The sequence below is a fragment of the Physcomitrium patens genome, chromosome 22, assembly GCF_059467195.1.
Source record: "Physcomitrium patens ecotype Gransden chromosome 22, ASM5946719v1, whole genome shotgun sequence".
Classification (NCBI taxonomy): Eukaryota; Viridiplantae; Streptophyta; class Bryopsida; order Funariales; family Funariaceae; genus Physcomitrium; species Physcomitrium patens.
The window spans coordinates 13,525,270-13,597,358 of NC_143431.1; the positions used below are offsets into that span (position 1 = coordinate 13,525,270).

At 32.4% G+C, this 72,089-nt stretch overlaps 3 protein-coding genes across 3 annotated transcripts; 1 reads left to right on the plus strand and 2 right to left on the minus strand.

Annotated features, from left to right (window-relative positions):
* Positions 1-19,610: 19,610 nt before the first annotated feature.
* LOC112275068 (stomatal closure-related actin-binding protein 1) lies at positions 19,611-24,349 on the plus strand. The gene is made up of 10 exons (XM_024505039.3): positions 19,611-19,849; positions 20,603-20,731; positions 21,131-21,223; positions 21,491-21,631; positions 22,014-22,338; positions 22,615-22,734; positions 22,957-23,015; positions 23,159-23,293; positions 23,436-23,585; positions 23,802-24,349. Exons 1-10 carry the CDS (start codon positions 19,649-19,651, stop codon positions 23,826-23,828), a joined length of 1,380 nt encoding a protein of 459 aa, XP_024360807.1. The 5' UTR covers positions 19,611-19,648; the 3' UTR covers positions 23,829-24,349.
* Positions 24,350-44,866: 20,517 nt separating this feature from the next.
* LOC141044768 (stomatal closure-related actin-binding protein 1-like) lies at positions 44,867-51,384 on the minus strand. The gene is made up of 10 exons (XM_073530233.2): positions 49,367-51,384; positions 48,485-48,613; positions 47,993-48,085; positions 47,585-47,725; positions 46,878-47,202; positions 46,482-46,601; positions 46,201-46,259; positions 45,923-46,057; positions 45,631-45,780; positions 44,867-45,414 (listed from the first exon to the last, which is right to left on the minus strand). The coding sequence occupies exons 1-10, from the start codon at positions 49,565-49,567 to the stop codon at positions 45,388-45,390; spliced, it is 1,380 nt and encodes a 459-aa protein (XP_073386334.1). The 5' UTR covers positions 49,568-51,384; the 3' UTR covers positions 44,867-45,387.
* Positions 51,385-56,313: 4,929 nt separating this feature from the next.
* On the minus strand, positions 56,314-58,496 carry LOC112274672 (protein transport protein SEC13 homolog B). Its single transcript, XM_024504336.3, has 3 exons — positions 58,034-58,496; positions 57,029-57,463; positions 56,314-56,725 (listed from the first exon to the last, which is right to left on the minus strand). Exons 1-3 carry the CDS (start codon positions 58,355-58,357, stop codon positions 56,549-56,551), a joined length of 936 nt encoding a protein of 311 aa, XP_024360104.1. The 5' UTR covers positions 58,358-58,496; the 3' UTR covers positions 56,314-56,548.
* Positions 58,497-72,089: the final 13,593 nt, after the last annotated feature.

Genomic DNA, 72,089 nt, shown 5'->3' on the forward strand with positions numbered 1-72,089 from the left:
AAACGTTCATTCAGCTATTCCGCATCCGAATTCCATAAAAAAAGATATATTATCTCAAGGAATTAAGTTGAAATCCATGAAAAAAAAAAAAAAAAAAAAAAAAAAAACTTGGAAAATACTACCAATATAAAACCATATGATATTTTTAAAAAATTGGATACAATTCAGCCCTCTATTATAATGAAGCAACTTTTGGCGATAGTCCCAAAATATTTTTCTACATTGAATTCTTCATTAATAAGACGTAGGTCCCATAATAGAGAAATTTGTGAAGTTAGTTTAAATCCAATATGAGAGCACTAACTATTGATGTATCCATCGATGGTGTTCCTTTTTCTAGAGTTGAAATGAATGGTGGCTTTACAGTGAATCTAATGAATGCCAATACAATGGAGGACTTGGACTTAAAATAATTATTACCCATAATATTGATATTTGAAAATGACAGATCATAGTCGAGTGAAATCAATAGGTATGTTACGCAATATTGACACTGTAATTACTAGAATCATATATAAGATTGATTCTATTTTTTTTCAATTACAAAATTGCTCATTATCCTATCTAATCTTATTGGATTAACCATGGCTATATTAAGCCAAAGCTAAGAATGATTGAGGCTGTAGAATGTTGACTATTGAAAAAAAAACAAAAAAAAAAAAAACAAAATAAAAAAAAAAGTGTTACAAATATACTTAGTTCAATATCATAGAGAATCTCAAATTCTAGGTTCAGAGATGACACTTGACAATGAAGGTCAATTTGATGCGAAATATGATGAAGTTACTAATGCAATGTAAAATGATGATGATCCAATTTACATATAGAAGTAAGGCATATTATACCAATGTAAAGGACTCAAAGAATATTTAGTATATTTGGAGGATATAGCAAAATTTGATCATGTTATTACCAATTGGATGAATAATTCTGTGGTTAATGAAGTCAATGCATTAGAACCAAAATTGGGTAGTTTTAATTTGTTAAACTACATAAAAAATTATAAGCCCAAGAAAAAAATCAAATCGGTTATTGTTGAGGAAGCTATGTGCCAATCCCTCTATTTAGGCACCAATGAAATACCAAAGGTTATCAAAGTATACAATGGAAATATAGATATCAAGTTGGAAAATTAGAAGATTTTTTTTTAAAATCATAAATCTTCTTTTGCACAATCATATAAAGATTTGAAAGGCATTCCTGCTAAAGTTTGGAAGCATCAAATCATTTTGGAAGAGAATGTTGTACTATTTTGTCAAAGACAACATCGATTCAACTCAAAATATTTCTTTATGGTGAAAGAGGAATTAGACAAACTTCTTGATGTGGGTTTTATTTATCTAATTCCATATAGTGAATAGGTTTCACCAATTGTAATGGTACCAAAGAAAAATTCAAAAATTTGAATCTATCAAGATTTTTGTTAATTAAATGCGGCTACCAAGAAGGATTATTTTTCTTTACCTTTTATGAATAGTATCCTAGATATGATAGCTAAGTATGAATTTTATTCTTTTTTGGATGGATTTTTATGTTACAATCAAGTTAGAATTATAGAAAAAGACTAGTTAAAAACTACTTTCACTACGATCTAGGATACCTTTGCTTTTAAAATTATGCCATTTGGATTATGTAATGCCTCAGCCATATTTCACAAGGGTAGTAACACAAGCTTTTTTGGATGATTTACGACATTTGATGGAAATATTTTAAGATAATTTTTTCACATTTTGTATGAAGGGCAATCATTTGGAATGTTTTGATAAGTATTTCGAATACTGTGGTTATTATGGAATCTCTTGGAATTTGAAAAAATACCAATTTGAGATACCGTTTGGTAATTTATTAGGGCACATCATCTCACTAGCTGATATTGCTACTAACTCGAATAAAATTACTCATATATTGATTTTACTAAAGCCAAAAATAATATCGAGTGTTTGTGATTTTGTTGGCCATGTCAGTTATTATCTATGATTTATTCATTCATTTGCAGTTATATATCAACCTTTAACTAATCATTTAAAAAGACTCACATTAGATGGGTTTAGTCTAATTTGAACTGAGGAATATACAATTATATTAAAAGAATTGAAACAAAAATAAGTGTCTACACCAGTACTAGTTGCACCTTGTTGGACAAAACTATTTCATGTTTATGTTGATGCATCCAATATTGCTATTGGATTTGTATTGAGTCAGAAAGATGAAAAGAATTTGGATCATCTAATATATTATGCTGTTCAATAATTGGTTGAAGCTAAATAAAATTATACTACAACTAAACGAGAAGCTTTCGAAATGATTTATTTTATTCAAAAATTTTGACATTATTTATTTGGTTATGCATTTGTGTTTCATGTTAATCGTAATGCTCTTAAGTATATTGTTAATAAATCACAATTGAGTGGCCGCATTGCTTCATGGATGTTACTACTTTAAGAATTTAACTTTACTATCAATATTAAACCAGGAAAGAAACATGCCAATGCAAACCATATGTCTCGTTTATCCAATATATTGGATAATGAGCCTATCAATGATGCTCTATCTAATGCAAAATTATTTACCATCTACGTTGTCGTAATACGTGAAGTCTTGCTTGAGAATGCTTTGGATACCTGGCTGTGGAAAGAAGAATGGAAATTACAATAATAAAATCTTAATTCTAATAGAATACTAACAATACTCTAATTAGCTCATAATAATGCTAAGCAAGCTTAATCAAATTCAAAAAAACCTCAAAGAAATTTCAAACAAAAAATAAGAATTCTTAAAGAAATATTAGAAGGATCACAAATATCACTCAAATACATCTCAATTCAATCTTAATTTAATTCTAGTTAAAATCCTATTGAACTTCATTCAAACTTTAGGCCAAAATTAATTGAATCTTAAATCCTAATAAAATCCTAGACCCTGAATCATATCCTAAACAAATCTTAAATCCTAATAAAATCCTAAACCCTGAATCATACCCTAAACAAATCTTAAATCAATTTTCAACCAAATCCTAAACCAAACCTTAAATCAAATCCTAACCAAACTCTAAATCAAATCTCTAAATCCTAAATCCTAAATCAAATTCTAAACAAATCCTATTTCAAATCCTAAATAAAATCCTAACTAAATCCTAATACAAACCTTAAATCCTAAACCAAACCCTAATCAAATCCTAATAAAAATCCTAAATTCTAAATCAAATCCTAATCAAATCCTAAACCAAACCCTAAACCCTAAACAAAACCCTAACCAAATCTTAATCCAAATCCTAAATCCTAAACCAAACCCTGACCAAATCCTAAATCCTAAATCAAATCCTAATAATTTCTATAACAAATTTAAACCTCAATAACTAATAAATAAACTGTTGATCTTAACTTAAATTTTTCACACTTTTAAAAAAATAAGTTGAAAACAAGCACAAAAAAATTGAAAAGGATCAAAATTACTAAATTGACGATAACCTCAAAAATGTGCTTGAGTATTGGCCGGCCTCCTTCTCCAATCTTGATGTCAATCTTCCAGAGCCAATATCTCTCCTTTGCTTCGTTCGATTGATCTAAAAAATCTCATACACATAGAAAAACAAGTCTAATATCCTCTTACATAAGTTTTATTCCAATCCAATTAGTAGATTGCAAGAAATCTTAAAAACCTCCATTAGATCTAAAATTCTCTATTTTGAGACCTTGACCCACTTAAACCTCAATATTCCTCAATTCAAATGTTAGATCGAGCTCAAATTCACGACACATATTAAACACAACTATAACCATAAATTTACAAAATTTCATCCATATATCTATTACAAAACTCTTGAAATCATCCAAAATATAAACCCTATTTTATTTCATAAAACCCAAGTCATCCAAAAAAAACCTTGACTTTGCAAAGCTCTTAAAAAGTCATATCAACTCCAAATCATCCAAAATCAATGCCTATGGAAACCTTATCCAATCTGCTATCAAATCCCCTTCTTCGATCTGCCAAAGAATCTTGGAGTCGTTGTTGAGACTCAGTTTTGTGCCCCAGGATCTGATTTCAACCCTGGTTCATAACCGGCCCTGTCCGGGTATCGATATCTAGTTTTTCATAGTAATTTTTACTGGAATTTACTCTTAGCTTCTCTTTGAAGATGTCTATATTATTTATTTTTCCAATATATCTTGTTTTGCCTTATTTATGGCCCTACAAAGTAAGTAGAAGTCACCTTTCTAAAAAGGCAGTATTGCTAATGAAAGTTTTATTACCTTCCTATCTTTTATCCATATTTTTCTACTTTATATTTTAACTTGGCTCTTCTATAATAAGATCCATATTATCATCTTTCACTATATAGTCATATTACAACACGACAATGTGATTATACTTGGCTATAATGAATTGATTCAATATCTGACATTACAAATATTTCTACCTACATATAGTGAAAAACTTAACAAATGCTTGATTTTAAAAAGTACGCTATATACAATAATTGGTGACACCTTATAAAGGCAAGGGTGCAATGGAATTTTACGCTGTATATCTCTCAAAGTGAAGTATATACCATATTGAAAAGCTACCATTTGGATAGTTGTGGTGGACATTTTGTTGGTGATATTACTGCTTGTAAAGCTTTAAATAACTGGATATTAGTAGCCAATAATATTTTTAGATGCATACCAATATGTCTGATGTTGTGAACCTTGTCAACAAATTGATCAACCTATTAGAATTTCTGTCATACTATTGGTACCAATTTTGGCACAAGCACTATTTTCATGTTGTGGTACGGCTACTATGTGAAAATAATATATTTATATATTTAATACACAATATACTAGACAACATGGTGAAAGCCATGATAGTAGATTTTTGTTGATTATAGGATGTGGATAGATTATAACTTAAAAAAGAAATAGTTTAAAAGCGCTTCTATTAGAATTTATATAACTTTATTTTCTTTTGATAGTAGCTTTTGAGATTGATTTTGTTGGTAGTAACTTTAAATATTTAAAGTCACCTTTATTAGACATTAGTAATCCTTTAAGTTTTATTTTATTTCTTTTATTTGATATTTAGGGCATATATTATATAAATCTTATAAGAAAAGGGGTTGGGAAAGGATTTTTATAGCAAAAAGAGAGTTTAGGGCATCCATATAGATGAATGGAGATGGATGATGAAAATCTCCATTCCTACTAGTCAAAAATCATGACCAATGGGCTTCAAGGAGGCTGCTTGGGGCCATATTAGAGATTAGGATTAGTTTTTTGAGGAAATTTTAGCTTTGAAGACTAGGGTCATCAAGTTTAGATTTTTTGGCTATAGTTTTGGTACATATTTTGAGTCATTTGGAGTTTATATAAAAGAAATATGGGCGCTCAAAGTTAGGGTATTGATTTTGTACCTACTATCACTCTTTTGGATATAATGTACGCGTACAAAAAACAACAAAGGATTGGCAATTAGGATTGGAAGAAACACTCTCTCGGCTATAATTTTGGCATACTATTTGATGGATTTCAAATTTGGATGAAGTAGATATTAGAGGTTGAAGTCAGCACTTGCAAATTTAAGGGTAGTAGATGACCTTAATTGCTAGTGGTTGTATTTTGAGCTATTTCTTGTGCAATTTGACAAGATTTTAGCTAATTATTTTGAAGAATGTTTATTTCTATGTAATCAAATTTTTTATATAAGTTTTGTGAAATTTGGATTTTGGATTTGTGAGATATTAAGAAAATAGTTCTTAGGTGCTTGTAAATTAGGATTTTATAGCACTCGCTAGGATTTTTAAGATTTCAAACGATCGATAGTGAATTTACAATTGAATTTTTGTAAGATAAAGCTTAAGAGTGGATTCTATAATATCTATGAATTTGGCAAAATCTGAATAATTGAATTAAGAGATATGAATTTCTAAAATTAAGGAAGAAAAAATTCTTTGCAGAAATATTATATTTTGAAGGGATTTTATTATAACTTGAGTATTTTATATTAAGCAAAGGAGTATTTTGAGAGCCAAGACTTTAAATATATGTTGAAGATAGATATATAGAGCTATGGTTGAATTTTTATATAAAGATGACCTTTTGATAGGAGATTGTGGATTTCCTTTAGAGTTATTGAAAACCTAATCTACTAACAAATGTTTAGCTATGATTTGGTATAGCCAAGAATGTTAGAAAATTTTTAGATATTTTAGAAAGCCTTATATATAAACCTTCTTAAATATAAAAAGATTTATTAGTATAATATCTTTTTGATATTATAGTATTTATTTATTTTCTACTTTTAAGGTTAAATAACTTATTCGAGCTTGGCCAATAAGTTAAAACTAAACTCTCTACAACTAGGTATCAAGTGTATTCCCAAATAAAAAATCATGCAATATGACACCGTTTGAAAAATAGATAAAAATAATATATTTTGGTAGTGACTGATTATGTAATAAAATGGACTGAGGCGTTTGCAACAAAAACTGATAATACCAATATAATACCCACATTTTTATATGAAAACATTATCACTGAGTTTGGATATCTCAAAGAATTGATTAGTGATCGAGGAACCCATTTTATTAACTCTACAATTGCAGCCTTAATGGATAAATATGAAACCAAATATTTGAAATAATTCCATATCATACTTGGGCCAATCAGCAGACTAAAAGAACCAATGGTATTCTATTCAAAGTTTTAACTAAGATAATGACTAGTGCAGGACCAGATTGGGATATTAAGTTGTTTGCAGCTTTGTCCACTTATTATACTACACATAAAGTTACTACCAATTCTACACCATTTTAATTGGTATACGAGTAAGAGGCAATATTATCAATTGAATTGGAAGTTCAAAGTTTGAGAATTGCGTTAGATGAAAGTCTTGGCGACAAAGAATTTATCTAATATCAGATAGCAAAATTGAAAAAATTGGATGAAGTTAGGGCTACAGCTCTTCTGACTATGAAAGCTATACAATGTGGACATAAGAATTATTATGATAGTAAATTACATTTCAAATCATTTTTGCCTAATGATTTAGAGCTTCTTTATGATAGCTAATCTAACAATTTTCTGAGGAAATTTCAAGTCCATTGTCATGGAACATATTGTATAGTGGAAGATTTTCCTAATGACTCAATTCATATGGAAGATTTTATAGATACTCAATTTATCACTTATATCAACAAAAATCAATTACTACTTTATTATACATAAATCCTGGATGGATATCAAAATTAGAAGGAAAAAGGCTTACATGTTAATGATAGATTGCTTATATTCATAGGTATATGATGGATATTAAAGATGGCTAGTGATTGATTGAAGGTCCTAATACCGATTAATCAAGAAAATTAGAAGTGAGATTATGATTAAGAAGATTAGAAATTCTTGATTCATACTTCAAATAAAAGATTAGGAGTTGGACACTTAGTAGAAGTTTTTTCAGCATTTCAAACAATGTTGTTTCAGGTGTAACTATTGGAGTATAGGATTTATTTCAATAAGCAACAAAGTAGTGTTAGTGTGAATAAGAAGTGAGAAGCAAGTATTTTACAATGTTGATGGAAAGAGTAAAGAGAGCTATGAACAAAGAGGTTTGTTGCTAAAATATGAGAATTAAGAGCAATTTGAGGTCGCCGTCCCTAATGGTTCTTATCAATATGGAACCAATAAAGTTGGAAGTCTATTGGTTCCTCAAAAGGTAAAGAGATTTTTAAAATATGCAGTTATATTAGTTTTTACAAGAATCATATAACTTTTTGCTAACTGATGTGGAATTGATGGAAGAATACATAACCAATTATGATCGATAGGATGGTTTGAGTGTTGTCAAAGAAAACATAATTAGGATCGATGAAACTATCTTACAAAAGGTATTGCACCTCCCAATTGGTGAGCTTGTGGTGGATGTTGAAGTGTTCAGTGATTTTAGACCAGTGTTGGAGGAAAGAGAGCTTGCCTTGAGAAAGCGCTGGGCTTTTGGCTGACACTAAATTCTCAATTAATCATAAGATGAAAAAATTTCCTAGATTATTTATAATTTTTTTTATTCCTTTCTATAATATTAAATATAGTAGTAATAAACATCAAATGCCAAGCCTCTAGTAATAGTAAAAGTTACAACAATAAATGATAATTACCTGACCTCCAATAATAATCAAAGTTGTAGTAGTAAATAATAATTACCAGACCTCCAATAATAGTAAAAATTATAGCAATAAATAATAATTACTAGACTTCCAATAATAGTAAAAATTATAGTAATAAATAATAATTACCAGACCTCCAATAATAGTAAAATCAGTCAATAATTTCCAAAACCCTTTTTGTAGTAGTAAAATCCTTGTAATACCAAAATTCCTTCAATACCGAATCCCTTTGATGCATTGAACTTTAAATTTTGGTAATTCTCAATCCAACCGTTAGATTGAGCTCAAATTATTTGAGAAGTAAGGCATAACCGTTAACTATTTTGTGTCCAATTTTCAACCGTTGATTCTTTAGAAAACTCTAGATAACACAATTTCAGTAGCACAACCTTTACATGTTGACTTACAAACACCTATGTACTGATTTTGCAATTTCTTACAAGCCTAACACTCAAATGACATGAAATTTTTTTTGTGTGGATTCTCAATATTATAACTACATATTTGGTAAGTTTGAGCCAAAGTTCATTCAAAAATGCTCAAAAAAATGGCTCTTAACCTAACCATCAATAATTTAGTTCACTTACTACCTTAATTTGTAAGCACTGACTTTGACCAGCCATTTCTTCCTCACTTTAGATCTAACTTTATCAAATCTTGTACAATAGTTAAAGTCCTTCAAGTCAACTTTTCAACTCCACCTTCCGATTGTTAAATGCCTTTCTACAACTCTTTGTATGCTTGAAAGAAAGACATTAGGTACAAATTTCACATCTAGACTTTAAACACTCATAACTCTCTCATTGCAGACTCAAAGTTAACAACCCTTGTATGAAAATTGTATTCCTTCAAACCAGCTTTATAATGACACCTTTTGTTTTCCAGAAAACCTTCTATAACTTTTGTATGCTTAAAAGAGTGACAGTCGGTAAACAATTCACACCCTAACTTCAAACAATCTTAATTTCTTCATATAACACTCAAATAACAAACTTTATATACCAAAATTATAGCCCAAAACACAAGATTTCTGAATCTCTCCTCTAAATCCTCGAATGCCTCTTAAGAAATGGCCTCCCTTTTGGTTTTCTCTTGGACAGCCCCTTGAAGCTCATTGGTCATGACCTATAGCCAATGAGAGTGAAGATCCTCTTATCCTTGTCTTATCTATCCACGTAGATAGCCTAAGGCCACAATAATATAATACCAATATCCATATCTTTCTACATCTTTCACATTAAATAATCCTAATACTTCTACTTTTACTTATAAACTTACATAAGTTATTTAAGATTCCTATAAACCATGAAATTCTATAGAAAATAACTCATTATTTTTTAAGGTCATTATTAAATAACATCAATATAATAACCATTATTTTTATACTATGAATAAATTACAACATGACACCATGAAGCTTTTTCAAAAGTGGCATGTTGTCATTTGAAAAGAATTAAGATTGGTGAATGGCAAAAGCACTTACACCAGAGCTTATGGAATAGATGCGTTTTGTTCAAAAGTGGTTAGGCTTGAATTGACACACCATGTACATGTCCAAATGGCTACTATTTGCTATGGTAGGAATGCTTGAAGGTATGATGTTTAATTGGGCAGCTTTTGTAGCAACTAGAATCCATGCAAAGATGAGAGCTAGGTGGAAGACGATAAAATTTGCACCTTTGCTCTGTTCTAATTATGTGCACTCCATAATTGCATATATGTTGAATCAAATATTGCCTGTAAGGAAAAAAAATTATACCTTCTTCAATGCTTCAACAAAGTATTCGGAATTTAACAACATTGACAACTAGTCTAGGGGTCGTGGTGCACAAAATTAGAGAATCAAGTAACTCATTGGAATGGGAGGTTATAACAAAGATTACACTTGAGCAGATTTTAATATTTTTGGCGATCGAGGTAGAGGCTGAAGTTCCTGTTTCTATGGACATAAAGTAGTTAGGGTTTCTACAGGATAGAACACCAAAAAGAGTGAATCTCAAAGATATCATATTGACTCGGATTTCTCAATTACAACTTATGATGAATAAACTAGATGGGGAGGAAAATTTAAGGCTGCAATTGGAGGTGAGTAAGAAAGAGATATTCGAGCAAAGCTATCAAATTAAAGAACAAGATCAAATTATTTAGGAAAATATGAAATCCAAGTTACTTTTGGAATATAAATTCAGTCATATATATATATATATATATATATATAATATTAAAATATTAGATTTAAGAAGTTAAAAAGTAAAATCTATTTACAATATTTTGAACCATTTACATACCTTAAGATAAACAATAAACTATTTTTATTGTAAAGATCAAGTAGAAACATGTCATATTAAAATTAATTAATTTTTTCTTTTCAAAACAATTAGACATTCATAAAATATAAATATATTTGTATTAGTTTAAATGATAAAAATAAATATAATTTAAAGAAAAAATATTATATGTACTTTTGAAATATGTTGAAATATCAAGCATATTCTTATATTTTTGATAATAGCAAATAAATCTCTAATTTTTTGATAACAATAAATATATCCTTAACTATGATAATGTATCTCAAATTTGACAAAGGCATAGCCAATCTTAAGAAATTCATTTTTTTGTTCTATATAGAAATACAACTCATGCCTTTTATATTTTGTTTTTTGTGGACTTTCGAGCAATTGTGGCTTTCTTGCTTATATTTCTTTTTTCATCCATCCTCCATCTCTGCAACTCTCTTGTTATCTATTCTTGCAATGCTTGCACATTTATTGGTATTGAATAATATCTTGCAAAGCCGTGCACTATATATATAACCAAAATTTTATTCTATTTTATAATGCAACCACATCAACACTACACTCATTGATGGATTTTGAAATAGGTTTGTTATATACTTTTAATAAAGGTCATTTATTTGTTGATGATGAACGTATCATGTTGGAGGCAAACAACTTGGAGTAAGAGTGTGTATATCTTATAAACAAAAAAAATTTGAGTGGTAGATGGCAAGACTTTTCTATTAATAATCAATTTACATAAAGAGACTGTTGCATATTTGAGCTTATAAATCTATTTAGATTTGTGCTTCACATCTTTAAATTTTTCAAAGATGAAAGTCTAAAATTAATGAAAGCAAAAAGAGAGAAAAATACCAAAAAAATGAAAAAGAAGTGAACATTGTTGGCAAGTTAGAGGAACAAGTTTGAATTGAGATAATTAAAACATAATGTGCCATCTTTTACTTATTACTCAATGAACTATGATTTAAATCAAATTTCAATGAAATAACCATCCTTGACTCTCATTTTTTTTGATATTTTGGAACTCATTTTATACTCTAAAGTCTTTCTTTTTTGTAACCTATTTGTCAATTTAGAGCCTTGACTTACTACATTTATTAACAAGTAATTATTGATAGATCCATAAGAAAGACATTAGTTAAAACTTGGATGTATAACAAATAAACCAACATCCACCTTATTTCACAAGCTTGTAATGATTCTTTGTCTAAGATTAGATACTTCTCATTTTGATGAATTTTACTCACTTATTCATACATGGATATGAAAAAAAATCATATTTGCAATCCTTTGCACAAATTCATGGGATCATAGGCTCTTTTTTTGCATATTAGTGTCTTCTTTTTCTTCTTCCTCCCATTAAAAAATAAGGTGTCACCATAATGAAGCAAATGATGGAAATTCAATGTGCCTCCGCCAAAATAGAGTCTCAAAATTTGGCTTCATCTTGCCTACGTTATGTTTAAATAGAGGTGCTACTACTACAAGGATTTTTGTTGCATGCTTAATATTTTCAAAATATAATTTCACTAAATATTTCATTAGCATTAAATTGATGAAGATAGGGGTGCTATGAAGATGAATGACAAGAAAATTGTATTGAGAAATGATAGCAATGGATAATTAAGAGCTATAGGTGTTGTAGAGACAGAAGATAGATAATAAAAGAATTATAGGAAAAAGAGCTACAACTCCTTGAGAGTGCATAATAAAAAAAATATTAAAGGAATAAGCTTTGTGTTCCATATAATAATAAATAAATAATAGAACTCCTACGAATAATGTGTGTTTGTTAAATTGGAGATAACTTATCTTATTTAAGGATAAATTTGATATTATCAAGAATATAGGAATAATTAATCTTGATATTTCAATATATTTTATGGATATTTAAGATATTTAATTCATCTATATCATATATTCATAAGATAAAAATATTATATATCTATAATCAAAAATACAAATTTTCCTAATTGTCACTCTTATTTTTCTTTGCCCTTTCATCTTATGCATTACTCTTTTTTGTAATTTGATTGTGAACCCCAGAAGAACGACGGGGATCAGTGGCAATCGTTGACTCTTAATGATTTTAAGACTCCAGTGTGGCGGGTAAGCTGGTCCCTAACAGGAAACATACTAGCTGTTTCAGACTCCAGCAGCAAGGTAACGTTATGGAAAGAAGAGGTTGATGGAGATTGGGTACAGATTTCGAATGCGCAATGAGTTCACATGTTTTATTTGAGATGTCTCCAGTGGCGTTCATGATGTAAAGCATATTTTCTGTAGATAGTACAGTAGAGATCATTCAAGTTTATAGATGAAGATTTTGGAAGCCCTGAAGAGCTGCAGAGAAGGTGACTGCATGTTTGAATGCTTAACATTTTTGCACCCGAAGCATGCATGAATTGAAGAGCACATGATGGATCCACTCCATCTGTTCTGACCTCTGATTTCTAAACGTGCCGAAATGTTTGATGGTGATGGTTATATTGTCTCTGTCGTGCAGTGCTTAGTTTCCAATGGGCAAGTCTCTAGGGCAGTTTCTTTGTTTTGCACAGGAAGATGATTTTAGACCAACAGAGGGTGAGGTCTCTTTTCTTTGGTATAGCTGCTAAAATCGATATGTAGGGTTACAATTCAAGTTCGATTATTTTAAAAAGAATGTTATTGTATCATTGAGAAAGTTCAATGTGGTATCAAGACGTTCGAATAAGCCAATTTAGAACACACCATCTATTTCGAGTAAAAGTTAAACTTTGGGACAACATTGGAAGTTACTATTTATATTGTATTTTTAAAGTTATCATAGTTTGTAGTATGCCACAATGGTTTTAGGTTTGCAAAAGATAGCCAGTTAAATTCTCTAAAAAAATCCCACTTCCAATGTCCTTAAAAATGTGAACACTTAAGGGACTTAGTGTTGATACCAGTTTTATTGCATAGCTCATTTATGGCTTGCCTTTGTGTAAGAAAGTCAATATTTTAGTAGCAGGTTGTCCTAGACTCAACTACTTGCATTTGAATGGAATCTTCAGACATCCTTCACTGTAAATCTTAGTTTGAGGTGTTGAAGCAGATAATGAACCATGGGTGTATGAGGTGTGAAGTTCTAAGTCAAATTTCATAGAATATTTAGGAATGTGTGACTGTGTAGATTTTGCTATGTCTTGTGATAGCGCAGATAAATGAAATGAATTATTGTAGGATTTCAAGTGTAAAATTCATAATAGCGGAACCCAGCAGAGCTCTGGTGTCAAATATCACTAACAGAGAAAAGTTTTCTGATGGGATCAAGTCACAGTAACGAGTCTTCAGTACGTTTTATTTTGTTTGTAAAGAGTCTCCAATACAGTTTATTTTCTTTGTAAAAATGTGCAGACAAGTTGTGCGAAGTGTTAGCAGGAAAAAAGAGAAGTGATAAACACAAAAAGCCGTTGGTTAAATATTTAACTTCATAAATAAATTCTTGCATAATGATAGTAACATTTTACAAGTAACACATCTAAATTCATGTAGACTATTTCATAAATTATTTGTTTTGGTGTTCAATGACTAACCAATAATTGATATATATATATATATATATATATATATATATAAAACTTGTAGCTCACTCTGAGATGTTTGTATGTATGCAAGTTGATATTAAAAACATGTAACAAAAAAATAAAGATGGCATATTTAGGCCATAACATTCTCTTCCCTTATTGAGTCTTTTCTTGAAGAACTTAAAACATATATAGAGGTGAATATATATATATATATATATATATATATATGCATGATATTAGCACAATTTTTGATTATTTTTTTTTAACAATGAATATAAATATGTTTATGAGTAAATAATAAATAATAGCCACATGATTTATTAAAGTTTGTATCAATAAATTTAGGAGAATGTTAAATAGATCCAAGTTTTTACTAAATTGACCCACCCATCTTGAAACCAACATGAAAACAAATAATGATTTCTGAATTCATTTCTCCATTATTAGATCTGCAAACAATAAAAACCAACCACATTCATCATGATTACCATATTCTTCATGAAAGGTGTGTCTGTTTAGCAAAAACATGAATCTATTTAACATTCTTCTAAATTTATACAATTAATTTAAACATCAGAGTGTCCTCAAATTGTCCATATGTTGTGCAAAAAAACTTTTATTTAGTTTCTTCTTCATTCTGTATTAGATTTTTAGTTTAAATAAGATCATTTTGAAAAACAAATTGTACTAATAATTTTGAAATCCTTTGTAAAGGATGTTGGTGCTTCATGATAACTTTGACAAGCTATTTTAATAGTAATCACATGTAACACATAAGATCGTCTTCATTTCTTTGGGCAAAATAAATAACCAATTTTTAAAACGATGGATGAAAAATGCATGTCTTTTAACAGTTTATTTATTTTTTTCTATGTTTATTGAAAGTTTATTCACTTTTGGTATATTGAATCATACATTAACTCAAGACAACGTTGGGTTTCTTTTAGCAATTCCAAATCTTAATCATTAGATTGTTGTTGGGATAAAATACTAACATTTGTTCTAAAAAAACATATCAGAAAGTTGTATGTTTGAAAGGACATTCTTGAGTATTCATATTTGTTGATTAACCTACAGAACTAATCTATATTGCAACTGTAATGGATATTTTGGTTTCAAAGACAAAATTCATTGTTCCAACAAATCTTAATCGTTTCATCTTAATTGTTCCAATTCACACTATAATCACATAGAAATTACTCATCAAATTTAAGATTTGATTTGATTTTTTTTTTTTTGTTTGTTTGTTTGTTTGTTTGTTTTTTTTTTTAATATATGAGAAATATAAAATTTTAAAATTTCAAATCATTTTGGTTAATACTTTTTAACTTCAAATTTCATATATGAAGTTGTAAAATACAGGAAAAAACAAATTACAGAACACAGAAGAAGGAATTAGTAGTTCCTTGATGCATTAAAATAATTATATTTAACCTACATGAAATTCCTTGAATTTTACCATGTGCATATATTTGTGCATTTTTTTTTTTTTTTTTTTTTTTTTTTTTTAAATCAAATCAAATGGCAAAGCTTAAAGAGGTTGGTATTTGTAATTTTGCTCAAACAAATGACTCTCTTGTGGTCCATCCTTTCCGAATTTTAATGCATATACTTCAAAAATAATAAACTTAATAAAAATGACCTCTAAAACACATATTTTTATCTCTAGAAAAAAAAATTATTAGTGAATTATTGAATCAAATTATTATAAATGCATTAATACATATGTATATATAGATATACATATATATATATATATATATCAAAAAAAGTGCTATATTTTATTAAAAAAAAGGATTTGGCTTAAAATTAAAACAAATGTCACACACATTAATATTGCAAATATTTAAAACTTGTACTGTTACAAATCAAATTGCCAATTTCTTAATCGCCAAACAAGAAGCTGTTGTAAATATAAATTTTATCAACCCAATATGTGTTATGCAATCTAATTGCTGTAAGAATAAGGTTTTTATTTCAAGACTAAATATATTTACAATAGTAATTCAAATTTCTAGAGATAAATGCCTGTTTTTGTGCCACTGTAATATAAATATTTTAATGAACATTGTATTATGAAATGTTAATTAGTTTGACACTAAAATTTCATTCTCTTCCAAATACATCATCACATTCTCAACTCTGTTTGTTGATTCACATGCAGGATTGGACTATAAATATATGTAAACTCAAATTGGAATTTAACAACACAAAACTTTGAATCACAATTACATATAAATTTGTTTGGCTCATATTTGAATGACAAAAAGTCCCTAGAGAAATTCATTGTAATCCACTTTCCAGCCTGCCCATCACAGTTGCATGTACACTTATCATTGTTGAGCACACAATTGTCACTACAGCTACAGAGATGAACCAAGCAAACATTCACATGCCACTTAAAGTAAGGCAACCTACATCAGCTGATAATCCATCTAATGACTTAAGGTCTAACTTCCAGTGCTTCCAACACCAACATGTACACAAAATGGCATTGTGCGAGTGTTCCATAAGCAGAAGAATGGCACATGTGGATCTGAAACCATGGCCTCCATGTGGTGCCTTGAACTCCATCTGAACTTAGTTCATGTGGTGGTGAAGCCCAATAAATCAAAGGCTGTGGGTTGGGGTGGCTTCCTGCTGCTCTAACAATCCTGTGGACAGAGAGCAAGCTTCCACAAGAGAGCACATCTTGAGAAAGTAAAAAACTGAATGAGGCACAAGCCCATTGAAATGGCCCCACTCGAACCCCCCATTAATGAAAACCCTTGATTTCATCTGCAAGTCTTTGCAACATCACAGGCAGCAGTCCACTTTGATGTGCATGAAATTCAGCTCCTGTGACTAAGTTATGCTGGTGGAATGGAAAAGTCACCCCACCTCCACCTCATCCTGCAGTTCCCAAGGTGGATGAGGGCAGTCCTGGACACAGTGGCTTGTTTCCCTTTTAAGCTTCCTAGCCTCACAGGTTCCCTCCATCTGAGCTTTGAACTCATCTTGAGATGCAAGCCCACTGCATCTTCATCAGCTTTGGAATGCTTTTGAATGAAACACCACTGCTATTTTCTGGGCAGGGCTGCATGATTTCTATAAACAGTGCATTGCATTCAACCTTTGATTACAATTGCCCCTGCCTTGGCACCCATTGCACCCTCTTGCCAGTAAAATGGCTCTGAGAGTGATTGCTGGGGGCTGTGTTGAAGGACAAGTTTGCTGTGGGCCAATCTAGTTCATTTTCCCTAAGAACAAATGAATTGCAAGTACAGCAGCAGTTTGGGCATGAACCCATTCTTGACATCTTTGTGAGTTGTGCTGCCCATTAGCTCAGCTTTCCATGCACCTCCTACCTAGCAGAAGCTACAAAAGCCTAGTGGGGGGGGGGGTGTGTGTGTGTGTGTATGGGGGTGCAGTCCCCAAGGTTTGAAGGCATGATCAAAATCAGCCAGGCTTGGCAACAAGCAAGTAAGCCAACTGTTTCAAAGTGGTGGAAGGGGAAAGAAAGAGGCTCAGGTGGTGTGAAAAGGGGGAGTTCTTCAAAGCTTGATCCAGGGTCTCTTTCTTTCAGTGTGTCAAATGGGCACTTGCATGATGTCACCTCCATTGGGCAAAGATGGGCAAAGATGGTCAAAGAAGGACAACTCATGCAATAGTTGTTGGTGTTTACATAATGCCACCACCCAATCAACCACCATAGCCTGCCCTATGCTGTGTGACAAACAATCCAGGCCCACCACCCCCACCCAAACCCCCCATTGCCGGTGCCCTTTAGACAAGTTCAAGCTCCATGGTGCCGAATTAGAGACACCCCTCCAATCCACTTCTGCTATTTATATCTGCTCCCCCACACGCGCTCTGCCACGTGGACGGAGTCCAGCGCCGTCCGCCACCCATCGCCGTCCCCGCCCTCCCCGCTCTCTGATCGGCTCTGCGTTTTGCCCGCCTCAACCTGCATTGTCCCTCCCTCCCGCCTCCCGTCTTCCCCCGCGACGGACTCTGTCTCTTGTCTCGTCGACCCCTTCTCTCCTGATTGGCATCGTGTTCCTGGCTTCCGGGCTTCCCACAAGCACTCACTCGCATCCGTGTATGTGGTGGCCCTTGCAGTTGCTTCTCTGGATTCGAAGTTTCATCGTTGGGTCCGCATGCTGGGAGCCTGGCAGTCACTTCGATTACTGGAGGAAGTATGTATTTGTTTCGCCATTCCATCTGATAATTGGCATGTGTTCTTGAAGAGTGATTGGTGCAGCCTCTCCGTCCCATTTGGAGTGGTCATTGTGGGTCTGGTTTTCCGAGGAGCTGGGGGTCGCTACCAGTGCCGGAACAATTGGGTGCCGCGGGTTCCTCCCTGATGGTTGACATGTATGCTTGAAATGGGATTGATGCGAGGCGCAGGAGACTTGGTGCACTTTTTGTAATTTTGTTCCTACTTGTTGAGTCGAGATTTCGGAGCGGCGATTGGAGGTCTGGTGCACAACATCCGCCATTGCCTGTTTCACAGAGGTGCTTGTCGCACGCCAGTCGATAATCTCAATGCTCAATCGCTCACGGCCACTGTAGTCGGAATTCTCCTTCTGCATTGCTGCCTTGTTATCATTGTTATCATTGCCCGGCACGGAGGGAGGGGGAGGGAGTAATAGGAGGTGGTGCAGGTCGGATTGGGTGTCGGATCTCGTGGTAGACCAAGCCATTGTACGACATTGTCTCATTTGCTCGACTGCTACGCGACTGGCCGGAGCGGAGACTTAGTCGCACTAGCTGGGGCCCCACTCACAGCAATCTCCGCAGGTCAGCCAATTAGAAGTTCCTTTGCATCTGCGGTCCTCCAGCGAGCAGCAGCGTAGCTTGGCAGTGTGGGAACTAGGAACAACCAAGCAGAGCCAGGTAGAGCGAGTTCTAGAGTCTCTTACTTGGCAGATGCGGGTAGCCTGTGGCTGAGGAGCAATTTCGGGTTGGTTTTGTTGGAGAGCTTCAGCCTCAAGAAGAAAGTCGCACTGTACTGTGCAGCAGTGGCCTTGGAATAGCGTCCTCTGTTGTCGTTGTAGTTCTCTATAGGCTGCACGGCGAAGCGATCTCTCAGATGGTGGCTGGAAGCTTTTAGAGGTGAACTTATATTTTGAGTGGAAGCGTGAAAGGATTAAGCGTAATTGCAATTTGAGGTTGTTGACGGTAGTGTGCGTAGTGCTTAGGCGGGAACTAAGCTTCCTAGGGCGAGGAAGGATTTTGTTGGGGGACTGCGCTGTTGATTGAGTGGAAGATCACTGGAAAGACAGGAAACTGTGCACCGGATTTGTGTGCCCGTTTTTGAGAGACTACCAATTGCGGCATTGCAAGCACTGACAACGAGCGTGGAGAATAGACGCGAGCGATTTCGGGTGAAAGAGGCAGCTTAGGATGACGCACGGACGATGCGGTATACGAGGAAAGGCAGTTTGGAATCACGGCTGCACGTAGAAGTGGAGATGCCGTTGCTGGAGAGAGGCGTCGTGTTTCGTCGGCGGTGATGCCCATTCAGATCACGGAGGGAAGCATGGTTACGGGAGGACAGTGTTAAAATTTCTAGTTGTAGGGCGAGGTGGAAAACGGGTAGGCTAGCTCCCGCAGCAGTCCAAGCCTAGAGCGTTGGGAGCATCACGGCGGAGTTTCACAAGGTGGCTAAAATGAGGGGCGTCACAGCGGAAGTGAGCTATGACCGCACTGACGAGGGAAAGGAAGGGCTCGCGGCAGCCAGGGAGATGGTGGGCAAGGAATCGTCGGACTTGTGGGGAAGGGTGAAGAGGATGTCAGTGCGGGATTTGGCGAGCAAGTTCGAGTCAGGCCAAGCCGCTGCGCAAGCAGCTGCTGCCAGGCTTGCTGAAGAGGTAATTACAGCAATCGTTGTTTATGCCCCCTTTCCTGGTCGAAGTTGTCGAAGGTCACTTGCATTGTGTGCCGAGGCCAAGGTTCGATGTCTGATGTCTCTTAAAGTTTCGGGAGACACGCTGCGTGAATGTAAGAGATTCGTATTTATGAGCCACTCGGCACTGGTAATGGGCCACGAGGTCTTGGCCGATTGTAGCGACGACATTCGAGGGACTTTCTTCTTTCCAAGGTGCAACCAGTGGATAGTATGCGAAGCTGCAAAGGTTTTGTCCTGAAACGAAGTGGGAATGGATGGCTTGGCGTTTGATTGGAGGAAAATCGGAGCTGAAAGCTTCGAATGGGTAAACGAAATACTGCGGCTGTAGGGACTCGTATTATCACAGCCTCAAAACGAGGCATACGGAGTGGTGGAAGTTCATATTCCAAGGAGACAAGGCTGTGCGCCTTCCTACAGTGACTGTTCCAACGCGCATCGAAGTACTGAGTTCGGATTTACAAGAGGGCGGATATTTGCAGATGCGTATGCTTAGGACATTTTGAGCGCGTTTGGGTCTTCTTGGAATAGCTCGGTCGAACACCGAATGGGCTGTACTAGCGGACTCTGAAACTTACTGAATCCGACTTTACTCATGTTTTTGAACAGAATTGCGCACACAACGTTGTGACGAGATGTGGACTTCACTGACTGTGCGAGCTCTTTTCTGCGTCGTATCCCGTGGCGAATGTCTGACTCTGGATGTGGTTATGTGCAGCAAAAAGCCAAAGAAGTGGCTCTCTTGGACAAACCAGCGCTTCTGAAAAAGTTACGTGGGCTGCTCGGAGACCTTTTGGGCCGTGTTGCGGGGCGGAACAAAGATGATGTCACGGAAGCTCTCATCACAGTATGTTGCTTGCTTATTTATCTATTTATTTATTAATTGCTGTGCCCTTCGCATCACAGGAGGAGGGTGCTCGATGAAGAAATGCGTGTAATCATAGCCGTTCCTAATCATGCCATGACCTGGATTTGCGGTATGCTGGCAGTAGCGTTGAGTCGTGGCACTGTGGATGGCACATGTCAAAAGTCACGTGGTTGTGTCGCACTGATCGTTACTATACTACGTGACACTGACAGCGTCATGAGAACAAGAAGGTGTTATTTCGTTTGTTTTAGGTTGTGTTAACGAGCTTCTTTCATGTTGGGGTGATTTTAGGCGAGGTAGATATAGGCGAGGGAAGTCAAGGTGTTCCCTTGTGTACAAAAACGTTGAATGGCTTTTGAGTTGATGGTTTTGTGGCAGGTGGATGCAGTGGAAGCTCAATGGACACAACGGGAGACCGAGGCCATGCAGGAAAGAGGAGAGTCGAGGAAGCTCGCTGCTCTTTTCCAGAAGGTTGCGGCAACTTTTCGTAATTCAGTAGCTTCTATAAGTGATTTTCCATAGTATACAGCACTTGTTATCCCGCTTCACTGCTTCATCAGCATGTGAGGATCCTTCACGAATCTGTGATAGTGGACAATCGTATGGGCCGTATGTCGGTGATCGCAGTAGTACTAGAAGCGTGTTCATGGTCACATTGATGAGCGACTCGATTTCCATTACCAGTTGCTTCAATTCTCGGAAATGTGCATGCTAACGATGGCATGGACCGTATTCCAGGCCTCGGAGGATGCAAAGAGTATCATAGAGAAGGAACGGCAAGAAGCCCAGGCGGAGATCGAGGCTGCACGTGCCACTGCACTTCGCTGTCAACAAGCGTTGGAAGAGCAGACTCACGCTTTAAGTCACGCCGAGCAAGAGGTACACAGCAAGGGATTTAGTTCACCCTGTTTTGGTACTTGAAGTTCCGTGGGGCATGAGAAAAAGCGTGGGGTGCAATCTGTGGGGATCGTGCAATTGATGAGAGAAGCGTTTGCATTCATTATGTCCACGGGTAGAGTTCGAGAAACTTGCTGAGTGAACATGCTGCGCGGAAGGCGCAGGGCTGCAAAGTGTCGGACCTCAAACATTAGAAAATTAGAAGTGCTCGTCTCGCCTGCTCAACGCACTGATGACTTTGAGGATTGCATTGCATTATCTGGGTTTACCCCTGAAGAAGCTGCACGTGTGGACAGTGCGGGAAGGCATCTTGGGCAATGGACATCCTGGGCTGGTATCTGATGCCAAGTCGTGGCTGGTGCAGGAGCTTGTGGAACTACGACAGGAGATCAAAGAAGCCCGCAGAATAACGATGCTGCACGCGCCTAGTAAGGTTATGGACATGGAGTACGAGATTGCAGGTCTACGACAGCAGCTCACTGAGAAGGCTCTTGAGGTGGTTGCTCTCCGCAAAAAGGTGGATGCTTTAGTGTCGAACTCAGAAGGTCCGTCACACTTTGAGCTGCAGGGCGAGGAGCGGCTTGGGTCTTCCCTAGTCATCGTCCCTGCTGACTCACTTTCTCCAGAGCTGGGAAAGTGCAAATTCCAGTGGCACCGTATGCATGGGATCAAGGCTGAAACCATCATAGGTACATTAGGCGGCTGATGCTGATGTGGGGTTCTTGTGTTGTGGGATGTTCTTCTACTGTTGTCACTGAAGGAAAGTTCTTTTGTATGATCATGTTCCAGCTGTGGGCGTTACAGAGTTGCGGGAGCTATTCATTGCATGGTTCACCAAGCAAAGGAATATGGTTTAGAATCGAACGCTATTGTGCTGTTCTGTGTGAGGATTGCCATATGCGTCATTGACCTTGTTTGGTTGCCGTCTTGTTTGGGTCGCTAAAGCTGCTTATGCGCACGCGTAGGTGCTACGAGGCCTCAGTATGCTCCCGAGCCTCTGGATGTTGGGAAGAAGCTGAAAGTTGACATTGACCTTCCGGATGGTAGTCGAGAGTCGCTTGCAACTTCGGGCCCTATAGATGGAGGTGAGAGATGCTCAGCACTTGAGTACCGATTCACCTTGTGTGACAGTTAGTGGTCCCCAACTTCGACCAATCTAGGGTCAGTTATGACGAAAGCGCAATGCATATGTGCAAGAGCAGAATGTAAAACCGTGCTATGGGTACTGAGATCCGATTTATGGTGTATGTAACCCTTGTTGATGCATTTGTGAATATTTCGTTGACATTCGTCGTGGGTTGTGGCAGCTGCTGGACTAGGTCAGTGTGTGGAAGCATTGGTCCGGAAAGGAGGAGCTGAGTTCAATGTACGCCACTCCGTAGACACTTAACTGAATTTGGTGGTATCGTAGTGGACGAGCTATGTTTTGGGGTCCTGTTTAATACTACTGTAAAGATACTCTAAACGTAGTTGGGGGCCTGTCTGACGAAGTTGACTTGTACATGACAGGTTAGAATCTTCCAAGAGAATGGCGAACACGTTGTCAAGGCCACATTTCAAGTGCTGGTTATCGACAAATCGCGAATGAAGCTTTTCAAAGGCCGGCACAACCGAGCAAAAGAAGAATACTCTTCGTCTATGCAGGTGTGCACCCTTCCGATGGCGTGCAATTTTGGCGGAGGGAGTGGTAGAAGCTGAGTGTGCGATTTGGTGTGACTCGGAAGAATGCTGTGAAAGGTATTTTGTACAGTTAACAAGTGTGTTGTGTGATTCCGTGGACAAGCAGTTGTGTGGTGCACGAGGCGGTGGTGATGCAGCCGCGCGGAGCTTGTATTGGGTGGCGAACAAGAGCCTTACCTTCATGCTGGTGTTGGACTCGGAGCGAGAGCGCAACGCAGCGATCATGTTGGCGAGAAGATTTGCTTATGACTGTAATGTATGTGCACTGGAATTGGGTGCCTGCACCTGAGCTGATTCTCCGAAAAGGCGTCCTTGACTTGATGCTTGCTTGGAAATGGCTGACCTGGAACGCTGTGTTCGTTGGGATGGTGGTGTCAGGGAGTGAAGGGTTCGGATCTTGGGGAGGAGCAGGTGCAGGCTAGATGTTCGCGGCATTCCTCATCAGGATCTGACGATGTTTCTATTTTGGCAGGTCATACTTGGTGGACCTGATGACTAATTCCCCAGAGGCAATCAACCACGATGGATCTGTAGAATCTGGAATGGGGTGAGTTCGACGGGTGCAACATTATTCCTGTGAAGTGCAGTGGAGATTCACAGCCAGCTGTGATGGTCAATATCTTGGCCCCCTACATTCGCCAGGCGGGTTGTGTATTGAGCCACCGCATATGTATGTCACCCCGTACGAGGGACGCACCTTCGTGACCTCTGCTATTGGGTTCGTAAACCTGCTTAGAGCACTTCGAAACCCCGACAGATCCTCATAAGAATCAGCGCTTGTATCGTAGAGACCTGTGGCTTTGCTCAAGATAGGTTGGAGTGAAGCACTAGATATCTGATTTCGCCTGTTTGAAAGAAGTTTACAAATGCCACCACACTGGGGTGGCATGACGTAGTCGTAGAAATGGAGGGCCCTGTTTGAGACGAAGAGATTTTCTGAGGTGCCGCCTGACGAAGGCGGGAACAGTACTGTATTGTAACCCTCATGGGTAATTTGTAACAGTCGAGCGAGTTGAATTTTGCGAGGTGCATAGGTTCCTGTCCATCATTTTGCTTAGGCAGTGCGGGCTGCTTGAGTGTGTGGGGCATTTGAAGCGTGGCGATGATTGACTTGGCCAATCCAAGAATGCCAACATGTTTTCCAACAAGTGGCTGCAGTGCTTTTAAGAGCAAAACAAGCTACATTACATCAGGATTTTTAGCTAAAGTGGTTCAATAAGCCAAGAAGCTACCAATGCTGCCCTATTTGAATTCCCAGCAATCATTGCTTGCTATAAGTTAATGGACATGTTAAATATAGATAAAACTGGTATATTTTTTGTTCACGTGAGGTAATATTGGAAGCCATATTATGGAAGGCACAGTGTAGCAGACACGGCTTTGTTTAGTTGAGAGGTTTTACATTCTCTTTGAACTTATCTAGGTTAATTTTGGTTTACTTGGGTGGGTGTGGATGTATAGGAGAGGAGACTCTTTAGACTTAATATTCAATAGAAGTATGATTGGATTAATTGGTGGGAAGACCTTTTTGTGGAGTGGTTATTGAACTTATAGTTATTTGAAAGTAATGAATGGTGAATTGCATAGCTTCTTAGTATTTTTAGGTACAAGTTGCTTTTACTATAGATATAATTGTAAGTTTCTAATTAGTTACTTGCATAATATAAATTAGAAGTTGATATTATCAATTTTCTTCATTAGACTATTTGGAATGTCCCAATGCTAAGGATTTTGAGCCATTGGTAGATATTGACAAGACTTATTAGCTTATTTGAAATTGGATATTATTAGTAGGCTTTGGATCTTTAGTGTATATTTAATGACATGGAAGAAAATCATTGTGGTACAATGTGTGATTGTTTCTTGGATTGAATAAGAGGCATTTTATCACAAGATTGGAAATCAAGGACTTAAACTTAACAAAAGAAGAAGTGTTATACAAATTGTAGTTTCAATGATTGGTATGTGTTTGAGTTGTTGCTACAAGTCTATGATTATAAGGCTCTTGTAACCAACAAGTTATAGACTAAGGGACATATTAAGGATTCAATCTATGTAGAGTACTATTAAACAAAGCATATTGAGCTTATTTCAATGTTTGAGTAGGATGTAGTTTTTAGAATGGTTATGCTTGATGTTAAAAAAGATGAGCAGTTTGAGAAAGGTAAAGAGATTGTATTAGCAAATTCAAAAAGAAAGATTTTAGTTATTAATATGCACAAGAAAAGTAATAGGTTTATTGTACTTTCATAATTGGCACAAGCTATTTAAGTGGCTTTTAGTACTATGGGACAACTGCCTCTTTTGGATTCCTTACATTTATTTTTTTTGTGCATCTAGATATTAAATATGGTAGTTTTTTTAGGATTAAATGAATTGGATCTAAGACTCAAAGAAGAAAAAGAAGATGCTCCTAGGACCTTGTACATATACATGGCCTACTTTGTTGCAAAATCTTATAGTATTTTTATGGAGAGCCAATTAGTAAAGATATATATATATATTTTTTTCTAAAAAATTATTATTCGATTTGCCTTTTTTAAGAATTACTCTAGCTTATGAGGACACGGCTACTTTGGTGTCTTAAATGGCTATGATTTTAAGACTAAAAAAATCTTTATTTATTTTTGGTAATTTAGCAAAGATCAAAGTTACCAAAGACTTATATTGCTAGGAATGTGGTGGGATTTTTCATACTAAGAAAGATCTATCATGTTATAAATATTCAAATGACTCTTTTCAGTAAAAAAATTCCAAGAGAAAAAGAAAATATTAAGAATGAGACAAAGGTAAAAAAAAAAAAAAAAAAAAAAAATCAAATATAGCTATTATGGAAGGAATAATGATATTGTTAATTATTGTTTTTGATTGCAACTAGAATTACAGCTTGCAAGTAATGTAGCAACTAAGTCACATTAAAAGAAGAAAATTAAGACTAAAATTATAAAGCTTGAGCAAAAATTCAAGACATTTCTATCTCTTGTCCAAATTTTAAGCTTTTAGAGAGATAGTAGAAGTAGTAGCTACTTGTGCTCAAATAATAGAAAAGTCTATAGCCTTTATTATTTGTAATAGTAGAGGAATTTTATAAGTTTGCCACAATCACCTATCACACCAAATTTGCCAAGTATGATTTTTTTTTATTGTTTGATTTGACAAATACTACTACTACAATGAAGGCCTACAATCTTTAGTCTTTGAGGTGTGGGGATTCTACTTCAAAAGACATTATACAATCTTTAGTTTAGAAGGTTTTGCAAATGCTTATCTTTTTTGGTATAATATTAAGAGCACAAGTTTTTCATTTGGTTGATACAATATTAGAGGATATGACCAATTTACCATCTCTTTAGGTTTCTTAAGAAATTGTGGAGTTATTTCCAACCAAAGACTTTGAAGAATTAGCCAAATTATAAGCTAAACTTGCTATTAAGGTCGTTTTATTTTTTTAAAGAATATACTAAAAATAAAATTTCATAATTTTTATCTTTAGATGCCTTTTTTGTAGAAAAACAACATATTTTGCAAATATTTCTATAGAAATTCTATTCATAAGCAATATAATTTATAACTTAGAATTATGCATTTTATATAAGAGCTTGTTTAAAAATATAATAAAATTAAAAACATAATTACATAAGAATTGTACATTTTATATAAGAGCTTGATTGAAAATATAATAATATAAGTAAAATTTAGAAAGAGAGTAATAAGTAATTTAATATTAATACTAAATTTTTATAAAAATGGCTTCTATTTACTTTATAAGTCCATAAACAAGGGAAAAAATTAGGTTAGCAAAAATAATTTTATAGGTATCTTTAAATAAAAATAAAGAGTAGCTTTCAATAAAAATTACCTAGAAAAATCTTAAATTGATATCTAAAGAGGATTAATATGAACAAGAGTTGAAACCAAATAGGAGGACATAAAATCCTACACTCATTGCAAATTTGAGGTCTTTTTTTTTTTTTTTTTTTTTTTTTTTTTTAAATTAAAGAAGAAGGTTTAAAAGAAATCTCAATAGGATTTTTTTGAGCATTGGTTTTGATAAATTTGAATGCAAAAAGATTTTATAAGAGCTTTTCAAAGTTATAATTATTTTGAATGATTTTTTTATTTTAAAGAAAAAAAATTGTATTAAATTTGTGCTGTATAATTTTGAGCTTAATTGGATGGTTTTATCAAAGTTTATTGAATCTCAAATGAGCTGAGATTTCAAAAATTGGATTTTGAAGGTCACTAAAGGTTTCTATGATTTTGAGCAATTTTCTAAATATATTGAAGTGGTTATTTTTAAAGTTGATAGTTGAATTTATTTTTAATATTTATAAAAAAGTTTAGAGCAAGTAATTGATGCAAAAAGAAGATATTGATGCTAGAAGATTGATATCAAAGCTGAAGAAAAAAGATAGTTGAGATTCAAACAGATTATGAGCATTTTTTCTTAATTTGTGAATTTAATTTTCTTTAAATATTTTATACTTGTTTTCAATTAGTAGATTGAGAACTTGGAAAATTTTAAATCAAGATTGGTGGTTATATTAATTTTTTTTAAGGATTTAAATTTATTGTAGACTTTATTAAAAATATAATTAAAATTTGATTATAAAATTTTAAAGTTTTCATAGAATTTTATTAGAAATTTTTAGGATTTATTCAATATTTACTTAGATTTTGATTAGAATTCAATTAGAATTTATTTGGGATTTTTTAAGATTGATTAAGGTTTGATTAGGAATTCTTTAGAATTTATTTGTATTTTATTATGATTTCTTTAGAATTTATTTAAGATTCTTTTAAGGTTTCTTTATGATTTTTATAAAATTAATTATTATTTTTTAAGGATTATTAAGGATTATCAAGGATTATTTAAGATTTATTTGGAGTTAATTAAAGTATGATAAGATTTTTTTTAATTTAATAAAAGATATTTAATATAATTGGAAGCTTATTTTAATTATTTAAGATAGCTAAAAAGGTGTTTCTAAACACCTTAAAATTTATTTTTGGATTGTAAATCCAACTTCAAGATAAGATCAAATCCTTCTACAACTAGATTTCTCAATGCATTTTTTGGCTGATTTTTACATAATACAACATTGTATTAACAAGTTACACTAAAGAACCTTTGCATTAGATTTTTTATGTGGACATAGGACCTATTTATTCTTATTTATCTTTAGAATGTATTGTCACAAATACTACTAATTATGACATATTAGTTGATTAATAAGTACTTTATCTATTTGATTTTGATTTTAGTTGAAAAATTAAACCAAGTTAGCATAGATTACATTGAATTGGTCTATTAGTAATAAGCAAAAGTAATTTATATATGTAGCATTTGCTATAGCTGCCATGACTATGTCAACATAGATTATATTTGGTTACAATGCTTTAGTAGCAGATTTGTTTTTTGCACCAATTCTATTAAAGAAGATATTTTTTTATTAGCAATTTAATACATTAATATTCTATGCCACCTTTAGAGGTTCATACACAATACTACAAGAACTCATTTTTGCCTTTACATATTTGTATAGAGTTATCTTGGTAGTACTAAGAGACAATAGCTTTGTTGGAGCATGTAGAAATTCCTTCTAATTGAAATCTACTTATCTTTTCCAACTTATTTGTTAGTATCTACTAGCAAAAGATAATATTCTTTTGAAGTTATTTGCAAGCATCAACAAAAAAATTGATAACAATTTTAGAGGCTAGACTCAAGGTTAAGTAATACATTTATATAGACATTAGATTTATATTAAATTAAGCAACTAAATAGTAGCTAGAAAGGTTATTTGTACTTTATTTGAAATAAGGACATCTATTTTCTATCCACGGTTATTTTAGCCAAATTTTTAAAGATTTTATTCTCATTAGTAATACAAATTTGAAAAGTTTACCTCACATTCATTTACTTATTACTTGGTGGCTTTGCCAAAGTCTTTCATATGCCAAAGCAAGTCAAGGCTTTAATGATTTTTAATCTAGCCTTTCCTTGGACTTAATGTCGCTTTTATATTAGTGGTTTATACACTAATTTACTTTTTTATAGTACATTATTTAAAATGTACCAATATAAGATCATATACAATAAAAATTTAAAAACAATGGCTGTAATATTTCTCAATTTCTTAGTTGTTCAATTATTTTAGAAAGTATGACATTAGATTCTTATAAATATGATCTTATTAATTTTGGTCCAACTTGTTTTTATTTCACATGCTTACAACAATACTTTCTATAATCATATATTCCATTCATAAGAAGATAGATGATATTTTAAATACTCATTATTTTTTTTTGATTGTTTATAAAGTTGATGCATTTTTACTTGCTTTTGAAAATTAGGTTGAAGCTCTTAGAGGTATGTTTTTTTAGTTTTGTAATATATTCAAAATCTTTTGTAATTCAAGTATATGGTCCTAGCATAAGATGAGATTTTTAATTCCAAAATTATAAGGAGCCCATTGCAAATGAGTATGAATATACCATGGGCTATTTGAATTGCACTATTGTTGCTAATGATCCTACAAAAGATCAATGACACTTTATTTTAAATTAAGCTATAGATTTCAATTTCCTAACATATCTATATATATATATATATATATATATATATATTGGCACGTATTTTATTATTGAAGACTATTATAATAAGTAGTTTTTTACTTTGAAATCAAAAAGTAATGGTCAAGGAGTGGTAGAATCAAAATCCAAATTTGACAATGAAGTATTCAAAATATCATTATTGGCATTAATAATTAGAAAGATAAAAAGAATCAGATAGAAGTAAAAATAAATAAATTTAATAATATCTTATTAAAAATATTTTTAGGAGTTTCATAGACATAGATTTGACTTTACAAGTATTTGTAGGTAATTGGTAGATTAAAAACTTGACCAAAAAATTGGCCACATATTGCACAAGTTGACCACCTATATTACAAGTTGGCAACATGTTGCACATATTGGCTACTTGTAGTATAAGTTGGTCATGTAGCACACATATAAAAACCTTACCTTACAAATAAGATATATATCTTGTAAATTAGGCATGTGGTGGATAATCTATAGAATATTGCTATATAGCTTTTTAATTAAATAATATATATAAAGAAAAGAATGAGGCCTTTTTCATTATTATTAATGCCTTTTTTGTATTTTTATCTTAGCTCAAGAATCTCAAGTCTCTTTGTGTTTGATAAGAACCATTCTAATTTCTATCTAATGTTTATTTTTGTTTTATCTACTTTTTTTTTGTGAGTATTTTAAGAATATATTATTTCTTTAAAATTTTGTTATGATTCATGTCCTTGATTTGAAGTTGAGAAGTTCAAAAAACTTTCTTATTTAAAAATAATATATTAAAGATAAAATTTGTCTTAATATATTTTTCTTACTTTGATCTAAGTTATTAAAGAATTAAAAATTTTAAGAATTATTTTAGAAATATTTCAATATAACATTTCATCTTTTTTAGATTTTATAGCTTTATACATTAATTGTAAAAGAAGTACTTCTGATTTGGATTTAAATAAATATAAAGAAAGTACAGATTTTGATTCTTCTATATATTAATAATTAAAGTTTATATTGGAATCAAGCAACAATTCTTTGGTTGAAAAAGAGACCATAGTGTTTGATAAATGTCTAATAGATTTGGAGCAAAGGTTTCCTAGAATTGAAGTAGGAAAGGTATGAATATTTATTTTCACATACTAAAGTTATTATTATCATTAATCTCAAGAATCCTAAGGGCTATAAAATCAAATCTATTCAACTTTAATTTGAAGATGACTACTATACTTTCAAATAATCTTATATGATTAATATATCAAAAATGGTAGGTATTTAAGCTTATTTTTATAAATTATTAATAATAAGATTGATTGAGTTCTTTAATAGAGAATATATTTGTACTTCAATTATACCTTTAAAAAAAATAGCTTTGGCAACTAAAAAAGATGGATGTATGGCAATTGCTATCTAACCAATTATAAAATCAAAATAAATTGATATCCAATACTAATGCCATAGAAGTTATTTGATGTTGTAGGAATTTTTTAAGTTTTCAACACTTTAGACTTGAATTTTGATTATTACCAATCCTTGATATTTTTAAGAGATTAGATAAACATATCATTCTAGAGAGTTAATTAAGATGGCAAAGATCAATTCTATCATTAGAATTTTTTATCATTTGATCTCAAGAATGTACCAACTAAATTTCAAAGGATGATGGATCAAGTGTTGGTTAGTTTGTTATTTTTTAGATATTAATTTAATATTTTTATTATTTTTAGTAGCAATCTATAAGAATATATAAAGCATTTGCAAGCCATATTTGAATAATTGTAGTAATAGAGATGATATTTGCATCATGGCAAGTACAAGTTTTTCCACCATTAATTACTATACTTAGATTATATAATTGTATCTTGGCTTATAACAAGAAAAGTTAGATGCTTTATAAAAGATTCTAATATCTAATAATATACTATAATTTTATATTTTTTTAGCTTAAAAAACTACTATTATTAATTAATCAAGAATTTTAGCTTGATTACCAAACCACTAACCATTTTCATATACAAGGGCCAACCATAGACTTAGAATTGTAAAATACAATATGCATTTGAAATAAAGATTTAATTCAACGTTAGTACTTTTATGCCATGATGTTTCCAAATTCTTTTAATTGCATATAAATTAGAGTGTTGTATGCTTAGAATCAATTTTAATATAAAAATATAAAGAGAGAAATAAGTAATTTGTTATTTATGCTTCTAAGAGTAACAATAATGTAGAATTTCATTATTCATCTTATAAGGAAAGGCTTTGGCTACAATATAGGCCATTGCTTGCTTCCAACCTTATTTGTATAAATAATAATTTATATTGGTCATAAATCATTAGCATTTAGAGTGGATTATAGAATTAAAAAAATTCAATGATAAGCTTGCAAGGTAGAAAAAGTTTCTTGAAAAATATGACTTTGAAGTTGTGCATTAAGCTAGTATAATCAGTTTCAATGGAAATGGACTTTCTTGTAATCCAAGTCTTTTAGAGGAGGATTTAATTGGAATCAAGTGATATAGGACCTATGACAAAGAAGCAATTTTACTTTATTATATAGATGTTTATGTCACGCTGGAATTTATGTATCACCTTTTAAGTTGGGGGCCAAGTTACATCAGTGCAATGTTTGGAGGGTTTCTCACAATTTGTAAGTTGGATTAAGGTGAGTTTTTTGAGCGTATAGAAGACTTACATTTCCAATTGCATAAAAAATTTCACAACAAGTGGACGGCCAGATTAGAAGTCATAGCTTATCAAAGCTCATTGATTAGAATTACGGCTGACAAGAAAAATATAAATTGCTTTAATATGAAAGTAACAAGATAATTGGGATTTATGTATGATCAAAATCAAGTTCAAATCGTAATAGACTTGGCGACATTATTTCCAACCATAAGACTAGTAGAAGTTTTTTTAAATTATAGATGGAGACTAAGGTCATATTTTTTAATTATGTCTTTTAATTTTTGGCCTTGAGTACCATCAAAGTTCATTCCAAAGACATCTTCAATTTTTATATCATCTACTAAGGTTGCTTAATCGATTTCTTCTTCATATTTGTGCTAAGTAGCAAAACCATCTATGAAGTTGACATTTATTACTTCATTTGTATTTGAAGTAGGATATTTTGCTAACCATTAGGTAAATTCTCTGACATCTTTCCAATCATATAATCAGGGGTCCATCCAACTAAGTAGGGTAGATTTGACTATCTTGTGTTTAACCCACTCGGTTTCTCCCAAATGAGCAAATCTTATTTTTTTCTTCGATTTTCCTTTAGGTTGATGAGTGTCAATTTTATCCTCATTAGAACTGATAGGAATTCTTTCTAATGGTAATCCTTGAAGTTGAATGAAGATTTTTGTAAGATTTTATAAAGGACCATAAATGATATAGGATTTTTTTCTACTTCAATTAATTTTTGTTTTAGCCACTCTTAGCCAAGATTTACATACTAGTAATGGATAAGAATTCTTACTCAAATGCATATGAATAATATAAAAAGTAAAAAAATACTCCTCACTACCTGTTATTATCCTACATCTATTAATTTGGCCCATAGGAGTGTCTTGGCTTTGATTAGCTATGTTAATTACATAGCAAAAAGAGGCACTTATACTAAGGTCTAATTTCTCCATCATTTATATGGGCATTATATTTAATCTACTACCTCCATTTACAATAGTATAAGGTATGATTTTATCTACCATAGACACTTCTAATTTGATTGCTTTTACTTGTTATGCCACTTGAATTGTTCTAACATGAATTTGGATTTTTGTCTTAGACCTTTGGCATTTCTTAATGGAAAGGCCTTTTTGATAGCTCTTTCTCATTATAGGAGAAACGTCCAATAACTAAGCAATTGCAATGTCTATCTTAATTTTTTTTAAGTCCTTCCATAAATCATACAATTCTATATGTTTTTTTTCTTTGAATGGGAATAAAGTATTATATTAAAAATCTGGAATTCTTGGCCCTTTTTATTCTTTTGTAGGAAGAAATCCCTTTCCATGAATTTTTTCCTATACTATTTTGGAATTTTAAGGGAATTTGGATTCAAAATTTGGTAAGAATATTTTTGACTTCATTACATTATTCATTGCCTCTCATGTCACTTTTTTTAGATCAAAGAAGTGATTAGAATCCTTTGAGCTATTTTCACTATGTATTGAAGTAAGGAGAGAGATCTAGTATACCTAGACCTTGTCATAACTGCCAAGGCTGGCATATTAGGAAGTTTTTTATCCTTACTAAAAACTTCTTCATAGAAGATGTAGTGTGTTTGAAAAGATGAAGGCTAGTCTCTAATGGATTGAATACCTTTTTCTTTCATTAGTATTTCTAAATACCTTACATCTTGAGAATTTTCTCCCTAAATTTATTGGCCATATTGATGTTGGCCATTGTTTAATGGAAAAAAACTTCTTTGTATATTTAAACCTAAGGGAGGTTATTGGATTTGATAATTATTACTATAATCATAAAATAAGTTAGGAGGTCTTAGACTATTATCTAAGTTTGGAATTCTTATTCCCTTCAAATGGTCTTGGGCTTGCTGCTGATCATTTCTTTATGAAAAATTTAAGCAAACTATCTTGTCAAATTGCCTACATACATCCATAAGATAGTTTCTCCCACAATTTCTACATACTAACTTATTTTCTATTCAATAACTATCTAATGTATGTCTTTTTCCGCAAAGGTGGTACACCTTATGTTGTTTTTGTTGTAGGATCTTAAAGCCTTGGTTGGAATTGGAAATTGGAACCTACCATACCTTGGTTCCTATGAGTTAGAACATACAATTATTGCCTACCTTGGTTTTGCTCGTAATTTTATTGGTTTAAGAAAAATTAACTTGTATGTCCTGATTGACCACACTTAGTGTATCAAAGCTGTGAAATGTGCCTATCAAATTCCATAGGACATAGAGCTTGATTTGAATTTTGGCTTTTAATTAGAAGAGTCATCTGCTCTTGCATATCCTTTATTTGTTGGGCAAGTATATTTTAGAATCTTTTTTGGCTTAAAAGGACTTCATTCTTAAAATCCTCTTTCTATATATTCCTATCTTCTAGATATGTTAATTCAGAGAGTTTGAGAAGAAGTCTAACCTCTAAAGGTGTAGCATAGTCATTTATAGGTTGACCTTGATTTTGAAGAAGTCAATATAAATACCATTCAAAATTTTATATATTTTGGGCATGGATGGAGATAAAACTAGGAATTCTATGGTCTTCTTTCTTCTACATCTATTCTTATTGCTCATCAATGTCTTCAATAAAATGAGCCATCTTCTTGACATCTTCTAAATTATCTCACTTTCCTTTAAGGATTTCCCAAATTGTCCCTTCACTATAAAATCCTTGAATAAAAAAATAGATGACAATATCATCCATGAAAAGAGTTCCCACAAATCAACTTATTATAAGCTCAAATTATTGAATATATTTAGTGATTTCTTCCTCTTTTCCTTGTCTCAAAGAAAAAGGAGCCGTAATGACATTACTTTGCTCCACTTTTAGTCTAAATTTTTCTAAGAACGCCCTCATGAATATATCCCAGTTCTTAAAGGTTTGGAAAGGAGAGAAGAGATGGTTTTTATACCATTTGTAAGCTCCATCTTTTAGGATGCTTAAAAATCATATAAGATAATAACCCAGATTGATTATTAAATATGTCATGAGAAGTTCTATGAACCTCTCCACATATGCCAATAGATCATCATTTCTAGTTCCTTTAAATATAGAGAGGTTGTGGAACATAGGTGCTACTTGTAAATCCTTTGATATTATAATTAACAAATCTCTTGGTTGAACCAAAGAATTAATGGATATAAGAGTGTAGATTTTCTCTCATGTTCCATTAGAAGACGAGGTGTTGACTCTTTTCTTTCTTTATTTATCTCTATAATCAAGTTAGAAGAGTTAATATCTAACTCTCTTTTTTCTACTCCCTGGTCTAAATTTTATTCAAATGGATTTAGAAAAAAAATAACTTTTGACGTTGGAGGAAGAGATTGGATGTCCAATGCTTCAGTCTCTATTTGTGTGAGCTTTGATTTGTTTTTTTTGCCAAAAAGTTTCAGATTCTTTATGAATAAAGATAGATTGGATTGCTTAGATTTAATAAAAAAATGCATTTACATGACTATAGACATATCATTCAACTTAGAACACTTTTTAATCTATTCAATTTCTCGATAATTTAAATGTTTGACTCTTCCACCTCCAACCCACTTAAGTACCTTTTAACGTGAAAGGGAAACAAAATAGAAACAATTAAAAGAAGAATACTTACTTGAGTATCATCCCAAGCAAGACTATTCTCAATTTTAATTCTTATACAGAACTACAATTGTCGTATTACATGTTGTCTTGTTAGGGAATGCATTCGGCATGTAGTTGTCAAAAATGAAGTTATGTTTCACAAGTATTTAAGAAATCCTAATAGGTTTCACCCATATGAGAAGAATATAATTTAAATTTCAAACCAAAAGTGCTAAAAAAAAATTCTTTTTAGTAGTCTAAATCATACATAAATCCCAATTATCTTGTTACTTTCATATTAAAGCAATTTATATTTTTCTTGTCAGCCGTAATTCTAATCAATGAGCTTTGATAAGCTATGACTTCTAATCTGGCCGTCCACTTGTTGTGAAATTTTTTATGCAATTGGAAATGTAAGTCTTCTATACGCTCAAAAAACTCACCTTAATCCAACTTACAAATTGTGAGAAACCCTCCAAACATTGCACTGATGTAACTTGGCCCCCAACTTAAAAGGTGATACATAAATTCCAGCGTGACATAAACATCTATATAATAAAGTAAAATTGCTTCTTTGTCATAGGTCCTATATCACTTGATTCCAATTAAATCCTCCTCTAAAAGACTTGGATTACAAGAAAGTCCATTTCCATTGAAACTGATTATACTAGCTTAATGCACAACTTCAAAGTCATATTTTTCAAGAAACTTTTTCTACCTTGCAAGCTTATCATTGAATTTTTTTAATTCTATAATCCACTCTAAATGCTAATGATTTATGACCAATATAAATTATTATTTATACAAATAAGGTTGGAAGCAAGCAATGGCCTATATTGTAGCCAAAGCCTTTCCTTATAAGATGAATAATGAAATTCTACATTATTGTTACTCTTAGAAGCATAAATAACAAATTACTTATTTCTCTCTTTATATTTTTATATTAAAATTGATTCTAAGCATACAACACTCTAATTTATATGCAATTAAAAGAATTTGGAAACATCATGGCATAAAAGTACTAACGTTGAATTAAATCTTTATTTCAAATGCATATTGTATTTTACAATTCTAAGTCTATGGTTGGCCCTTGTATATGAAAATGGTTAGTGGTTTGGTAATCAAGCTAAAATTCTTGATTAATTAATAATAGTAGTTTTTTAAGCTAAAAAAATATAAAATTATAGTATATTATTAGATATTAGAATCTTTTATAAAGCATCTAACTTTTCTTGTTATAAGCCAAGATACAATTATATAATCTAAGTATAGTAATTAATGGTGGAAAAACTTGTACTTGCCATGATGCAAATATCATCTCTATTACTACAATTATTCAAATATGGCTTGCAAATGCTTTATATATTCTTATAGATTGCTACTAAAAATAATAAAAATATTAAATTAATATCTAAAAAATAACAAACTAACCAACACTTGATCCATCATCCTTTGAAATTTAGTTGGTACATTCTTGAGATCAAATGATAAAAAATTCTAATGATAGAATTGATCTTTGCCATCTTAATTAACTCTCTAGAATGATATGTTTATCTAATCTCTTAAAAATATCAAGGATTGGTAATAATCAAAATTCAAGTCTAAAGTGTTGAAAACTTAAAAAATTCCTACAACATCAAATAACTTCTATGGCATTAGTATTGGATATCAATTTATTTTGATTTTATAATTGGTTAGATAGCAATTGCCATACATCCATCTTTTTTAGTTGCCAAAGCTATTTTTTTTAAAGGTATAATTGAAGTACAAATATATTCTCTATTAAAGAACTCAATCAATCTTATTATTAATAATTTATAAAAATAAGCTTAAATACCTACCATTTTTGATATATTAATCATATAAGATTATTTGAAAGTATAGTAGTCATCTTCAAATTAAAGTTGAATAGATTTGATTTTATAGCCCTTAGGATTCTTGAGATTAATGATAATAATAACTTTAGTATGTGAAAATAAATATTCATACCTTTCCTACTTCAATTCTAGGAAACCTTTGCTCCAAATCTATTAGACATTTATCAAACACTATGGTCTCTTTTTCAACCAAAGAATTGTTGCTTGATTCCAATATAAACTTTAATTATTAATATATAGAAGAATCAAAATCTGTACTTTCTTTATATTTATTTAAATCCAAATCAGAAGTACTTCTTTTACAATTAATGTATAAAGCTATAAAATCTAAAAAAGATGAAATGTTATATTGAAATATTTCTAAAATAATTCTTAAAATTTTTAATTCTTTAATAACTTAGATCAAAGTAAGAAAAATATATTAAGACAAATTTTATCTTTAATATATTATTTTTAAATAAGAAAGTTTTTTGAACTTCTCAACTTCAAATCAAGGACATGAATCATAACAAAATTTTAAAGAAATAATATATTCTTAAAATACTCACAAAAAAAAAGTAGATAAAACAAAAATAAACATTAGATAGAAATTAGAATGGTTCTTATCAAACACAAAGAGACTTGAGATTCTTGAGCTAAGATAAAAATACAAAAAAGGCATTAATAATAATGAAAAAGGCCTCATTCTTTTCTTTATATATATTATTTAATTAAAAAGCTATATAGCAATATTCTATAGATTATCCACCACATGCCTAATTTACAAGATATATATCTTATTTGTAAGGTAAGGTTTTTATATGTGTGCTACATGACCAACTTATACTACAAGTAGCCAATATGTGCAACATGTTGCCAACTTGTAATATAGGTGGTCAACTTGTGCAATATGTGGCCAATTTTTTGGTCAAGTTTTTAATCTACCAATTACCTACAAATACTTGTAAAGTCAAATCTATGTCTATGAAACTCCTAAAAATATTTTTAATAAGATATTATTAAATTTATTTATTTTTACTTCTATCTGATTCTTTTTATCTTTCTAATTATTAATGCCAATAATGATATTTTGAATACTTCATTGTCAAATTTGGATTTTGATTCTACCACTCCTTGACCATTACTTTTTGATTTCAAAGTAAAAAACTACTTATTATAATAGTCTTCAATAATAAAATACGTGCCAATATATATATATATATATATATATATATATATATATAGATATGTTAGGAAATTGAAATCTATAGCTTAATTTAAAATAAAGTGTCATTGATCTTTTGTAGGATCATTAGCAACAATAGTGCAATTCAAATAGCCCATGGTATATTCATACTCATTTGCAATGGGCTCCTTATAATTTTGGAATTAAAAATCTCATCTTATGCTAGGACCATATACTTGAATTACAAAAGATTTTGAATATATTACAAAACTAAAAAAACATACCTCTAAGAGCTTCAACCTAATTTTCAAAAGCAAGTAAAAATGCATCAACTTTATAAACAATCAAAAAAAAATAATGAGTATTTAAAATATCATCTATCTTCTTATGAATGGAATATATGATTATAGAAAGTATTGTTGTAAGCATGTGAAATAAAAACAAGTTGGACCAAAATTAATAAGATCATATTTATAAGAATCTAATGTCATACTTTCTAAAAGAATTGAACAACTAAGAAATTGAGAAATATTACAGCCATTGTTTTTAAATTTTTATTGTATATGATCTTATATTGGTACATTTTAAATAATGTACTATAAAAAAGTAAATTGGTGTATAAACCACTAATATAAAAGCGACATTAAGTCCAAGGAAAGGCTAGATTAAAAATCATTAAAGCCTTGACTTGCTTTGGCATATGAAAGACTTTGGCAAAGCCACCAAGTAATAAGTAAATGAATGTGAGGTAAACTTTTCAAATTTGTATTACTAATGAGAATAAAATCTTTAAAAATTTGGCTAAAATAACCGTGGATAGAAAATAGATGTCCTTATTTCAAATAAAGTACAAATAACCTTTCTAGCTACTATTTAGTTGCTTAATTTAATATAAATCTAATGTCTATATAAATGTATTACTTAACCTTGAGTCTAGCCTCTAAAATTGTTATCAATTTTTTTGTTGATGCTTGCAAATAACTTCAAAAGAATATTATCTTTTGCTAGTAGATACTAACAAATAAGTTGGAAAAGATAAGTAGATTTCAATTAGAAGGAATTTCTACATGCTCCAACAAAGCTATTGTCTCTTAGTACTACCAAGATAACTCTATACAAATATGTAAAGGCAAAAATGAGTTCTTGTAGTATTGTGTATGAACCTCTAAAGGTGGCATAGAATATTAATGTATTAAATTGCTAATAAAAAAATATCTTCTTTAATAGAATTGGTGCAAAAAACAAATCTGCTACTAAAGCATTGTAACCAAATATAATCTATGTTGACATAGTCATGGCAGCTATAGCAAATGCTACATATATAAATTACTTTTGCTTATTACTAATAGACCAATTCAATGTAATCTATGCTAACTTGGTTTAATTTTTCAACTAAAATCAAAATCAAATAGATAAAGTACTTATTAATCAACTAATATGTCATAATTAGTAGTATTTGTGACAATACATTCTAAAGATAAATAAGAATAAATAGGTCCTATGTCCACATAAAAAATCTAATGCAAAGGTTCTTTAGTGTAACTTGTTAATACAATGTTGTATTATGTAAAAATCAGCCAAAAAATGCATTGAGAAATCTAGTTGTAGAAGGATTTGATCTTATCTTGAAGTTGGATTTACAATCCAAAAATAAATTTTAAGGTGTTTAGAAACACCTTTTTAGCTATCTTAAATAATTAAAATAAGCTTCCAATTATATTAAATATCTTTTATTAAATTAAAAAAAATCTTATCATACTTTAATTAACTCCAAATAAATCTTAAATAATCCTTGATAATCCTTAATAATCCTTAAAAAATAATAATTAATTTTATAAAAATCATAAAGAAACCTTAAAAGAATCTTAAATAAATTCTAAAGAAATCATAATAAAATACAAATAAATTCTAAAGAATTCCTAATCAAACCTTAATCAATCTTAAAAAATCCCAAATAAATTCTAATTGAATTCTAATCAAAATCTAAGTAAATATTGAATAAATCCTAAAAATTTCTAATAAAATTCTATGAAAACTTTAAAATTTTATAATCAAATTTTAATTATATTTTTAATAAAGTCTACAATAAATTTAAATCCTTAAAAAAAATTAATATAACCACCAATCTTGATTTAAAATTTTCCAAGTTCTCAATCTACTAATTGAAAACAAGTATAAAATATTTAAAGAAAATTAAATTCACAAATTAAGAAAAAATGCTCATAATCTGTTTGAATCTCAACTATCTTTTTTCTTCAGCTTTGATATCAATCTTCTAGCATCAATATCTTCTTTTTGCATCAATTACTTGCTCTAAACTTTTTTATAAATATTAAAAATAAATTCAACTATCAACTTTAAAAATAACCACTTCAATATATTTAGAAAATTGCTCAAAATCATAGAAACCTTTAGTGACCTTCAAAATCCAATTTTTGAAATCTCAGCTCATTTGAGATTCAATAAACTTTGATAAAACCATCCAATTAAGCTCAAAATTATACAGCACAAATTTAATACAATTTTTTTTCTTTAAAATAAAAAAATCATTCAAAATAATTATAACTTTGAAAAGCTCTTATAAAATCTTTTTGCATTCAAATTTATCAAAACCAATGCTCAAAAAAATCCTATTGAGATTTCTTTTAAACCTTCTTCTTTAATTTAAAAAAAAAAAAAAAAAAAAAAAAAAAAAGACCTCAAATTTGCAATGAGTGTAGGATTTTATGTCCTCCTATTTGGTTTCAACTCTTGTTCATATTAATCCTCTTTAGATATCAATTTAAGATTTTTCTAGGTAATTTTTATTGAAAGCTACTCTTTATTTTTATTTAAAGATACCTATAAAATTATTTTTGCTAACCTAATTTTTTCCCTTGTTTATGGACTTATAAAGTAAATAGAAGCCATTTTTATAAAAATTTAGTATTAATATTAAATTACTTATTACTCTCTTTCTAAATTTTACTTATATTATTATATTTTCAATCAAGCTCTTATATAAAATGTACAATTCTTATGTAATTATGTTTTTAATTTTATTATATTTTTAAACAAGCTCTTATATAAAATGCATAATTCTAAGTTATAAATTATATTGCTTATGAATAGAATTTCTATAGAAATATTTGCAAAATATGTTGTTTTTCTACAAAAAAGGCATCTAAAGATAAAAATTATGAAATTTTATTTTTAGTATATTCTTTAAAAAAATAAAACGACCTTAATAGCAAGTTTAGCTTATAATTTGGCTAATTCTTCAAAGTCTTTGGTTGGAAATAACTCCACAATTTCTTAAGAAACCTAAAGAGATGGTAAATTGGTCATATCCTCTAATATTGTATCAACCAAATGAAAAACTTGTGCTCTTAATATTATACCAAAAAAGATAAGCATTTGCAAAACCTTCTAAACTAAAGATTGTATAATGTCTTTTGAAGTAGAATCCCCACACCTCAAAGACTAAAGATTGTAGGCCTTCATTGTAGTAGTAGTATTTGTCAAATCAAACAATAAAAAAAAATCATACTTGGCAAATTTGGTGTGATAGGTGATTGTGGCAAACTTATAAAATTCCTCTACTATTACAAATAATAAAGGCTATAGACTTTTCTATTATTTGAGCACAAGTAGCTACTACTTCTACTATCTCTCTAAAAGCTTAAAATTTGGACAAGAGATAGAAATGTCTTGAATTTTTGCTCAAGCTTTATAATTTTAGTCTTAATTTTCTTCTTTTAATGTGACTTAGTTGCTACATTACTTGCAAGCTGTAATTCTAGTTGCAATCAAAAACAATAATTAACAATATCATTATTCCTTCCATAATAGCTATATTTGATTTTTTTTTTTTTTTTTTTTTTTACCTTTGTCTCATTCTTAATATTTTCTTTTTCTCTTGGAATTTTTTTACTGAAAAGAGTCATTTGAATATTTATAACATGATAGATCTTTCTTAGTATGAAAAATCCCACCACATTCCTAGCAATATAAGTCTTTGGTAACTTTGATCTTTGCTAAATTACCAAAAATAAATAAAGATTTTTTTAGTCTTAAAATCATAGCCATTTAAGACACCAAAGTAGCCGTGTCCTCATAAGCTAGAGTAATTCTTAAAAAAGGCAAATCGAATAATAATTTTTTAGAAAAAAATATATATATATATCTTTACTAATTGGCTCTCCATAAAAATACTATAAGATTTTGCAACAAAGTAGGCCATGTATATGTACAAGGTCCTAGGAGCATCTTCTTTTTCTTCTTTGAGTCTTAGATCCAATTCATTTAATCCTAAAAAAACTACCATATTTAATATCTAGATGCACAAAAAAAATAAATGTAAGGAATCCAAAAGAGGCAGTTGTCCCATAGTACTAAAAGCCACTTAAATAGCTTGTGCCAATTATGAAAGTACAATAAACCTATTACTTTTCTTGTGCATATTAATAACTAAAATCTTTCTTTTTGAATTTGCTAATACAATCTCTTTACCTTTCTCAAACTGCTCATCTTTTTTAACATCAAGCATAACCATTCTAAAAACTACATCCTACTCAAACATTGAAATAAGCTCAATATGCTTTGTTTAATAGTACTCTACATAGATTGAATCCTTAATATGTCCCTTAGTCTATAACTTGTTGGTTACAAGAGCCTTATAATCATAGACTTGTAGCAACAACTCAAACACATACCAATCATTGAAACTACAATTTGTATAACACTTCTTCTTTTGTTAAGTTTAAGTCCTTGATTTCCAATCTTGTGATAAAATGCCTCTTATTCAATCCAAGAAACAATCACACATTGTACCACAATGATTTTCTTCCATGTCATTAAATATACACTAAAGATCCAAAGCCTACTAATAATATCCAATTTCAAATAAGCTAATAAGTCTTGTCAATATCTACCAATGGCTCAAAATCCTTAGCATTGGGACATTCCAAATAGTCTAATGAAGAAAATTGATAATATCAACTTCTAATTTATATTATGCAAGTAACTAATTAGAAACTTACAATTATATCTATAGTAAAAGCAACTTGTACCTAAAAATACTAAGAAGCTATGCAATTCACCATTCATTACTTTCAAATAACTATAAGTTCAATAACCACTCCACAAAAAGGTCTTCCCACCAATTAATCCAATCATACTTCTATTGAATATTAAGTCTAAAGAGTCTCCTCTCCTATACATCCACACCCACCCAAGTAAACCAAAATTAACCTAGATAAGTTCAAAGAGAATGTAAAACCTCTCAACTAAACAAAGCCGTGTCTGCTACACTGTGCCTTCCATAATATGGCTTCCAATATTACCTCACGTGAACAAAAAATATACCAGTTTTATCTATATTTAACATGTCCATTAACTTATAGCAAGCAATGATTGCTGGGAATTCAAATAGGGCAGCATTGGTAGCTTCTTGGCTTATTGAACCACTTTAGCTAAAAATCCTGATGTAATGTAGCTTGTTTTGCTCTTAAAAGCACTGCAGCCACTTGTTGGAAAACATGTTGGCATTCTTGGATTGGCCAAGTCAATCATCGCCACGCTTCAAATGCCCCACACACTCAAGCAGCCCGCACTGCCTAAGCAAAATGATGGACAGGAACCTATGCACCTCGCAAAATTCAACTCGCTCGACTGTTACAAATTACCCATGAGGGTTACAATACAGTACTGTTCCCGCCTTCGTCAGGCGGCACCTCAGAAAATCTCTTCGTCTCAAACAGGGCCCTCCATTTCTACGACTACGTCATGCCACCCCAGTGTGGTGGCATTTGTAAACTTCTTTCAAACAGGCGAAATCAGATATCTAGTGCTTCACTCCAACCTATCTTGAGCAAAGCCACAGGTCTCTACGATACAAGCGCTGATTCTTATGAGGATCTGTCGGGGTTTCGAAGTGCTCTAAGCAGGTTTACGAACCCAATAGCAGAGGTCACGAAGGTGCGTCCCTCGTACGGGGTGACATACATATGCGGTGGCTCAATACACAACCCGCCTGGCGAATGTAGGGGGCCAAGATATTGACCATCACAGCTGGCTGTGAATCTCCACTGCACTTCACAGGAATAATGTTGCACCCGTCGAACTCACCCCATTCCAGATTCTACAGATCCATCGTGGTTGATTGCCTCTGGGGAATTAGTCATCAGGTCCACCAAGTATGACCTGCCAAAATAGAAACATCGTCAGATCCTGATGAGGAATGCCGCGAACATCTAGCCTGCACCTGCTCCTCCCCAAGATCCGAACCCTTCACTCCCTGACACCACCATCCCAACGAACACAGCGTTCCAGGTCAGCCATTTCCAAGCAAGCATCAAGTCAAGGACGCCTTTTCGGAGAATCAGCTCAGGTGCAGGCACCCAATTCCAGTGCACATACATTACAGTCATAAGCAAATCTTCTCGCCAACATGATCGCTGCGTTGCGCTCTCGCTCCGAGTCCAACACCAGCATGAAGGTAAGGCTCTTGTTCGCCACCCAATACAAGCTCCGCGCGGCTGCATCACCACCGCCTCGTGCACCACACAACTGCTTGTCCACGGAATCACACAACACACTTGTTAACTGTACAAAATACCTTTCACAGCATTCTTCCGAGTCACACCAAATCGCACACTCAGCTTCTACCACTCCCTCCGCCAAAATTGCACGCCATCGGAAGGGTGCACACCTGCATAGACGAAGAGTATTCTTCTTTTGCTCGGTTGTGCCGGCCTTTGAAAAGCTTCATTCGCGATTTGTCGATAACCAGCACTTGAAATGTGGCCTTGACAACGTGTTCGCCATTCTCTTGGAAGATTCTAACCTGTCATGTACAAGTCAACTTCGTCAGACAGGCCCCCAACTACGTTTAGAGTATCTTTACAGTAGTATTAAACAGGACCCCAAAACATAGCTCGTCCACTACGATACCACCAAATTCAGTTAAGTGTCTACGGAGTGGCGTACATTGAACTCAGCTCCTCCTTTCCGGACCAATGCTTCCACACACTGACCTAGTCCAGCAGCTGCCACAACCCACGACGAATGTCAACGAAATATTCACAAATGCATCAACAAGGGTTACATACACCATAAATCGGATCTCAGTACCCATAGCACGGTTTTACATTCTGCTCTTGCACATATGCATTGCGCTTTCGTCATAACTGACCCTAGATTGGTCGAAGTTGGGGACCACTAACTGTCACACAAGGTGAATCGGTACTCAAGTGCTGAGCATCTCTCACCTCCATCTATAGGGCCCGAAGTTGCAAGCGACTCTCGACTACCATCCGGAAGGTCAATGTCAACTTTCAGCTTCTTCCCAACATCCAGAGGCTCGGGAGCATACTGAGGCCTCGTAGCACCTACGCGTGCGCATAAGCAGCTTTAGCGACCCAAACAAGACGGCAACCAAACAAGGTCAATGACGCATATGGCAATCCTCACACAGAACAGCACAATAGCGTTCGATTCTAAACCATATTCCTTTGCTTGGTGAACCATGCAATGAATAGCTCCCGCAACTCTGTAACGCCCACAGCTGGAACATGATCATACAAAAGAACTTTCCTTCAGTGACAACAGTAGAAGAACATCCCACAACACAAGAACCCCACATCAGCATCAGCCGCCTAATGTACCTATGATGGTTTCAGCCTTGATCCCATGCATACGGTGCCACTGGAATTTGCACTTTCCCAGCTCTGGAGAAAGTGAGTCAGCAGGGACGATGACTAGGGAAGACCCAAGCCGCTCCTCGCCCTGCAGCTCAAAGTGTGACGGACCTTCTGAGTTCGACACTAAAGCATCCACCTTTTTGCGGAGAGCAACCACCTCAAGAGCCTTCTCAGTGAGCTGCTGTCGTAGACCTGCAATCTCGTACTCCATGTCCATAACCTTACTAGGCGCGTGCAGCATCGTTATTCTGCGGGCTTCTTTGATCTCCTGTCGTAGTTCCACAAGCTCCTGCACCAGCCACGACTTGGCATCAGATACCAGCCCAGGATGTCCATTGCCCAAGATGCCTTCCCGCACTGTCCACACGTGCAGCTTCTTCAGGGGTAAACCCAGATAATGCAATGCAATCCTCAAAGTCATCAGTGCGTTGAGCAGGCGAGACGAGCACTTCTAATTTTCTAATGTTTGAGGTCCGACACTTTGCAGCCCTGCGCCTTCCGCGCAGCATGTTCACTCAGCAAGTTTCTCGAACTCTACCCGTGGACATAATGAATGCAAACGCTTCTCTCATCAATTGCACGATCCCCACAGATTGCACCCCACGCTTTTTCTCATGCCCCACGGAACTTCAAGTACCAAAACAGGGTGAACTAAATCCCTTGCTGTGTACCTCTTGCTCGGCGTGACTTAAAGCGTGAGTCTGCTCTTCCAACGCTTGTTGACAGCGAAGTGCAGTGGCACGTGCAGCCTCGATCTCCGCCTGGGCTTCTTGCCGTTCCTTCTCTATGATACTCTTTGCATCCTCCGAGGCCTGGAATACGGTCCATGCCATCGTTAGCATGCACATTTCCGAGAATTGAAGCAACTGGTAATGGAAATCGAGTCGCTCATCAATGTGACCATGAACACGCTTCTAGTACTACTGCGATCACCGACATACGGCCCATACGATTGTCCACTATCACAGATTCGTGAAGGATCCTCACATGCTGATGAAGCAGTGAAGCGGGATAACAAGTGCTGTATACTATGGAAAATCACTTATAGAAGCTACTGAATTACGAAAAGTTGCCGCAACCTTCTGGAAAAGAGCAGCGAGCTTCCTCGACTCTCCTCTTTCCTGCATGGCCTCGGTCTCCCGTTGTGTCCATTGAGCTTCCACTGCATCCACCTGCCACAAAACCATCAACTCAAAAGCCATTCAACGTTTTTGTACACAAGGGAACACCTTGACTTCCCTCGCCTATATCTACCTCGCCTAAAATCACCCCAACATGAAAGAAGCTCGTTAACACAACCTAAAACAAACGAAATAACACCTTCTTGTTCTCATGACGCTGTCAGTGTCACGTAGTATAGTAACGATCAGTGCGACACAACCACGTGACTTTTGACATGTGCCATCCACAGTGCCACGACTCAACGCTACTGCCAGCATACCGCAAATCCAGGTCATGGCATGATTAGGAACGGCTATGATTACACGCATTTCTTCATCGAGCACCCTCCTCCTGTGATGCGAAGGGCACAGCAATTAATAAATAAATAGATAAATAAGCAAGCAACATACTGTGATGAGAGCTTCCGTGACATCATCTTTGTTCCGCCCCGCAACACGGCCCAAAAGGTCTCCGAGCAGCCCACGTAACTTTTTCAGAAGCGCTGGTTTGTCCAAGAGAGCCACTTCTTTGGCTTTTTGCTGCACATAACCACATCCAGAGTCAGACATTCGCCACGGGATACGACGCAGAAAAGAGCTCGCACAGTCAGTGAAGTCCACATCTCGTCACAACGTTGTGTGCGCAATTCTGTTCAAAAACATGAGTAAAGTCGGATTCAGTAAGTTTCAGAGTCCGCTAGTACAGCCCATTCGGTGTTCGACCGAGCTATTCCAAGAAGACCCAAACGCGCTCAAAATGTCCTAAGCATACGCATCTGCAAATATCCGCCCTCTTGTAAATCCGAACTCAGTACTTCGATGCGCGTTGGAACAGTCACTGTAGGAAGGCGCACAGCCTTGTCTCCTTGGAATATGAACTTCCACCACTCCGTATGCCTCGTTTTGAGGCTGTGATAATACGAGTCCCTACAGCCGCAGTATTTCGTTTACCCATTCGAAGCTTTCAGCTCCGATTTTCCTCCAATCAAACGCCAAGCCATCCATTCCCACTTCGTTTCAGGACAAAACCTTTGCAGCTTCGCATACTATCCACTGGTTGCACCTTGGAAAGAAGAAAGTCCCTCGAATGTCGTCGCTACAATCGGCCAAGACCTCGTGGCCCATTACCAGTGCCGAGTGGCTCATAAATACGAATCTCTTACATTCACGCAGCGTGTCTCCCGAAACTTTAAGAGACATCAGACATCGAACCTTGGCCTCGGCACACAATGCAAGTGACCTTCGACAACTTCGACCAGGAAAGGGGGCATAAACAACGATTGCTGTAATTACCTCTTCAGCAAGCCTGGCAGCAGCTGCTTGCGCAGCGGCTTGGCCTGACTCGAACTTGCTCGCCAAATCCCGCACTGACATCCTCTTCACCCTTCCCCACAAGTCCGACGATTCCTTGCCCACCATCTCCCTGGCTGCCGCGAGCCCTTCCTTTCCCTCGTCAGTGCGGTCATAGCTCACTTCCGCTGTGACGCCCCTCATTTTAGCCACCTTGTGAAACTCCGCCGTGATGCTCCCAACGCTCTAGGCTTGGACTGCTGCGGGAGCTAGCCTACCCGTTTTCCACCTCGCCCTACAACTAGAAATTTTAACACTGTCCTCCCGTAACCATGCTTCCCTCCGTGATCTGAATGGGCATCACCGCCGACGAAACACGACGCCTCTCTCCAGCAACGGCATCTCCACTTCTACGTGCAGCCGTGATTCCAAACTGCCTTTCCTCGTATACCGCATCGTCCGTGCGTCATCCTAAGCTGCCTCTTTCACCCGAAATCGCTCGCGTCTATTCTCCACGCTCGTTGTCAGTGCTTGCAATGCCGCAATTGGTAGTCTCTCAAAAACGGGCACACAAATCCGGTGCACAGTTTCCTGTCTTTCCAGTGATCTTCCACTCAATCAACAGCGCAGTCCCCCAACAAAATCCTTCCTCGCCCTAGGAAGCTTAGTTCCCGCCTAAGCACTACGCACACTACCGTCAACAACCTCAAATTGCAATTACGCTTAATCCTTTCACGCTTCCACTCAAAATATAAGTTCACCTCTAAAAGCTTCCAGCCACCATCTGAGAGATCGCTTCGCCGTGCAGCCTATAGAGAACTACAACGACAACAGAGGACGCTATTCCAAGGCCACTGCTGCACAGTACAGTGCGACTTTCTTCTTGAGGCTGAAGCTCTCCAACAAAACCAACCCGAAATTGCTCCTCAGCCACAGGCTACCCGCATCTGCCAAGTAAGAGACTCTAGAACTCGCTCTACCTGGCTCTGCTTGGTTGTTCCTAGTTCCCACACTGCCAAGCTACGCTGCTGCTCGCTGGAGGACCGCAGATGCAAAGGAACTTCTAATTGGCTGACCTGCGGAGATTGCTGTGAGTGGGGCCCCAGCTAGTGCGACTAAGTCTCCGCTCCGGCCAGTCGCGTAGCAGTCGAGCAAATGAGACAATGTCGTACAATGGCTTGGTCTACCACGAGATCCGACACCCAATCCGACCTGCACCACCTCCTATTACTCCCTCCCCCTCCCTCCGTGCCGGGCAATGATAACAATGATAACAAGGCAGCAATGCAGAAGGAGAATTCCGACTACAGTGGCCGTGAGCGATTGAGCATTGAGATTATCGACTGGCGTGCGACAAGCACCTCTGTGAAACAGGCAATGGCGGATGTTGTGCACCAGACCTCCAATCGCCGCTCCGAAATCTCGACTCAACAAGTAGGAACAAAATTACAAAAAGTGCACCAAGTCTCCTGCGCCTCGCATCAATCCCATTTCAAGCATACATGTCAACCATCAGGGAGGAACCCGCGGCACCCAATTGTTCCGGCACTGGTAGCGACCCCCAGCTCCTCGGAAAACCAGACCCACAATGACCACTCCAAATGGGACGGAGAGGCTGCACCAATCACTCTTCAAGAACACATGCCAATTATCAGATGGAATGGCGAAACAAATACATACTTCCTCCAGTAATCGAAGTGACTGCCAGGCTCCCAGCATGCGGACCCAACGATGAAACTTCGAATCCAGAGAAGCAACTGCAAGGGCCACCACATACACGGATGCGAGTGAGTGCTTGTGGGAAGCCCGGAAGCCAGGAACACGATGCCAATCAGGAGAGAAGGGGTCGACGAGACAAGAGACAGAGTCCGTCGCGGGGGAAGACGGGAGGCGGGAGGGAGGGACAATGCAGGTTGAGGCGGGCAAAACGCAGAGCCGATCAGAGAGCGGGGAGGGCGGGGACGGCGATGGGTGGCGGACGGCGCTGGACTCCGTCCACGTGGCAGAGCGCGTGTGGGGGAGCAGATATAAATAGCAGAAGTGGATTGGAGGGGTGTCTCTAATTCGGCACCATGGAGCTTGAACTTGTCTAAAGGGCACCGGCAATGGGGGGTTTGGGTGGGGGTGGTGGGCCTGGATTGTTTGTCACACAGCATAGGGCAGGCTATGGTGGTTGATTGGGTGGTGGCATTATGTAAACACCAACAACTATTGCATGAGTTGTCCTTCTTTGACCATCTTTGCCCATCTTTGCCCAATGGAGGTGACATCATGCAAGTGCCCATTTGACACACTGAAAGAAAGAGACCCTGGATCAAGCTTTGAAGAACTCCCCCTTTTCACACCACCTGAGCCTCTTTCTTTCCCCTTCCACCACTTTGAAACAGTTGGCTTACTTGCTTGTTGCCAAGCCTGGCTGATTTTGATCATGCCTTCAAACCTTGGGGACTGCACCCCCATACACACACACACACACCCCCCCCCCCACTAGGCTTTTGTAGCTTCTGCTAGGTAGGAGGTGCATGGAAAGCTGAGCTAATGGGCAGCACAACTCACAAAGATGTCAAGAATGGGTTCATGCCCAAACTGCTGCTGTACTTGCAATTCATTTGTTCTTAGGGAAAATGAACTAGATTGGCCCACAGCAAACTTGTCCTTCAACACAGCCCCCAGCAATCACTCTCAGAGCCATTTTACTGGCAAGAGGGTGCAATGGGTGCCAAGGCAGGGGCAATTGTAATCAAAGGTTGAATGCAATGCACTGTTTATAGAAATCATGCAGCCCTGCCCAGAAAATAGCAGTGGTGTTTCATTCAAAAGCATTCCAAAGCTGATGAAGATGCAGTGGGCTTGCATCTCAAGATGAGTTCAAAGCTCAGATGGAGGGAACCTGTGAGGCTAGGAAGCTTAAAAGGGAAACAAGCCACTGTGTCCAGGACTGCCCTCATCCACCTTGGGAACTGCAGGATGAGGTGGAGGTGGGGTGACTTTTCCATTCCACCAGCATAACTTAGTCACAGGAGCTGAATTTCATGCACATCAAAGTGGACTGCTGCCTGTGATGTTGCAAAGACTTGCAGATGAAATCAAGGGTTTTCATTAATGGGGGGTTCGAGTGGGGCCATTTCAATGGGCTTGTGCCTCATTCAGTTTTTTACTTTCTCAAGATGTGCTCTCTTGTGGAAGCTTGCTCTCTGTCCACAGGATTGTTAGAGCAGCAGGAAGCCACCCCAACCCACAGCCTTTGATTTATTGGGCTTCACCACCACATGAACTAAGTTCAGATGGAGTTCAAGGCACCACATGGAGGCCATGGTTTCAGATCCACATGTGCCATTCTTCTGCTTATGGAACACTCGCACAATGCCATTTTGTGTACATGTTGGTGTTGGAAGCACTGGAAGTTAGACCTTAAGTCATTAGATGGATTATCAGCTGATGTAGGTTGCCTTACTTTAAGTGGCATGTGAATGTTTGCTTGGTTCATCTCTGTAGCTGTAGTGACAATTGTGTGCTCAACAATGATAAGTGTACATGCAACTGTGATGGGCAGGCTGGAAAGTGGATTACAATGAATTTCTCTAGGGACTTTTTGTCATTCAAATATGAGCCAAACAAATTTATATGTAATTGTGATTCAAAGTTTTGTGTTGTTAAATTCCAATTTGAGTTTACATATATTTATAGTCCAATCCTGCATGTGAATCAACAAACAGAGTTGAGAATGTGATGATGTATTTGGAAGAGAATGAAATTTTAGTGTCAAACTAATTAACATTTCATAATACAATGTTCATTAAAATATTTATATTACAGTGGCACAAAAACAGGCATTTATCTCTAGAAATTTGAATTACTATTGTAAATATATTTAGTCTTGAAATAAAAACCTTATTCTTACAGCAATTAGATTGCATAACACATATTGGGTTGATAAAATTTATATTTACAACAGCTTCTTGTTTGGCGATTAAGAAATTGGCAATTTGATTTGTAACAGTACAAGTTTTAAATATTTGCAATATTAATGTGTGTGACATTTGTTTTAATTTTAAGCCAAATCCTTTTTTTTAATAAAATATAGCACTTTTTTTGATATATATATATATATATATATGTATATCTATATATACATATGTATTAATGCATTTATAATAATTTGATTCAATAATTCACTAATAATTTTTTTTTCTAGAGATAAAAATATGTGTTTTAGAGGTCATTTTTATTAAGTTTATTATTTTTGAAGTATATGCATTAAAATTCGGAAAGGATGGACCACAAGAGAGTCATTTGTTTGAGCAAAATTACAAATACCAACCTCTTTAAGCTTTGCCATTTGATTTGATTTAAAAAAAAAAAAAAAAAAAAAAAAAAAAATGCACAAATATATGCACATGGTAAAATTCAAGGAATTTCATGTAGGTTAAATATAATTATTTTAATGCATCAAGGAACTACTAATTCCTTCTTCTGTGTTCTGTAATTTGTTTTTTCCTGTATTTTACAACTTCATATATGAAATTTGAAGTTAAAAAGTATTAACCAAAATGATTTGAAATTTTAAAATTTTATATTTCTCATATATTAAAAAAAAAAACAAACAAACAAACAAACAAACAAAAAAAAAAAAATCAAATCAAATCTTAAATTTGATGAGTAATTTCTATGTGATTATAGTGTGAATTGGAACAATTAAGATGAAACGATTAAGATTTGTTGGAACAATGAATTTTGTCTTTGAAACCAAAATATCCATTACAGTTGCAATATAGATTAGTTCTGTAGGTTAATCAACAAATATGAATACTCAAGAATGTCCTTTCAAACATACAACTTTCTGATATGTTTTTTTAGAACAAATGTTAGTATTTTATCCCAACAACAATCTAATGATTAAGATTTGGAATTGCTAAAAGAAACCCAACGTTGTCTTGAGTTAATGTATGATTCAATATACCAAAAGTGAATAAACTTTCAATAAACATAGAAAAAAATAAATAAACTGTTAAAAGACATGCATTTTTCATCCATCGTTTTAAAAATTGGTTATTTATTTTGCCCAAAGAAATGAAGACGATCTTATGTGTTACATGTGATTACTATTAAAATAGCTTGTCAAAGTTATCATGAAGCACCAACATCCTTTACAAAGGATTTCAAAATTATTAGTACAATTTGTTTTTCAAAATGATCTTATTTAAACTAAAAATCTAATACAGAATGAAGAAGAAACTAAATAAAAGTTTTTTTGCACAACATATGGACAATTTGAGGACACTCTGATGTTTAAATTAATTGTATAAATTTAGAAGAATGTTAAATAGATTCATGTTTTTGCTAAACAGACACACCTTTCATGAAGAATATGGTAATCATGATGAATGTGGTTGGTTTTTATTGTTTGCAGATCTAATAATGGAGAAATGAATTCAGAAATCATTATTTGTTTTCATGTTGGTTTCAAGATGGGTGGGTCAATTTAGTAAAAACTTGGATCTATTTAACATTCTCCTAAATTTATTGATACAAACTTTAATAAATCATGTGGCTATTATTTATTATTTACTCATAAACATATTTATATTCATTGTTAAAAAAAAATAATCAAAAATTGTGCTAATATCATGCATATATATATATATATATATATATATATTCACCTCTATATATGTTTTAAGTTCTTCAAGAAAAGACTCAATAAGGGAAGAGAATGTTATGGCCTAAATATGCCATCTTTATTTTTTTGTTACATGTTTTTAATATCAACTTGCATACATACAAACATCTCAGAGTGAGCTACAAGTTTTATATATATATATATATATATATATATATATATCAATTATTGGTTAGTCATTGAACACCAAAACAAATAATTTATGAAATAGTCTACATGAATTTAGATGTGTTACTTGTAAAATGTTACTATCATTATGCAAGAATTTATTTATGAAGTTAAATATTTAACCAACGGCTTTTTGTGTTTATCACTTCTCTTTTTTCCTGCTAACACTTCGCACAACTTGTCTGCACATTTTTACAAAGAAAATAAACTGTATTGGAGACTCTTTACAAACAAAATAAAACGTACTGAAGACTCGTTACTGTGACTTGATCCCATCAGAAAACTTTTCTCTGTTAGTGATATTTGACACCAGAGCTCTGCTGGGTTCCGCTATTATGAATTTTACACTTGAAATCCTACAATAATTCATTTCATTTATCTGCGCTATCACAAGACATAGCAAAATCTACACAGTCACACATTCCTAAATATTCTATGAAATTTGACTTAGAACTTCACACCTCATACACCCATGGTTCATTATCTGCTTCAACACCTCAAACTAAGATTTACAGTGAAGGATGTCTGAAGATTCCATTCAAATGCAAGTAGTTGAGTCTAGGACAACCTGCTACTAAAATATTGACTTTCTTACACAAAGGCAAGCCATAAATGAGCTATGCAATAAAACTGGTATCAACACTAAGTCCCTTAAGTGTTCACATTTTTAAGGACATTGGAAGTGGGATTTTTTTAGAGAATTTAACTGGCTATCTTTTGCAAACCTAAAACCATTGTGGCATACTACAAACTATGATAACTTTAAAAATACAATATAAATAGTAACTTCCAATGTTGTCCCAAAGTTTAACTTTTACTCGAAATAGATGGTGTGTTCTAAATTGGCTTATTCGAACGTCTTGATACCACATTGAACTTTCTCAATGATACAATAACATTCTTTTTAAAATAATCGAACTTGAATTGTAACCCTACATATCGATTTTAGCAGCTATACCAAAGAAAAGAGACCTCACCCTCTGTTGGTCTAAAATCATCTTCCTGTGCAAAACAAAGAAACTGCCCTAGAGACTTGCCCATTGGAAACTAAGCACTGCACGACAGAGACAATATAACCATCACCATCAAACATTTCGGCACGTTTAGAAATCAGAGGTCAGAACAGATGGAGTGGATCCATCATGTGCTCTTCAATTCATGCATGCTTCGGGTGCAAAAATGTTAAGCATTCAAACATGCAGTCACCTTCTCTGCAGCTCTTCAGGGCTTCCAAAATCTTCATCTATAAACTTGAATGATCTCTACTGTACTATCTACAGAAAATATGCTTTACATCATGAACGCCACTGGAGACATCTCAAATAAAACATGTGAACTCATTGCGCATTCGAAATCTGTACCCAATCTCCATCAACCTCTTCTTTCCATAACGTTACCTTGCTGCTGGAGTCTGAAACAGCTAGTATGTTTCCTGTTAGGGACCAGCTTACCCGCCACACTGGAGTCTTAAAATCATTAAGAGTCAACGATTGCCACTGATCCCCGTCGTTCTTCTGGGGTTCACAATCAAATTACAAAAAAGAGTAATGCATAAGATGAAAGGGCAAAGAAAAATAAGAGTGACAACTGGGAAACAAGCAGAAGGTTCCGGAATATGATGATTTTTATAGCAGAATCCAATTTTACAACATTTCAGCGCCAAACAACCAAGAACAAACCAACACGCGCACAAACAACCGATACCAGAATTTACAAGAGAAATTATTCAACCTGAAATATTATAGCATCAGCTAAAACAGCCAAGTTGAAATAACATAAGAGCAATTTCGTGTCGCTATAGAAAAGGAAACAAAAACCTGAGTCCAGATGACGACTGTCCCATCCTGGGATGCACTAGCGATGGTAGACCTTCCAAGCCCAAAATTTGGCGCCCATCCCACATCGCGTACCCAGTCAACATGCTTTGACAGAGGAGGAAAGCAGTCCAGCTTCCAGCTATTGTTCTCAAATTTCCACACTTTCACGGTATTGTCACAACCACCAGACGCAAGCCTCTGGAGGAGTCTTGAGTCCGCTCCTATGGAAGTCTCCAGGGAACTCGCAGATGCCCACGAAACAGAAGTCACTCCAACGGGATGAGCCTGCTGAATTTTGGCCTTTTCCCATGAACCATCAGGTTTCAGTGTAAGAACTGAGATGGTTCCATCTGACGAACCACAAGCTAGACCCAGCCCAAACTCATGTGGTGACCAGGAAATGCTGTTCACTGATGATTCATGCTCCTGGAATACCTGAGGACACATAAAAGAGAGTTTTGTCAAAGGCAACATCCATTCCAAGTATATGAATCTGGCAAAATCAGCACTTAAACTTCACACCATCAGCAAAGATTAAACTCTAATATCTCCAGCTAATTGATCTACCTTTGCATAACACGTAATTCTGTGGGGATCACCGTACTCAAGTTAAGACATTAGAAAAATTTGGTTTGAAACTCCAAGTCACTGTCGTAAGGCATGTCCTGAAACATGGCACGCTACATTTATACATGTTTATATTTATATTCTTCTAAACAGCAAAGGGCTGGCTACAAATGACTACCGTTTACGCATGAAATTGCCAAAAATATAATGTAAGGAGTAAAAGAACCGTACAAACTGTAAACCAGTACGAGTTCCGAGAATGTCTAGAGTCGTTACTCTATACAATAAATCCCTACGAAATAAGAATCAAAAATTTACTGGGGCTTCGGCGTGATAAATCGAGATAGATATATTCAGGGGAGCTATTCACTAAGCCAGAACTAATATGCCAGACAGACAAGATCAAATGACATAAGTGACGAAGGAAGGATCCACTACCTGATCTTGATGCCATTCGTTCTCAGCCCCTTCTCTCCAAATGATAACTTTCCGATCATATGAACACGAAGCTAGAATGCTCCCAAACTTGGGATGCGCCCATGCGACCTGCCATACGGGACCTTCGTGTCCAGCCAATGTCGCCAGTGAATTCGGTAACACGTCCTCAGAGCTAATAGCGAAGACCTTGATCAACCGATCTGAAGAGCACGATGCCAATCGCTTTCCATAATAGTCCACGGACACATCGTGCACCACATCCTGATGCCCCGACTCCATCACCTGCTCTTTCCCTGCGTCCCTCACTTCCCCCGTGGTTCCCATCGCTCGAACCCAAAACTCGGACACGCGAAAAAATTACAGTAGTAGACTGCCTTGCACGCAATCGGCTATCTTGAGAGTAACGACGACAAGCTCCTAGGGGTTGTACAGAGCCAAGCACTTCCAGCAAACGAAGCTGGACTCTTCACAAAACAAACCCTAACGACATTGAAACTACGTTTGACGGAAGCGGAAATGAACGGGACAGACAAATCACAGCTGTAGCTTTAGCTTTATCGGAAAAGTCCTTTAAATTTTAAAGTACACGTTTGACCTTTTTTAGAACATAAGAGGAGGTTGTCAATCAGCCAATAGATTAAAGGCATGGCTCTGTTAGTCCCACTCTCTCAGCCAATAGGGCTCGTCGCATACGTGGGTGCACTTAAAAGGTGCAGGATCTTGCCATGTTACCTCAAAACCCCAACAGCTTGTAATGAGAAAAATAGACCTTCCTTTTTGCTGCAGATCTCTCAGTTCCAATACTTTGCTACAAATCTAATGCATATATTGTCATTTTAACTCTTAAGAAATGAAGACATTAGACAAAGCATAAAATTGGATTTTATGCAGATTTATTTAGATAATTAAATAACTTGTGTTCTTTGACATTGTTAATATGTTGCAATCTTAAAGAATTCATTACCACATAATGAGATGATAAATTGAATCAAAATTTGCTGATAAAAAAAATGTTTTATGTGTAATGTTTTGTTGGATCATTATCAAATAAATGAGGTGTGATAGTTTCCAAACTTTTTATTTCTATTTTTTATTCTATTTTTAATCATTTTTTATAATTCTGAAAAATACTTAATAATAATATAACTATATTTAAGTATTAATGTAGCAATATGATTGATGATTACTTAATTAACTCTTTTAAGTTTTGGTTTTTATTGGATCATCAAATTTGAATCAATGCTAAAAAGAAATATTATTTAATGATCATATTATTAATGAAGAAATAGGTGGTTAATAATAGAAAGATAACACCTCTTTTATTTGAAAAAAAGCCTAAAATAGTCACTCACTTGTATTAATTTCTTGGTTTCCTACTTATTTTATTAAAATACAAAGAAAAATCTATTATCAATGAGTAACATAAAAATGTTATATTTAATTATATAATAATATTAATAATGATTTACATAGTATATTTTTAAAATTATATTTCTTAATTTTTATACTTAAAAAATAAATGAATGCATAAATAAATAATATATAGGATAAAATTCTTCATTTTTTAAATTTTTGAGTAAGTTTTTAATGTTTTTATTAATAATTAATATTTTTATTATTATTTATTATATTATAATATTTTATATATATTTAAAATATATTAAATATATTAGTTAAAAATATTAATAAGAATAAAATTTATAAAATATATTATAAATAGGCTTATTAATACTAATATTTACTTAAATAAGAGGAGTAAGATAGAAGTAAGTAAATTTAATAATATATTGTAGAAAGGCTTTTCAAAAGGTTTACAAATGCAAATTTGACTTTCCAAGTATTTCTAGGTGATTGATAATTTGAAAACTAGGCTAACAAGTTGGCCACATGTCACATATGTTGATCACTTGGTTTACAAGTTGGCCACATATTGCACATATTAATTACTCGTAATACAAGTTGTTAATGTGGCACACATGTTAGAAACTTGCCTTGCAGCTTAGACACATGTTTTACAAATTGGATACATGTTAAATGACCTATTGAATGTTGCCACATAATTTCTTATTTAGATTGTATATATAGAGATAAAAATGAAGCATTTCTCATTCTTATCAAATCTTTTCTTACTTCTATTTAATTTCAAGATTATATAGCTTCTTTGTCTTTGGCAATAATTATTTTAATTTATTTTTAAATATAAATATTTAATCAAATTTTTATGTCATATTTCTTTAAGATATATTTAATTTATTTAATTATATTATTTTAAATTTTTTCCTGAAAAAATTAATTTCATATTCTTATATTATTGGAAAAAAAAAAAAAAACAAAACAAAACAAAACAACAACAACAATAACAACCAAAAGATAGATATGAATTAAAAGAAGAATATCTATTCGCATATGCAATAATGCTCGAAAGTCTTTGATTAAGATAGAATACAAGAAATGTATTGACAATAGTAAGGAAGGCCTCAACCTTGCTTCTATATATACAATCTACTAAAGAATTATGTGATAATATACTACAAATTATATGATATATGTCCAACTTGCATGATACTTATTTAATTTATAGAACAAGTTTCATACATGTATTTGTCATATTACAATCAAAGACATGAATCTCAAAGAACTAAAAGGTCAATATACTCTTATATCACTCAAAAAAGACTAGAACATCATTCAAAGATGATATAATATTAAACTAGAATGACTATTTTCAAAGATAAGAAGATTAGAAAGTCTTAAAACAAGATTAAAGACTATAAAGATGTTGATAAGAGTAAAAAAAGCTTCACTCTTGCCTCTATATATACTCTCTAAGTAAGAGCTATGTGACAATATTCTGTAAGATCTCTAACACATCTTGACTTTACTAGATACATGATTTATTTTGCAAGGCAAGTTATCTATATGTATGCTATATAATCAACTTGTTCTACAAGCTACTAACATGTGTATCATGTAACTAACTTGTTGACCAAGCTTTTAGCCTATCAATCAACTACAAATATATATAAAGTTAAAGCAATGTCTATGAAGCCTCTAAAAAGCTTTCCTAGAAGATATTATGAAATTAGCTTATTTTTATCTATTTTTACTTAATTATATAGATAAATAATAGAATAAATAAGTATATTTGTAATAATTATGTGAAATTTGCTTAAAAATATACTGGACATTTGGCTATAGAAGGAAAAATGGAATTTGTAACAAGATGATCCTAACAACTTTAATAGAATCTTAAACAAACTCCCATTAAATTTTAACAATGTTAGTCAATCTTTAATTAAATCAAAAAAATTAAAGAATTTACAAAAGAAATAAAAAGAAATAAAAAATTATTCTAAATAAAATAAATATAATATAAAAATATTTTAAAAATATTAAAAATAGATGTTTTAATTGAATCTTAATTTAATTCTCATGTAAACATCAACAAATCCTAATAAAACATTAAATCAATCCTAATCAAACTTTAAATCAAATCCTAATAAAATCTTAATAAAATCCTATCTAAATCCTAATAAAATTTTAGATAAATCCTAATCAAATCCTAGTCAAATCTTAAACCTTAATCAAATCTTAGAAAAATCTTAATCTTAACAAAATTCTAGATAAATCCTAATTACATCCTTATTAAATCTTAATCAAATATTAAATCTCAATTAAGTTTTAAATAAATCTTAATAAAATTATAAATCCAAATTATTAATCAAATCCTAAATTAAATCCTAATCAAATCATAAATCCTAACCATTGACCAAATCTTAAATCAAATCCTAATCAAATCCTAATCAAATCCTAGTTCCAAAATCAATCATAATCAAACTTTAATCAAATATTAAATCTTAAATAAATTCTATATCAGATTGAAAATTCAATAAATAATTCTTATTCTATTATTTTTGACTTAGAATTTTTAAATTTTGCATTAACTAAGTTAGCAATAAACACAAACAATTCAAAGAAGATTGCACATACGAATTCAAAGAAAAGTCCCCAAACCCTCTTGGTTATTAGTCCTTCTTCTCTAACTTGAATGTTGACCTTTCAACAAAGATTTCTTCTTATTAAACTATTTAATTGCTCCAAAATTTGAGTTGTGTGTAGATATTCAAGTCTAAATTTCTTTTACCAATTTTTGCTTCAATTGAATTGAGAGATATTGTCAGATCGTAAAATCCCTCTTTGACTCTAAATCTCAATTCTCTAAGACTATAATCTAAAAAAAACTCTTGTACTTTTTAATTAATCCTTTGATTAACCTAAAAAAAATTATACATATTTATAATAAGTAAAAAAATAAAGGGCTAAATTTTCACACATATACATGCTACAAAATTCAAAAAAAAACTAAACCCATCAAGTACATTATTAACTTTCAAAATCCTTTAAAATCTCAATATTAATTCAAATGATATGAAATTAACTCTAAAAAATCTCTTCTTTAAACTCCCTTCAAATTATACTCTCCAATCGAAAAAAGAATCTTAGAAACAACATAAGTGCTTAGTTTTGTGCATCAAGGTTTGATTTTGATCCTAGTTGCCAACTAATCCTCTTCTGATATCAATTCTTAATTTTTTAAGTTAATTTTTGCTAAAATCAACTCATATTTTTTTCCTAAAATATGCTTATATCTATTTTCTTTTTAATTTACTTTATTTTACTTTATTTATAGTTATACAAAGTAATTAGAATCTATTTTCATCAAAAGTAGTTCTAACAATATAATATTTTATTACCTTTCTATGTTTTATTTATATTTTTCTACTATATCTTTTAATTAGGCTCTTTTGTAATAAAACACTTTCTTTCTTCTTTCACCTAATGGTTATATTGCTACACAAGAATGCTACATTCAAATTTGTGATACAAATAGCTAAATATGTAACATGTGGCCAATTTATTGGTCAAGTTGTCAACCTACCAATTACTTATAAATACATATAAAGTCTATATAGCTTTTAAAAAGCCTACTATCAAGATATAATTAATTTAATCTATTTTTTATTTTATTTATTAATTTAAATAAATATTTTAATAAATATAGCCATTTACTATATTATTATCATATAAAAAATTATAATTAAATTAACTTTATATTTGAAGAATATATATGAAATAAAATTTTATCTACATTATTATATAAAACATATAGTTTCTTCTCTAAGTATATTAAATTTATAATCCTAATACTAAACCTTTAATCTTAAATAATCTTTAAATCAAATTTTTATTTCTTTGTATATTTTAAAAATATAATTTTAATCTAAAATTTTAATGAAAATATGATTAATTTAATTTAAAATTCTTAATTTTAAATTAAATTATTTAAATAAATCTACTTTCAAAATTGCATACATAATTAAGTGTAATAATAAAATTTAGCTTTTAACTCAAGTTATAAGATTTTCTCAATTAAGAATTTTTTATAATTAGTAGTGCAAAGTAGAAGTAACAATAGAAAAGTACAAAAAAAGAATAAAAAAAGTGAAATAAATATATTAAGCAATTTCTTACTAAAAAAATTATTCATAGTTTGTTTAATTTATTTTTATTTAGTAAAAATAAAATTAAAAAATTAAAAATTATATTTTTAAATATTTAATTTTATTATCTTTTAAATTAAATTATAAACATATAGATTTATGTTATTATGAATAAGTTATGAAAGTTAAAAGATAAAAAGTAAATAATTAAAAAATTAAGTAAAAATATTTTATCTCAAGGATAATTTGCTTAATAGATCAAGGATTTGAGCCTCACCAAAGCTCACAAGTAATATCATAAGAATATCATAGAGAGGCCTTGAGGCCTTAGTCCTATCCTCCTACCTATATTTAAGGTGCCACAACTCATATGGAACTTATGCACCTCCCTTCCTATAAAGATTAGATGAACTATAGATTATCATATATTTTTATTAATAAAACTAATATTTTTGTATTTTTGAATTTATTATATAATTCAAAAACATCTAAGAATCTTGCAAGGCCTTCAAATCTTACTTCATTTCTTCATAATGGCTCCCAAGATTATAAAACTCACTTTTATTAAAGTCTTAAAAATTATTATAACTTTTATTTTAATTCTATTTTTTAAAAAAAGTTCTTATAGTACTTTTATAATACTAATATTCATTTAAGTCTATCTTTTTTTTTATCTTTGTAATTTTTTATATTAATATTATTAATTTAAATCAGCTTTAATATTATTTTTTATATAAATAATTAAAAAGACTTGTATTTCTTTTTTATGCTTCTTTTGACTACAAAAAAATATTTTCAGATTTTTTAAAATTAATGAATATAGATTAAATGCCAATATAGATATTATTTTCAATAATTAAATATTAATACTTAATAATAAGCAAAACTATTTTATCAAGTACAAAAAATGCCTTCAAGACTTATTAATACTTTTTTTAATAAATATTTCTCTAATAATACTCTCATAACCTATAAAAAATTTTAAATTCTAAAAAGTACTTAAATAATCAAAAAAACTGTCTAATTCTAAAAATATTATGATTAAATAACCTAAAATTATATTATTAATAGTTCCACCAATTAAGATCTATTAGTAGTTCTCACATTAAGTTAATATTTTAGCTAGATAAAAATATACTCTAAAATACATAAAAAAGAATAGAATATCAGAACATAAAATTCTATAAATTTATTTGATTTCTTTTGATTGAATAAATAAACCAATTCAAATTCTAAAAAAAACATCCAATCAAATTATATATTATATTAATATCAACTATCTATACCATAGGTTCTTATTAAAAATTTTAATAAATATATATATATATATATATATATATATATATATTTCTACCATTTTAATTTTTTTAATTATAATACTATAAAAAATATTTATTTTTCTACTAAAATAAATTTTACTTAGATTCCTACAAATTTCTCTAATGTCACATGTAAAATATAAAATTACATTTAAAAAACTTATTCAAACAACCATATTCACAAATAATAGACCTAGAATTTTTAATCTCACGAATTCTTTATCATATTCTTATAATTTCTAATTTATTATGTAAAAAATAAAAAATAAATCTCTACATTAATTCCGAAATCTCTCAAAATGTATGCTTCTAATAATTTCTTTATATGACACTACTATTGAGTTGATTATAATATATTAATAATATAATATTTAAATCTTATTGCTTACTATATATATATATATATATATATATATATAATGATAAAGCAACCAAAATTTATACTAAAGCAATCCACTCTATCTTAAATATCATTTCACCTTTGGAGCCTCTATCCTTCTTTCTAATCTTTTTTTGTTTCCAACCATTACTATAGATGGGACTGATGGACTAAAAACATCAAGAATAAGGACAATGGTTGGAAACAAGAGAATGGATGGAAATTGAAGAATGGCTAGAAACAAGGAATGTAGATATATTTAGTAAAAAATTGAATTACTCTATTATTTTTCTATATATATATATATATATAAATTAACTGATCTTTATTTTTATTAATATATATAAATATATATCCTATTAAATATATTATATATATATATATATGTATACATAATTTATATAAAAATATAGATTACAAATAATTTATGTTCCATATTTTTGATTACAAAGATTTATTTTAGATGTGCTAAAACTATACTTTTATGGTGTTTATTAAATGGTAGCAACTAAGATAGATGAATCAAAATAAATAAACAATAAAATAAATCCTTCAAAACTTATACCTAGTATAGTACAAAGTTTTCAATTGTCCAATAATTCAATAAAGCATGTGATTGAAACTTAAGCTATGGTGGAAATACTTACCTAAAAATATATACAAATCAAGTTATTGCTAATTCCAATCATCCAAATAATCTTGTTGTAATATCAAGGAGCATGTCAACGTAGCCTTCACAATATTATTCTTAAATACTTACACTTATGTTGCAATCCATCTAATCCACCACTATCATTAGTAGACTATTCTTTAATTTGAGAAGATTTAGATAAATGACTATTTTATAAAAGAAACAAGCAAGATAAAAAAAAAAAAAAAAAATCATCAATTATTTTGGCAACAACACTATTTGCACCACACATAATAATATCTTAGCGTGTAGGCATGCATGCAAGAGAGAAGATACAGAGCTTTCAATAATCACAAGGCAAAGTAAGAAACCATAGGTAAGGCCAAACAATGTTCTGTTTGGTTGGACTTAGTCATGCCCACTGTAAAAATAAGACTAATTGGTAGCTATCATCTTTGAAACAAATGAAGATCTAATAGAAGCATCGATTGCATTGGCGTAGAAACATGTAGTTATTGAGAAGATTGTCTTTGCACCAAAATCTTAATATTGACGATGTTGTAAACATTCTTGCAACTACATTTGACCAAGTTAATCTTATCATTAAAGAAATCCGAATTTAATTCATACAAAATTTCATAACAATTGTATCTATGATATCATAGCTCTAAATAATAGATTTGATTTTGGATGTTAAAATACTACATATGTTTTACATTTAATTCTAATTATTGTACCTTAATAGAATGTCTTTAGATTACTCTACTTTTGAAGCAATTGTACATATTTCAAGTTTTAAAGTCCAAAATAAAAAGTTAATAAGCCAAGAACTTGAACTGCAATCAATTCCAAGTTGGAAGCAAAAAGTTGCAATTCTATTTAATTTGTAGATTGAAAGGTCTTAATATTGGAAAGATAAATCTAAAAAAATGACAAACTCTAAAATCATTTTTGAATCAAATACATTATTCTATTTGACATATAATTTTAATTATAATTGTTTCTAAAGTATAAAATGATATTTTAAGTCTTTAATTTATTATGTTATATTTATTATTTTTTGTATAAAGAATTAATAGTAGAATATTGTTATATTAAGATTTAATATTTAAATATATATATATATATATATATATATTTATATTTTAAAATTGAGACATATTTGATGTAGATAAATCTGATACTTATGTAGGTTAGCACAATATCTACCAAAATATTTTTTTGTTGTAAACCTATTATTTATTATCTAAAAGCCTACTATTTCTACTAATTTGTTGTATATTCCGAATAAATATGAAGGAAGTATAAAACTACACTTTTACAACTACAAATACACAAATCATTGACTTTAAATTACAAAAGTTCGGACTTATAAGTGCCACTTTTAATTTGTACATATCTTAATATATCTTTGTATTGTGCTATTGCCAAATTTTTCTATAGCTATTAACTTGCTATCCTTGAAATATTCAGCCTAATTTTATAGTATTTGAGACCAAACTCTTAGATCATTTAAGTCAAAAATTATATCTAATTTTTTCTCACTATTGATAGTAACATTGACTCTCTATCATACAATACTTGATAAAGCCTATATAGTATAAGCAATGCTTGTCAATTGAAATCATAATCTATTAACATCTGAAATAACTTTAAATCTTAATTTTTATAATTTTTTTATTAATAAATTGTACTTACATAATCTACACTTAGTTTTCTAAATTATTTTATTTACTAATGCATCAACCTTTAAGCCGTTCTAAATATTTTACAATAATCAATAAGAATTATAATATATAAATTTATAGAGATCTACTAAATTTTTATTTTTTTATTTTTCAACACTTTTGTAAAGACTTTAAATTGAGCAAGAATACAATCTAGAAGTATCACCGTTGATAGCCCTAATGAATTATATAGCGAAGCCATCAACTCAATTTACTTACTAAAATACTCCACCCTGACAAGTGCATACTTGACACCTCCTAGCATGGTTATCAATAGTCCAAGAAAATCAAGACTTTGCTTATAGTTCAATTCCATAATTAATAAATATTTCATTTAAAGAGACAAAGTATTATTTCTTAATTTATTTCAATTATATATATTATATTTTTTCATATATATTGATACTTCTTATTGCATGTCCATCCACTAATACTAACCTCATGACATTGAGTGTATACAACATATTCTAAAATGCTCCATATTTTCATAGAGTTACTTTATTAATTAAAATAATTTAGTTCATATAAGTTAAGCCAAAAAACCACTTTTTGTGTCCTATCTTACTTTGTCTAAAATATAAGACCATCTTTCTATTAAAACTTAATCAAATAATGTGTTATAGGTCTCTTCCTTCAAGTATGATATTATGTGGAACTTTTTTATATAATTGATATTATAAAATTTATTAATCTTTTAATATATTAATGATAATTTGAAGAATTTTCCTACTTAAATTTTGATCTATGTCATATTTCAAAGTATCTCTTATAATTTGGCCAATATTTTCTTCTATCTAAGCCAAATAAGATGCAACATGCTACTTTGATAGTGTTTCTTGATTTAATATATTGTGCCACCTAGCATTGGTCAAATCTTTATTTATAAGATTCACATTATTACTCAAGCCATTAACATCTAATTTTTGTATTCTAACCTTGTAATTTATTTTAAAATCATATTCTTTCAATAATAAGGTCTATTTAGCTAGCTTTCTAATGAGATTATCAAATTTTATTAATCATTTTAGTAGTTGATAATTTGTAATAAGTATAAAGAATTAGTTATATATTTGGATGGATTTACTCATTATGTCCACTTCTTATTGAAATATATCTTGATAAAAATCTGTATAATCTTGACCAAATTCCAAATTAAAAATCTTAGTATCAATATAAAATTTGTAACAAATAAATCTTAATAATCCTTAGAATTAGTTTGAAACAAAAAAACCTTACTCTTTATTTATTTTTAATCATTAAAAGCTTAAATTTGAACCAAAATTATTAGTTCAATCTTTCTCAATATATCTTTTTATCCTAATAAATAAATAAATAACCAAACATACACAATAAGTACTATGTTATCCATCCAATTGCTAGAAAGTAATTTTGAGAAAACACATATTTACAATCAACCAATTCTAACTTAAGTTTTATATTAATGGATAGATAAAATAATAGATATTTAAAGAAAAAAAAATTAAATTGAGGAAGTATACTTGAACAGAATATGAACTATTATCGAATTTTACAATGTAGAACTTAAGTTAGAATTTCTATGACTTAAGTTATAATGACTTTGAGAAGACTTGAATTTATATGAGTTTTTGAACTCCACTCTTGTAGTTGAAGCTGAGTTAGCTATACTAGTCTTACATTCTACACTAGCCAAACACTCCAGCTGCTGCTTCAACTTCTAACTAGCAACCACACAAACTGATTTAGACATTGCAACAAAAGCTTCTTTATCTAGAGGATGGCTGGTTGCAATCTTTAGCCAACAATTAAGACCTTGTGAAGCAAGAAAAAGAGAGTTTCCAGTCTCGTTGCCCTTCATGGCTGCCATCAACCTCAATCTTTGGTCTGAATTTCTGGATTTCTACTTAGGAACAATCCTTTTCCGTATTGTTATCCGAAAGGACCTTGTGATGTACAAGCAATAAGGCATGCAACTCCTTGACAGCTCTTATACCTCAGTCGGTGGCTGGGCTGAAGGAGAATTGGATTTATAAATTCTATCTCTATCATTTCTGGGGTCGGTGATGGAATTGTACACTCAACTGGTGGATTGCACATGTTGTAAGCTTCTGCAGATTGAGGTCCCATAGGTGGTACAAGGAAGTCAATTTTAGGAATTGACTCTTCTTCCCATTTTAATTAAATATCTATTTATTTTTCAATTTTTTGAGTCATCCAATTCTCTGTCAATTTGATAAGATGCTGGAAGAAGAAAAAAAAATAAAAAAACTTGTGTACGTAGCTGAAGATGAATCCGACACAAAAATAGGTCACAAATCCATCTCATTCCCGACCTGTTCTGTGCTTGAAGCACTGTCCACGCTTGGGTCTTCATCAGGGATTCCTCAAGTTGACCGAGGCTTTCAACCTTGCTCTGTGGATTCTGACGGTTATATGTAAATCCAAGTAATAAAAGTGCTGACAGATAGGTCCTTACCTTCAGGTTCACCTCAGCTGTAGTTCTTTACTGAAAGAGAACGTACCAAATTCATTCCTTTACCAACCAACAGTGACATATCGCTGCAAGTGAAGCATCCTCTAAAGTGAACGTGGTGATGTAGTTTAAGTATACGAACCAATTCTTTCATTTTCGTCAGCAATATAATTATCTTTGTCTTACACGGCCTTCGGTAGTTTTAGAACGGAGAAAATTTCTATTTCTTCTTTACATTCCAGCAGATAGTCAATGTCCAAATCATTAATCCTCTGGCACAATCCCGAAATTATCTGGCATAATTCCGGTTCTAAACTGATTCTGAATCCACAAAATTTACGGTCAGCAAAGGTGAGAATAAGTGGTGAGAATTATTTTATGGTCAGCAAGTGACTCTTGCTAAATTAGGCTTGCCTTGTGTAGTAGAGCGTAGTTCCATCTAAAGTAGGGTCTTAACTTATTATTTTTGATCCATGTTTTTATTTTTTATTTTTTTTTAAGAAGGTTGATTTCATATTAAGATATTTCATGTATTTATTTTATTTTTATTTTTCAATTTTTAGTTTGCTTTATCATAACACAATAGCTAGTTCTATAGGACATATATTTCTTTAGGTTTTTTCTACAAGCACTTTCCAAGTTGCTAAATGCATATCCATTATGTCTATACACATATCTAAGGCTTCTAATTGGCTTATCCAAATCTCTTTCTTCTTGTCTTGGTGTGGTTTTTGGTCCCTTCCTTTTCTCTCTTGTCTTGATGTGGGTCTCAATCCTCCTCCCTCTCTTCCTTGCATGGATCCTAATCCTCAAAGCAAAGAAAAAAGAGAAGATAGCTATAACCTACATTAGGGCAAGGGAGAGAAGGAGCGGACTGAGATCCACACTAAGATAAGAAAAAAAAGATTCAAATGAACCAATAGGAAGCTTTCGATGTGAATATAGATATAGTGAGTGTGCATATAGCAACTTGGGATGTTTTTGAAATTTGAGCCAATTTTTTATCCTTAAATCAAGTTTTTTATGTAAATATCATAAAATTTATGAATTTTCATATGGTCTAAAAGAAAATGTTTACAATTGAAGACTATTATTTTTTTATGACTACAAAGTTATTTAGAGTTTTTCCAAAGATGACATTGTATAATATTAAAGTAGTTCTTAGATATGGTCATTGATTTGAATTTTTCTTGCTTAAATAGTATTAGGTTATTACCTTCTATTTTCATATAATTTGAATTGTCTTTCTTTTTTAGAATCTATATAAAAAAAATTAATTTTAAATCTTTTCAATTAATATTTTTGATAAATCTAAGTAGAACTTTACATAAGAGGTAGAATAATTATTAATTCTTTCAATAAGAGAATAGCATTTTTTTTTTTTAATAATATTCATTTGGGATAGGAGTATTTCTATCAATTCATTGAGAAAAAAATAATAATAAATTGAATAAATAAAAATTGTTCTATATACACCATAGAAGTGATAAAAATAATTTTCTATTGATTTTATAAATGCCTTATAATCCAATATGTATAAAATTGAGATATTATTACATTGCATTATCTAAGTAAAAATGGAATAAGGAATAGATTAAAACTAGCTCCACTCTATTTTTATTTAAAAAAAAATGGTGATCCCTTGAGCAAAAGCAAAGACAAAAATATTTTCTTTACTAGATGCATGCATGTTTGAAAGTAGAATTGCTTCAATGCTTATCTTTAATTTTTTAGAATAATCTTGTGGTTTGATATTATTTTTATTTGATTTGTATCAACTGAAATAACTAAAAACATTACCAATAAAATTAATACTTAAAATTTTAGGATTTCTATTAAGCAAAGATAGAAATAGTTACAAGGATGTAATTGTGGTCAAGTGGTTGGTGGCATAGATATATACAAAGTTTTAAATTCTATCACAAATAGAAGCCTCTATTATTTATTGAACAATTCTAAAGTATTATGATAACATATAAGAAGATTATTAATCTTAGCACACACTCCTTATATCATTTGAATTATAATATTATATTTTTTAATAGAA

What these genes read in the sequence shown, in the direction of transcription:
- LOC112275068 (XM_024505039.3), top strand. Translation starts at nt 19,649, where the DNA reads ATGAGGGGCGTCACAGCGGAAGTGAGCTATGACCGCACTGACGAGGGA. An exon ending in TCACGGAAGCTCTCATCACA is followed by an intron (nt 20,732 to 21,130) that starts GTATGTTGCTTG and finishes GTTTTGTGGCAG; the next exon opens with GTGGATGCAGTGGAAGCTCA. An exon ending in CAAGGCTGAAACCATCATAG is followed by an intron (nt 22,339 to 22,614) that starts GTACATTAGGCG and finishes GCGCACGCGTAG; the next exon opens with GTGCTACGAGGCCTCAGTAT.
- LOC141044768 (XM_073530233.2), bottom strand. Translation starts at nt 49,567, where the DNA reads ATGAGGGGCGTCACAGCGGAAGTGAGCTATGACCGCACTGACGAGGGA. An exon ending in TAAGTCACGCCGAGCAAGAG is followed by an intron (nt 47,203 to 47,584) that starts GTACACAGCAAG and finishes TGGCTGGTGCAG; the next exon opens with GAGCTTGTGGAACTACGACA. An exon ending in TTCGGGCCCTATAGATGGAG is followed by an intron (nt 46,260 to 46,481) that starts GTGAGAGATGCT and finishes GGGTTGTGGCAG; the next exon opens with CTGCTGGACTAGGTCAGTGT.
- LOC112274672 (XM_024504336.3), bottom strand. Translation starts at nt 58,357, where the DNA reads ATGGGAACCACGGGGGAAGTGAGGGACGCAGGGAAAGAGCAGGTGATG. An exon ending in ACGAATGGCATCAAGATCAG is followed by an intron (nt 57,464 to 58,033) that starts GTAGTGGATCCT and finishes ATGTGTCCTCAG; the next exon opens with GTATTCCAGGAGCATGAATC. An exon ending in CAGTCGTCATCTGGACTCAG is followed by an intron (nt 56,726 to 57,028) that starts GTTTTTGTTTCC and finishes TGTGAACCCCAG; the next exon opens with AAGAACGACGGGGATCAGTG.